Here is a 72,089-nt window from a genome sequence, read left to right on the forward strand (position 1 = left end):
GCAACATCACTAACAACATATTGTATCTTTAAATAGTTATTCATCTCAATTCATAATATTAGTATGTATTTTTTGGAAAAAACAGAATTTCTTCGAGTCACCAAATATGGTTTGAAAATACTCAAGATGTTGACCTTAGTTTAACCTCCTGTAACTTATTTATAACTGAAGTGATCAAATTTTAGACAAGCATTTCAAAATATACAGCTCTTTACCTTTAAAATGACACCTCATTTGTTTAGAAATTTTAATTTTGAAAATTTGATCATCTGGTTGACCTTATCATGGAATTGCCCAACCGCTCCCTTTCCTCAACATTGTGCTCTATTTTCGTTGAAATTTGACGGATATAATGTAACTTTAGATGGGTGAAAATGTCAGAATAAAGGTATTTATTTTTTTTATTGACTCTTAAATCCACTTAGTGGTGTTACACCGCAGATGGGTGTCACCCGGGATGGACAGTACCCCCCTCTCTCCGCTAGTGACACTACTGCATACAATGCATATTAACATGCATTAAGTATTACGTTGTGAATATTATTTTCCCATAACCCTTCAGCTTTTTGAGCAATCACGATTGCTAATTGTTTTCATTTGACCGTCCTTGAGGTCCGGTTCCTTTTTCAACCCCACCGTCCTCTGCAGGCGCAGCTCCTCCGGTCCTGAGAAATGTCCCCCGGAATCCGATTCTACTGATCGCTGGCGTCCTTGTCCTACACACACCAGACATGTGACCCAAACAGGATGAAAAATACTGAAATTGCATTGCTGTTAGTTTACAGTCAACTAACACAACACGGTTAGTTTACTCTACTACATCTGAAAGTTCTTCCGTGTATTTTTGTATCCTATTTTAATTGGATGCATGAAATTAACTGGAGCACGTTGAATTTAGCCCCTTCTATAATGAATGTACTTTCTTTTTTCCTGCATACAGTATTTTGCTCTCACAAAAAATACTGAATTCAGTAAAAATACTGAAAAATCACATATCTGACACACGTACGATCATACACATTCACACACATGCACAGTCACACACATGCACAGTCACACACATACACATTCACACATGTGCACATTCATACATATACACATTCACACACATACACATTCACACACACACATTCACACACATACTCACCTTTACACAAATACACACCAACGTGAAAACACACAGATCTACGCACACGCACAAGCCTACACATACACAACTATACACACATAACCGGCCAAGAGGAGGGGCAGACTGGGGGGGGGGGCAGCAGCCATTTCTAGAAACAATAACTCCAATGAGTAGGTCCTGTCGCAACTTGTGACTGCGAAAAACATAATTTAAAAATTCAAAATTTCAGAATTCAAATTAATTTTAATTTTTTATATTTGTTTTCTTTTATTCTATAACAACAAAAACCGTATATTAGATGACAAGGGAGAAGAATTGCTGTAAAAAGATATATTGAGAAACACGAATTCGACTTTACATGCAGGAGTTGAGGTTCAAAAGATATGAAACTGGATTTTTTTGGATGTTTCTGTTTTGTGTGAAAAAAAGACCGAAATAGTTGGTGGAAAATTGACCAATGTTGTAAGTTTTAATTCTCTCAGCAAGTACCCATTTTACTCGTTTTATTGCCGTTAAAGACGAAGGAAGTATTTTTTTCTTACAACTATAATTAATCTTTCCTAAAGCATCAAATGTCCTTAGTAGTAAACGTTACTTTCACATTAATAATTCGAATGTAGAAATCTATTGTTCTGAAGCACCGAATGTGCATGAACAATTTTCAGACACATGTTTCGGGGTGACAACATAAGAGGAAGTTCTTTGTCAATGCCAAGAGTTGAGAACGGGAAAGAATCAGTCGTGTTATTTATATCCCGATACTCAAAACTTTTCTGTGTGGACTAGAGATTTAAAAAGTTTTTGAAGATAGCATCTCGGCTGCTACCAGTATCTCTGTTGCTGGGACCAAAAATTAAGCGTTCAGAAGCATTTCAATATTTGGCTTTGAAACAAGGGCGCCCATATAGGGGGCAAGGGGGGGCTCGAGCCCCCCTTTGAAATTAGAACTTACTTCCTTTAAGTACTTTTTTCTTTGCAAAAATGTAAAAGCATTTCTTCTCCTGCCATTAATGAATAAGTTATTAAAAATGTCAAATTTTAATGACTCTAATCTGTCCTGAAATCGGTTTCCACTTGGAAAATATCCATCTAAACCACGGGGAAAATATTTGAGCCCCCCCCCCCCCCTTTCAACTTTGCATATGGGCGCCCATGCTTTGAAATTATTCGACTGATAATTCGCAACTCCAATTAACTATAGGGGGCGATGCAGCCACTGTCTAATGGCGGATAAAAAAGGTAAAACAAACAGATGCTGTAACTTATAACTTGCTTTGAAGCTTAATGAATGACAGTAATATTTCATCGTGTTTGTGAGAAACTTTTTTTTCGATTCCTCTGAAATTACATTATACCACAAATTCTCTGAAGCCTGTAATTTTCTCCAAAGAAAACACGTGGAACGTAATGTTTTACCTTTTTCTTTGGTATTGTTAATCACCGCAAGGTAGCGTATTCGAGCTCTGGAGTTGCGAATACACGACTATTAATAGAAGAAGAGACATATTTTCATAGATAACTCCAGCTTCCAACACAGAAAGAATTCTGCTAGTGCTGCTAGTCACTGTGTGCTATTCGCTTTTGTGCAATTCATCCAAAATTTAAATATAACATGAGAAATTATTATATTATTATTAATAAAATACTAAACATAAACCAACATATTTTCAACACATATGTATATGAAATCACACACGTAAATATGATTTCTAAAGATCTCTTTTACTTTACCTTTTTTTAACCCTTAATGGGTGAGTTGTGGTGTCTTAAAACCTAGAATAATTCGACTTTTGCGTTTAAACGTATTGTAATGTTTACCATATTAGGCTATAAATGTATGTGTATGTTACTGTAATATTAGAGTAAAGACGCTCAGCGGGCCATCCCGCTCACCCAAATACCGTCGAATCTGTATATCTCGAATTACACCGGACAGAAGAAAAATTCGAGATAAGGAGGTCTCGAGACACGTAGGCTTCGGTAAAGCATTAAAAATAAGCACTTAGAATAGAGTCAAACAGTTAACAAATTCCTTTGCATTGATGTTGAGCATTTGACTTCACACTCCAGGGTCTCTTGTACCTACCACTGTACTTGTACGTGGTTTAAACAGTTGGATAGGAGCCAGAAGACAGCTGTTTTTTGATACAGACCAGGAACTGAGCGACCCCGCATCCAGCACCCCTAGAGCAATTGAATCACTATTAGAACTTTGTGACCACGAACTTATTTAACATGCTCCAGTCACCATTAACGAATACGGAGGGTCTTCAATCGGCTAGCTATCGAACCCGGGACCGTGCAGTTACGAGTTCGATGCCTTATACTGATCAGGTCATTACATTTGGCTTTTCACTTTTCCCTCCAGCGTCGCCCGCACATACCACTGTTTGTGGTTTAACCAATGTGGTGGATGGGACCTTGAAGACAGCTCTGAATTTTTTCATTCAGACCAGAAGCGGAGTAATCCCTGGTCCAGCACCCCCCCCTCCCCACACATCTTTGACTGAATGACTTACTGTGATTATACGCTTTACTAATTTTAGGGATTTTACCAACACCGCATACCTTTAAGAACGAAAATTATACATCAATGCTTGTCACTCAAAAATGCCGAGACTACTGTTTTTCTTCGTGTTGAATTCTTATTAATTCACTAATATTTTTCGTGTGTGTGAGACTAATAATGAACTCCCTCCTCCCCCCACTCTTCTCTAATAAGCACTCATTTGGGCACAGATTTAGGTTTAATAGACCAGGAATGCCCACAGGGGAGGGGGGGATTATGGCGCAAGTTGCGCCATCAAAACTTTTGGGGGTGTTTTTTTTTTTTTTTTTTTGTAAACGAAATTTTTGAAGGAAACAAAAATATTTAAAAAAAATTTCAATAAGAAATAGTAAGAGGCAAGAATAATACTTTTTTGACGCACTCCTTCCAAAATTTAGTAGCATTGAAAAAGAGATTTTTCAACGAAGTTAGGATGGCATCAAATAATCTGTTGCAAAAAATGTTCAGAAGGTTTAATTTCGTTTTAATTTATCATGAATTTTTCTGGAACTAGTACATCTACGATGAACTCGTGTGACAGGGATGAAAAAGAGGGGGTCAAAATGGATAAAGTAAAATCTTTTTTTTTTAAATTTATTTTTATTTATTTATTTATTTATTTTTGTAAGAATCTTGACCAATATGCTCCAGCCTTTCACTTATTCATTACCCTGAAAAAAAAAATCAACAAGAACTCATCTTAAAGTTTCAAAATGATACATTTTTAAACCATTGCATGGCAAATATTAAGATATCTTCTTTACGAACAAGTTTGAGCTTGTGTAGAATTTTTCATATGATTTTGCTCCCATGCTTTGTATCATTTTTAAAATAACAGTTCTTTGTTTTTTTTTTTTTTTTTTTTTCAAATTACTATTAGATGATTTTCTTCCCTCCTCTCTAACATTGCAAAACATTGTCTAAAACTACATTTTTGGTGTTCCAATTTCGAAAAGTTGTCGCTGGAAGGACACAAAAACTTTCCTCTCTCTAACATTACTAAAGATGGCCTAAAACTGCATTTTTAGAACTACAATTTTGAAAAAAATCAAGGCCACAACCACTGAACTCTCTTTTCCTGACATAATCGAAGCAATCTATAATTGCATTTCTAGAGCTTCAATTTCAAAAAATGTCCGCGGGAGAGCCACCAAGCCTCTCCTCACCCTAAACATTGTCGAAGATCGTTTGAAACTACAACTTCGAAAATTTCCCGGGGGCGAAAACCCCAAGAAACTTTTGTTTCTGAGTTTAAATAAAACTTATCGCTTAGATCTAGTAAAGACACTCTCTCAAAACAAAAGTTAAATCCACTCTATCTCTCTATTTTAAAATATATTAGGGGGAAAAGTGGGATGAGCACTTGCTAAAACACATACCTTCCCTCTTAGTTTTTTGCTCTCACGACGGCCCTGAGAAATTTAATGTTATCATTATCTCAGCTGGGATTTTTACATAACCTAAAAATTTCGCTGAGACAGGCAGCAAACAGAACGAAGCTGGTAGAAGCAACACTCAAAAAAGTTCAGAGCAAACGGCAAAACTTCGCGAGATCCTAAATTTATCGATTGCTTGTACTTGTATTTGCAGTCGTAAATGTAAGCAGTTTGTTTTCGCTTTCGTTGTAATTTTATTTTCCTCAAGCGCACAACTTTAATTCTTGAATTTCTTTCAGATATTATATTATTTTGATTAATTCAGAGAATTATGTGAATTTAACTGGAAAATTTTGACTCTAAAAAGTGTTATATTTAACCTAATTCAAAAACAAGAGAGCAAGGATTTTTTTTTTGGGGGGGGGGGGGGGGGGATTTTGTGCCATTGAGCTTGGGGGGGGATGGGCTCCCCTGTAATAGACTATAGACTCAAGTAGTTAAAGCTTTCGTTTATTGAAGGTTCAGAAACTGTTATTTACCCTTGAATTCGAAACAAGAGAAATAAGTCAGCAAAATATATTTTTCCGTACTGTTTAGTGATCTATTGCACAAAAGTAATTTTTCAAGTATTATTTGTGTCTCTTTTCACTCAATGAATTGAAAAGTGTTATTTATTTTACCGAGAAAATTATTCAAAACTTTTTGACGCGAGAGTTATATTAATTTAACTTTTTTTTTTGGAGGGCCACGTGTCCCCTGTGCCCCTCTAAAATCCGCTACAGATACAAACTCCTTTTTTTCTTGGTCACCCTTTCTTTCATCATAATCAGTCCTATCAGTTAATGCAAAGCTTCTGTTCAAGCCATAAGTTATCTGAAAAAAAAAAAAAAAAAAAAAAAAGATAATGAAATCGTAAAAACTTACTTCTTTTCGTAAGTCTAAAATTAGAAACACTCACCCAATCAAAAATATTTCTAGTCATTCTTATCGACACGTTACTAAAAATGACCTAAGACATGGTGCGATGTTATAGATAGCATTGGCGTGACTGGATCAATGAGCAACAGTTTTAATTTTTCGTTTATCTAACATTTTTAGAAACGTGGCACCATTTTGTCACGCATTCGGTTTGTGTATTGTAAGTGCTAAATGCTAAGAACGTACACTTTACCACATGTTTACTGTTTCGTCTCAGTAAAGATAGGGCTTTCCTTTTCTTTAAATATTTCGCAATGAAATGTTCTAAAGGTTGAGGTACATTGGGCAAGTCTTATAAAAATACTTGTTGTATAAGTGTTCGGGAACTCCCTGCAAAATAAAAAGAACAAAAAAATTGATTAAACGCCAAATAAAAAACAAACTAGCTTTTCACGTCTCAGTCGCCTGACACTGCGCCAATTGCTGTAACTTTCCAAACGTGACGTCAAATGTGAAGGTATATCATGAGGTCATATAAAACGATGGTGGAAAATTCTGCTAAGCTCTTTCACCATTAAAACATCGCACGATCTTTTTTCCGCTGCTGGTTTTTCCTCCAACAGTCTCGCTGCTCTTACCGCGCTCTTTAAGAATAATCGCGGCTTTTAATGTGTTCAATGTCTCTGTGACGGCTTTGTTCTGAAATTTGAATTAAATTCCATTTTAACGTCTTTTCGGAATTTCAGCTGTTTGATTCAGTAGCAAACATGCCAGATTTTCCGGCGAACAATAACAATGGAGAAGTGGCTCATACTTCCAAATTGAAATTCCAGAATTTAAAAATCGAAAGTATGGATGATTATAACAAACTGTATAAACTTTCCATCGAAAATCCAGAAGTTTTCTGGCGCAGTATTGCAAATGAATTTGCGTGGAAGACGGAGCCGACGGGAAATTTTTACGAGTATAATTTTTAACCCCGTCAAAGGACCAATAAATATCAAGTGGATGGCGAACGCTGAGACCAATATTTGTTACAATGCTTTGGATTTGAACGTGGAAAACGGGCTAGGAAATAAAATTGCTTATTTTTGGTAAGTTTCGTAGATTTATAAGAAATCATTCAGCTTTTTAATGGTATTGAGTCTTTATTTGGTTTTTAATTGTTAATTAATTTTATCTCATACTTCGCAACTAATTTTAAATATTTCAACCAATCTGATGACTAATTTTTGAATTATGTGCCAAACTAAGTTTGACTTTGAAATAACTTCACTTAGTACGTAAAAATACAGCTGGAAAAATTCTCATTACATTGTTCCATTTTTTACTAATCGATAAGTTGTTTGGGGCAGAAAAATAAAATACATTTATGGCAAATTCATTTAAGATGTATCATTATTACCAAGTTCGAAATCGTCGTAAGATTAGTTCAGTTAAAAAAAGAAAGAAAAAAAAAACTCCATTAATACATACTCAAATGATAAAGCTCATAGATTTACCTAAAAACATCAGATGAACTTTAGTAGGGGAGATTTAAAAGATTAATTCAAGTCACTCGCCGATTATTTAAAGTGTTACGACTACTAAAGGCAACAATTACAAAAATGCTTATGGTTGAAATTTTATCTAAAGTTTCCAAATTATACAACTTGCTTCCCCTCCCTCCTTATAAAAGCGTATTCATAATTTTATAAATGAGAAATTTCATTCAATTTCAGAAAAAACGCGGATCTCCTCTTAACAGTATTAATTTTTATTGTTTTGTAACATAAAAGTTTTATATTTTAGTTATTTACTGATTTTATCTGGATCAAAAACGTGTTTCTTCAAATATCTCAAAACCACATTTCTGCAGATACTGCGCTTTAACCTTCCCATGTTATTATAATTATAGTTTTTCTCCTAACAAGTTGCTTATTTAAGTATTTATTTTCTGTATATTTTTTAATTTGTACCATAATGTTAGTAAAAATAAGAAACAGTAACGTATAATTACACAAAAATTGCAGATTACTGCATACACTCATTTCGGTGTTACAAGGACTCCTTTTGCAATTTTTTTTTTTTTCAATTATACATTATTTCGTATTTTAACTTTACAATCATAGAGGTATTCATTCAGTTTCATATTGTTGGTGTTACATATTGGAAATCAATATCAATATTTGCGCAATATTGTGAATGTACAAGTATTTTGTGGTTTAAATATAACTAATACAATTTTTCCTTGCAATTCAGTTGAGAGAAAATGTTGCTATGCCAGTTCATTCTGTCAAATTGTTGTTTTTTAAAAAAATGTTTCATTTTTTTTGTGCTATTTACTTTGAAAATTATTGTTCTAATTAGTAGTAATATTTTAATATCACATTCGTCTGTTTCGCATTATTCTAGTGAAATACTAACTCTTTTTGAAATTATTTTTATTAATCTTATTGATATTTCAATATTTGGAAGTTTAAATAAATGTCATCACGCAATTATCCTTCTTGATTCGAAACAATGTACTTTTAAAAATCATTATCATTTTTAAACCCCCGACACACAAAGGAAAGGGGTTAGAAGTCTGACGTGTCTGTGTATCTGTCTGTGGCACTCTAGCGCCTAAACAGATGTGGACCGAGTTTGAAAAAAAAAAAAAAATGTTCGGAAGGAGAGTTGATCGAGAGTGTTCTTAACTAGGTTGTGTCTTCGGATGACATTAATTAAGGAAGATATTAATTAAAAACCTCTAAAAAGTTTTCTCGCGATTTTTGCAGTGAAAATGTTTAAAAATTTATAATTTAGTACCAAACCTAAAGAGTTTTTTTCTGCGTGTGATAGAATGTGTTTGGAAGTTCCATTTGAATAGAATTTGAACTATAGCGCTTTTGAAAGCCGATTTTAAATACGGCTAAGCATTCAGCGATTAGTAACCGAATTCATTGTTGGCCGAGAAGAAAAAGCAATGATTTGAAATTTTTATCTGTTGCCAGTTGCTATTTGTTAACAAACAAAATACTTGTAATTTTTAATAGTATAAGGCTTTGAGGGATTTTCAATTTTCCCTCTTGATTCTACATTTGCGACCCCAGTCGGGGTTTTAAAAAATTTCTTATTTTAGTTATTTGTACTGATAGCAGAAGATAATCAGGAATGTTGCGTTTAATTTATTTTTAACAGTTCAAATATAAAACCAACAATGATCTCAAAATGATAATTACATAATGCGCTTTAAATTTACAAAACGAATGTTTAACATAGCTCTTTATAAATTGAATGAATACCTTTGTACGTAAAAAGTAAAATAAGATATAACATCGTAAAATAGCACGAATTGCAGATTTTTGCAAATGCGTGTTTCGGCGTTACAAGGAACGCCTTTTAAATGCAAAAGGAAATTAGCTTATGAATGAAAAGATATCTGACAAAATGTTAGACGGATGTCTATCCATAAGCTCATTTCTTTTGTATTGAAAAAGGCGTTCCTTGTAACACCGAAACACGTGCCTGCAGTAATCTGCAATTTGTGCTGTTTTACGATGTTTTAATTATAAATCATACCTTTTATTTAAAAATATAATGTAAATCTCTATCTTTGTGCACTATAATTTAAAACTAATTATCAAAATAATTAGTTTTAAATTATAGTGCACAATAGTTGTTTAAAATAACAATACAACTTACAAAGAGTCAATGCAATTAAATACCTGATAAAGGAAATAAGAACTTGGGAAATTTGCTGGAAAGTATGAAGGTCAACATTTGTTTCCCTAAGTGATGCTTTAAATAAAAAGGAGCAAAAAGCACGTCTTAAAATTCTCGAGAAAAAAAATCTAAAAATGTTCAAGCCCCCTCCCCCCCCTGAAAAAAGATAGCCTAAAAAAACCACGAATAATGCCCCGCAAAAGAAAACACGGCCCAAAAGGGGGGGGGATTTATTATCAACATCCTAGTCCTGGTTGTATCGCACACCGGCAAAGATAGTGACAACTCAAAAAAATAAATAAATAAATTTAAAAAAAAAACAGCATTGGGAAAAATCAATGTTGTACGCAGTAAAAATTAGTTTGTGATTTAAAGTCTCAAATATTACAATGCGCTCAAAAAAAAAAGAAAAAAAATGATGTGATGTTCAATGGTTAGTTTTTGTTGTTTAAACCAGTAGTGCATATTTAAATATCAAAAAATATTTGCGTTATGAAATTTAAATGATGTGTGACTAAGGATTGCATCTTTCTACGTCACCATGCACCAGTTATGCAAGTTAACTTTGTTTGAGTTTTGGGGCAAGAAAGAGCGTTAAATTTAGATTTGAAATCTACAGCTGGTATGTTTTTCCAAAATTTTGAGTTGTGTCGTTTTTTTTTTTTTTTTTTTTGCGGGGTAAGATAGGTTAACAAATACGAGGAGCATTTCCAAATGATTTCACTTTTCTCATAAAAATATTTTTTAAGGTTCAATGTTTCAGAGCATCGACATTTTTGTTTGATGTATCAGTATCGTCTGTGCTTTAATTTCGAACACAGGATATTTTGTTATTAATGTCACGTGTCTAATATCTGCTACTGCAATCTAATTAACCACTGAGCGTATAGTTGGGGCAAACCTAACCTGTCAGTGTTGTGAAGGCTACGTAGATCCGAATCACAGCATTACAACGCTGCTAGGTTAGGTTTGCCTCGAGTATAGTGTCTGTGCTATTACTGTCAAGCAATTCTGATCTAAAATAAAAAATACCATACGTAGTAAAAGTTTGAATATCCTCCGTGGAATCTATGGTAGTTCTAAATTTGTCTACTGGAAATATTTTAATGAAAAGTAACTCGAAGTATATGGTGTCCTCTATTTTTATCTGACACGAAATTTCATCCCTTCCCCCTTTTAATCTTTCCTGTTGAGATAATCTGGGATTTCATCTCGCCGAAACGACGGGAGTTGGTTGAAAATGGAGAAATAAACATTTTGCGTCGGCAAAACGACCAAAAATATTTTTTCTTATGTTATGTGTATCTTTTACTTTATTAATTTTTCTTTCTTTCAACGAATAAAAATATCATATTTTCAGACATATAAGCGAATATTACGAAAGATTAAACTACATGTATCTTTAATTGCCTTTTTCAGTTTAACGGGGGTGTTGATAAGAAATCGGTGGCAGGGTTGTCAGATTTTGAAACAGCAACTACTGAACTTAATAAATTAAGTTCAGAAGAAAATGCTAGGAAATACTACAGAGATATATCTTTTTAATAATAAGTATATTTAATTAGCCCCCAGCACACTGTGAGATCAGGGGAAACGAGCTCGCTGGTGCTCTAGCAAAGAGGGGATCTGCTGTAGTTAACCGACTTCAAAAAGGAGGCGGTTATCAGTTCATACCGTATGTATGTTTTTGTTTGTCCACTCACAGCGTCTCACCTAGTGAACCGATTTTGATGATTATTTTTTTAATGAATAGGGGATGGCTCAACTTAGGTCCCATTACTTTGTTTGATCATATTTGTTGTTTAGAAAAAAAGTTATGGGCAAAAAACAGTAAATTTCACGCAATTTTCCTATTAAATGATTAAATACAAAACTCATTGTTTCAAAAGTTTGGCGCCATACGACAGTAACATTAATAGCAATTTTATACGACAGTAGCATTAATAGTAATTGTAATGATAATTTTGAATGAAGGCTTCTCTGAAGCAAACATCAAGTTTCTTCAGGGGGATATTTCAATAATCATGAATCTGGCGCTGTCGTCTCATTTTTGACGTAAATAATTTTATTTTGGTAACCCTGCTGATTTATGATGTGGATTATCGAAATCTTCCTTTCTTCAGTGTTATTGCTCCATAGTGGGGCGTAAATCTAACCTGGAAGCGAGGTGATGCAGTGATTAGGATCTGCTTAGCCTTCACAATGCTACCATTAGGTTTGCCTCAACTACAATAGTATTTTAATAGTTATCGTCAATGCCAAAAACAGATGATCGGGATTAAGTAAGAAGATACAGGATTTCATCATCAGCAACTTAGATGCTGTGAAATGTAAATTAGGTAGGAAAAACGCAATACTTAAATGGTTATAATTAAATTAATTACACATGAATTCCAGAGAGGAAGAAAGATAAGTTTTTAGTGCCAATCGCTTCAAGTTTAACGCGTGTTTATAGTTTTTTTTTTAGTGTGGAGCATTTTTAAGAAAAAAATGAGATGAAGTTTCGTGATGGTAACTTCTTACTATTTCTGAAATACTACATTTACAATAAAAAGAATAAAGTAAAAAAATTAAAAAAAAAAAAAATAGAACCGACTTCAAAATTGCTCTAAAAAGTGAAAAATAATTTTATTCTTTAAACACCATCGATAATACTTTTAAACATAATTTTTGAAGTTGGCGCAAAAGCGATAGATAAAATCATTCACAGCCATAACTCAACTACAAATTTAACCAGGCACAGTTTCTTCACTATCACATGCATTATGTATTGCTGACAACATATTTGAATAACGATATAAATGCTTCGTTCGTATCTTTGGATGCTTTTCTGAAAAAAATATGGATTTTACGTTTTGTTTTTGCGCCAACTTCAAAAATTATGTTTAAAAGTATTATAGATGGTGTTTAAAGAATAAAATTATTTTTCACTTTTTAGAGCAATTTTGAAGTCGGTTCTATTTTTTTTCAAAATTTTTTTATTCAACTATTAAATGAGCCAGTCTTATTCAGTGCAATAAAATCATATATATGATAAAAAAATAAAGGAATGTTTTTCGGCAAGACCGAGCGTATCGGCAGCTAAATATTTCACTTCATTGTTCCTGTATTGTTCCTTGTTCTGTGTATTGTTTTTATTTTTTTGTTCTTTCCAACTTTTTCTTGCTGCCAGCCATTGGAAATAAAGAATGTTTGATTATTCACTTCCTTTTTCATTTTCGGAAAAATAGTGTTGGTGAACCAGGAGTGTAATCTATTACTGTTTTCCCTATTTTGGGGGATTTCTCAATGAGAAAGGAATGAAATTTTAGTGCCGGCGAAACCGGGGTTAAACTGAATGTGTGAGAGGTTATGTTTGTGAGCTCTGTTGGATAGTTGTGAAGTGGCTTAGAACAAATATTTTCAGAAATAGTGTGGTAAATTCCTTCATACAGTGGAAACTCGATTAATCGAAGCGATCGACATAAGACTTCCTTTGACAAATCGAAAATTTCTCATAAAGGAAATAACTTAAAACTCACTGTCAAGAGGCAGCAGAAATTTAACAATAGGCTTTAAACTTTTTCTCACTTTCAAAGTTACTACATGTGGGGTGTTTTAACTATATTGTTATAATTGAAGACAAATTTATTCAGTAAATGTCACACCAGTCACAAAATGCAGTTTAGATTTCATAATACTATAGTAAACTCTGTTGTTAATAAGGTAGTCAAATGAACTTTTTGATTTTTAACTTTTAACATAATATAGGCAGCTAAAAATAATTACCGAATACAACAATACTTGGCTTTCACATTCGATCGCTCACAAAATGTATAGCATTTTTAAAAATAGATTTATTTAGAGCTCGAAAAATTTACTGGTGGGGTTGAGAGGAGAAAAAACAAAAGTGATTGAAATGCACAGATAATTAGTGTCTGAAAGTAGAAATGGCTGCCGTTAGTAACTTTGAAGGGACATCATCATTTCTTAATAAAATTAAATAAAACTTTAATTCAACCGACTAAGGTTAAGCGAGGTTTCGTTTAAAAGAATACCGAATTATCGAAGTTCTACTGTGTATAGATTTTATAGAATATCGAAGAATATTCATAAATGAAGAATATTTGCATAACCAGTAGATTTTATAAGGTCTGCAAAGAATATTAATTGAATGTTCGGGAAAAAATTTTAAAGACAATTTGAGAGGTCGGCTGGAACAACGTTGGATGTGACTTTTTTTTTTTTTTTTTTTTTCAAAATAGGATTTTCTGTGAAATAATGTTGTTTGACTCGTTAAAAAACGAATTAGCGTTTATCCTTTGGCGGAAAAAGTTAATCGCAGTGGAACAACGTTGAATGTGACGTTTTCTCAGCAGCTTTTTCAAATATAATTGCGCTCCCAGAAAAAAAACCCTCTCGTTTAAAATTTATACTTTGTAACATTCAACGTCATTCCAGCCGATCATTCACATAATTTTTTAACTCTTCACGGGGTTTGGGATCATCAAAACGGTCATTTCACAAAAACAGTCCCAAAAAACAAATTCTTCTTAGAAAATAGATCGTTCAAAAGTTCCTTTCCAAATACTTCGAACGGGAAGTACTTAAAAAAAATTTTAAGTAGCCTAAAAGAACACGAGTATACTCGTGTTCTTTTAGGCTACTTAAAATTTTTTTTAAGTACTTCCCGTTCGACAAACGAATCCTTTGAAGATTTATCGTTCTTATTATAAAAATGGTCTCCCCAAATGAGTTACAGAAACGGATGCTTTATTCCTGTACTAGTGGTACTCGCACGACTTTGCCCGTAGTAGAAAATTAAAAGGTCATTTGGTTCGTCTGTATATTTATTTACAAATAAGGGATAATGAATTTCTCGCCAATTCGCTCTGTTCATTTACTCGTCCACGTTATGGTAATTTATTCGCCCACGTTATGATAATTTTCTCGGTAAAATATTCTAAAATTGGAATAGAAAGGAACAAAATCGAATTTTCGAAAAATCGCTTCGAGGTGCTCACCCCGATGCTACGAACTAATTTTGTACCAAATTTCATAAATCGGCCGAACGGTCTAGGCGCTATGCGCGTATAACAGACATCCAGACAGAGATCCAGAGAGACAAACTTTCAACTTTATTATTAGTAAAGATGACCAAGCACAGTCGCAACCAATATACATACTTGAAATGAAACAAACTAATGTGCTTGCGACAACCGGGAATTTTCAGTACTTTTTAATGCTTTGCGTTAGAAACGGCTCGGCTGTTTCCGACATTTGACTTGGCATTAAAACTTAAAAACATTAGATTTTGATGGTCAGATAAAGCGAGTGCAAACAAGAAGAGCTATTTCGTCGGTACAAGAGATGAACTATAGAAAACGCTAGAGTAAAATCTTACAGCTTTATTCAAATAGAGGTTGACTCAACGAATGCTTCGAAAATAGCAACCAGTGAACAACTCAACCTCAGTCAAAAAGTCAACAAGGGGAAAAGCTTGAATGTGGATCAAATTGACAACCATGATTGCCTGATTTAGAACACATCAACTGTGTATAAATTGTTCACTAAACAGCAAAGCGGTTGGTTGTTCGCAAAGCTGGTAATAGAGAACTTTTGAACATGAACAAATAATAATTATTGTTCATCTAAAAAAAAAAACACTCGCTGAAAGTAAACCGTAGCGTATAGCTTATATTTTGCAATTAAAATTATTTTAAGACCGTGTCTTATTTTCGGGAAAACACGGTAGGTGCAAAGTGCTCTTCTTTAGAGGAGGTATTGGTGCACCGCAGGTTGCTATGCAAACGGGTTCTTTCAGAAACCTTACTCCTAGCATTCAACCAAATCATTGCATTCCTTTTGTAAACACGCCACAATAAGTTCAACTGCATATTAGTTTTCACTGCACGATAAAATTAAAGTTATAAACGCAATTCAGGGTGCAACAGCCAAATGAGTAATTGACCTGCTGTGCCCATCTCTGTTCTCGTGACCGAGGGCTGTGGGTTGCAAGGCAGATATCCCGGTTTTGTGGTCAGCTGAATGCAGAACCCCCCAGTGTTTAGTTCCCAAGCACGATTGGTGCTTACTTTATCAATCCACTGAAGAGATGAAAATCTGAGTATATCGCGCGTACTCACAACTCGGGAACTCCCAACATTCAGACAGTTCATTGCATCTCTTTTCGTAAACGCGCCACGAGAAGTTCAACTGTTTTAGGTTTTACTGCACGATTAAATTAGAATTATAACACTTCTTGCATTTGAAGCAGGGGGGGGGGACAGATGAACTCAGTATTGCGTAAAAATTGCTTGTTTATTTAGTTTTTATCATCTTAATCTAGACTTTTCAGAGAATCTAGAAGCGTATTTTTCCTTTTGAGATCTTTCTCTCTCAAAACTCGCAGTGAATGATAAGCTGCCCAGTTTGCCTTTTTGAAAAAGTTTTCAAACACGGTTTTCTTTAAACTTTTGATAGTTCTCCCTTCGTATCTACAACGCCTCTACACTTGATTCTTACTTCATACAAGAAAATCGCCCGTCAAGATATGACGGGTGAGAATGTCTTCTACATTTGAACGAAGCAATGGCCTGTTCGGTAATAGTTTGATAGTTGAAATTTTAACCCTAACTTCCGTGGATTAACCCTAAATTCCAGTCGATGGCGTTCATTGTTGACCGCTTTTTCGTTTTTGCATTCCCCTAAAAGGAGTCTTGCCGGTGAAACAGTTAAGTGATCGAATCCAGTTCAGCCTTGTCATAACACTTTTTTCCTGCATTTTAAACATTACTAAAAATATAAACAAATTGTCAGCTATTATATATACAGAGTGCCTTGAAAAAGACCGACTGTTTTGAAAAATTATTACAGGAAAACGGTTAGTGATAAAAATATAATTCTTGCAGAAAATTCATTTGGCCGGCCATAAATTTTTCCCCTCTAAAGTAGCGAATTTTATTTCAGCAATTTTTCAGTAGGTGGCGCTTCAGAAAGTAAGCCCATGATTCAAAGAAAGATTGAACACTACATCATGATATTTCGAAATATGTTTTTAATGAATAAAATTATTTAACAATTTTTCAAAATGTCGACCGTCGGCTGCAATCACATGTCGCAATAGAAGGGAAAATCGGTGAATTTCAATTCTTCGTTTCTGACTTACAGGTCTTTTTATCTGCAGCACCATCTAATGGAAAATTTTTGAACTAAAATTTGGAACTCTGTGGGAAAAAATTTACAACCCAGCGCATGAATTTTCTGCAATAATTTATTTTTTTTTATCATTAACCGCTTTCCTTTTATAAATTTTTGGAAACAGTCTTTTTCAGAACACCATATATGAGAATTATGTTTTCTTGCAGGGAAGGTAATGATGAAGATGATAGGTGCTCCATAACATATCGACAGCTCCTGAAACAAGTCTGTAAATTCGCCAATGTGCTTAAAGACAAAGGTAACTTTTTGGAAATTCCGTTTTTTTTTTTCAATCCGCTAAAATGATTTTTTTTAAAACAATTCTATTTAAAACTGTGGGACACTGAGCATTTTCCATCTTTTTTAACAGGTGTGAAGAAAAGAGATCGTGTTACTATATATATGCCGATGATAATTGAAGCTGTCGTAGCTATGCTTGCTTGCAGTAGAATAGGAGCTACGCATAATGTTGTGGTGAGTTAGTTTTATTATGTTGTAAAATTCGAGTTATTTTCATCGACTTCCCGAAGGAAGTGTCACACACACACGACGCACAGTGGTTCAAAGCAACAAAAAAGTGGAAAAAATTCAATAACTTTGAATATTCTCAAAAAATGCTTTGGAAAATTGTTAAAATTGTTGCATGGTAATATTTATCTTCATGCTTGCTGATCGTATTCACTGCGAAACCCCGATTTTACGTCTTTCGAATCTACGTTTTCCCCACATTTTACGTTTTTTCTCATCAGGTCCCAGTTTTTCCGTACACTAATAACATTAATTTAACCCGGATAAAAAGTTTGTTTTTTATGAATTTCCTGCATTTTACGTTTTCCCTCCCCAGTTAAAAAAAAATGAGAAAAAATGTTTTAAAATTAAGAAAAGTGTTTCCCTCTGTGCATTTTTAAACATAATCCACTCTGTTGAAAGTTAATCCATGGAAACAGAAACGCTTCTGCTCCATCCGTAGCTGACCTTATGGACTGAAGATGAACAAGAAGAGGAAACACAACTTGTCTCTTCTTTCAATACTGCATTTAAGAGCTTAATAATAGTGAAAGACTATTTTCTTTATCATAAAGACCAGGAGAAAATTTTGCTAAGTGTTCCAATTCTGGAAGATGCTGTATTTACTTTGGATTCAATGATTCATTATTACTGACTGTTTTCAACCTAAACGCCCGGATTCGTTATTTAATGCGTTAGAATGATCTAAGCTGGTGTGTACAAAAATGTTCTTTTCGTAAAATATCGCATGTTTACATTTATAAGCGTCATCGTAGCAACCGTTATTACTATTTTTGTTTCCTTATCTGATTTTGATTTTTGCTTTTTATACATTTCTCGTATCTTACGTTTTCCATTATTTTATGGTTTTGGATTTGAATTGACGTTTTCCCACATTTTATGTATTTTACGTTTGATTCAGGCCTCTGAGAAACGTGAAATCGAGGTTTCTCTGTAGTTCAAATTCATTTCTGTTTTTAGTGAAAAATATAAATTAAATCAGCCGTATGCCACACGCAAGGTTTATTTATTGCAACTGATACATTCGAACAATATTTTCTGGCAATGTTGATAAACTGAGAACAGTTTTATACTAGAATGATTTCGAAAAAAAATCAGAAACTTCAAACGTTTAATGATTTTCTAATTTCATTGTTTTATGAACAGAATGGTTATTTAACTTTTATATAGAATTCTATATGAGTTTTAAAAATTTCTTTCTCATGTATCTTTAAAGCCAAACGGTTCCGAAAATTGTTATTTTCAGGTTACTACTGCATTGCATGTAGAATAATGCGCCGCATTAAGCCATAACAACGTAAATCTGTTTTTTTAAAAATCCTCTGTATTTATTGATGAATGTTTCAAAAGCCCCAACTTTCGGAAACAAGCGTTCGTAAGTAAACAAACGTTTTTAGGCTCTCCTGCAAAGTAGTGAAACTGTGATATACGTTAGTCTGGAGCATGTCAAATTTGATGACCAATTTCTTTGATAAAAAAGCAATTTACCCCCGTCATACTGTTACGAGTTATTTTCTAACTTACTAAATTGGTATTCGTAAATAGCGAAGATCCAACAAAAACATCTGCCGTGACTGCAGTCGCAGGTGGTCGCAGCTAAAATGTTGTTGTTTATTTACAGGAAGATTGATATATGTAAATTTAAGCCCACCGGAAGCCGCCGATAAAAGTATATTCCACAATACTTTTCATTATATTTTTATGAAAATAATGTTTTTTTATTTTAAATAATTTTCAATGATGATGATTTTTTAATTTTTAACTACGATGTAATATGCATCCTATAAGTGTAAAAAACCAATCAGAAATGAATTTTATTAAATTTTAGTCCTCCATATTGAACGAATGAATTAAAACTGAATCATAAGTCGTACATCCGAAAAAAGTAAAAACATAATTGTTCAACAATCTCTGCTTTTTTTGTTTTTTTTTTTTTTGTAAAAACGATTTTTTTTTCAAAAAAACTCTTGTGGAGTAAGTTACTACAACTCAAGGGCTAAGTAATTATGGCATGAAATATTTTTTATCTTAAAACTTAAAAGTGGCTATTTTTTCCGCCCTTGAACCACTGTGCGACGCACAGGCAATTGCTCTCTTCTGTCAATTTTTACTTACGCTTTTCCAAGCAGAAACCTCCTGAAATCTGAAAAAGAATAAATCAAATATTTCTAAATATTCGTTACTTTATTAATTTAGATTAAATTAAAAATACCAACAAAATTTATACTATTTTTATTTTTACTAGCTACAAAAACTAGCTGCGAAATATTCTTCTGTGACGAGGCTATATCTTAAATTTTAATCTTAAGAGGAATTAACAAATATTTTTGCTGTTAAACACAACTGAATCAAAACGTAGTTGTAGAACAGTGGTTAACTTAAAGAAAATTGTTTCTAGAGACCAAATGAAACTGGTGATGACTAATAACAAGGAAATGTGCCACATCAAAATTGGTTGTGAATGCGAGATAAACTTACAATGCATTTTCAAAACATATATTGCACCTCGGAAAGGAAAGTAACAAAACTCAAAATTTAGAAAAAAAAACCTTACTAACTATTACATTAAAATAATTATTTAATACTTTTTCTAGCTACAAAACAAGTACAAAGTTAGTTGATATAACTGGTGCGTGGTGGCGTAAAAACGATAAAATCTATAGCGACACATCATTAAAATTTCCTAATTTAGAAGAAAGTTTTTTGAACTTGAAGTAGACGTTATTAACTTAGGCAACAAACACTAATCAGTAAACATCACATTGTAAATTTTTAGCGAGTTTTTGAGACAAATCACTTCAGTACCATTGCGGAAAACCTTGATTTTTTCCAGTGCTGTTTTTTTTTTTTTAGTTATCACTTTCCTTTTACCGGGGTGCGATCATAACTAAGTGTATACTATTTTTAATATCTTCGTCCACGTCCTTGTGGTATGTATATACAACCTTCTTGCAATTGCGCGCCATTCTTCCGTTTAAAAAATTACACGATTGCTAATGTAACATCGATTATCGTATCAAACAGCGGAGTTCCACGTTTCAGAATAATTTCTAATCGTCTTTCCCAAGAAAACCATTACGAAAAGAGGAAGTACTAAGACTAACATTCCATTCTACACATACTAATGTTCTACATTCAAGGAAATTCAACTTCATACGCACCATCAATTGTTTAACACGAGTACGGCGGCAATGAAATTTTCTTGGCTGAATGCAGTTTTGGAACAACGCCTACCGTTTATCGCTCAAATTTTGACCATATTACGTTGTATGATGCCTTGTTAATAACTTCTTGACATAGACGTGAAAATGTAGAAGGATATTTACGATGTAATTAAAAATATAATCAAAATGTACTTTTCAATCTTTCCAAGCCCGTTGCTTAAAGGGTTCAGAAGGGGATAAGTTGAACCCTAGGCTTTGAGAAATATATTTCCATGTATGTGGGTAGGGTTTCTGTTTTTTTTTCCGATGCAGAATGTATAGCACTTAACCCCCCCCCCCCCCAACCCCGGAATATTTTGAAATGACGAGCCTGATTATTTAGATCACATTTCATAAAGTCTACTTTGCTATTAAATTAGTTTGGCCCTCTGAAGCCCCGGTTCATTTTGAGATTTCTCTCCGACTTAAGCACTCTGATTAAATACTTCTTTTCAGTAAGTTAATGAAATATCATGGCACTCTGACATGGAGCGGAAACAGACTATTTTAAGAGAGGTTATGCTGAAGAATGACCTCCGCGATGAACGAACCTACGGTTTTGGGTACGAAAGTTTTCTGAAAACGCTTGGGTGTCAATAAAAAGCACCAAATCAGCCAGGAATAAGGCACCTAATTGGGAATAACAAATAAATTTCATAATCAATGAAAAGAAGTAGTATTTCAAATATTTATTTCCATAAACCATTAAAATGAAATCGTTTACATTAAAAATCAAATCATTTACACGTCATAAAGTGTTTGAACATAGTGTGGACGGGTACTATTGTCGACAATTTAGGGGGTGTCATGACCCCCATGACCCTCTCCTTGTATCCGCTGTTGCTCTGATAATATACAGGTAGAAAAAGGAGGCTGCTGTACTCGCTTCGTTTTTAAGCACGTCCGCTTAATTAGTTTAAAAGCTTTTGGAAAAATTTGATTTTTTTTTTCATTGCTGATTAACAAGTAACTTTTTAGAAACTTCCAGTAGATTTTACATTAAGTACAATAATGGCAGTTACTCGTAAGCAGAAGCAACCTAAAATGTGGTAGGTTTTCGTACATCGTGAAGCAAGGATTCCAGAGGAAATGTTAGTTCTCTCAGTATTTTTTCCTCCCCCATCCCCCTCTCTCTCTCTTTTTGAGCGATTAAGATTGCCTATTGATTTTACTGTGATGTGAATTGGAGATGCTTATTCGTTTTATGGTTGGTAGACAACGAGTCACATGATCCATTGCTTTGTTTGGCGAGTGGACTTTAGTGTAAGGCGATATTGTCTTCTACCTATGATCCTTAGATACTGCAATTATGAATGGTTATAATTCAATTCATATCTGACTTAGGAATTTTTAACGCCAAATATATTTAAATGAATACATTTAGAATGTTTTTTTTATTTTGACTGCTTTAATAAAATATTTTTTCTAAACATGAAAAACAGTATATATCAGTTGTAATTTAACTAACAATTTTTTCTTTATTTTTGGCGATTGCTTCAAACTTTCAGAAATACCAAGTAATCGGTAAAAGAGCAAATAAATTCAACAACAAAAAGTTTTTAAAAAAATGGAAAGAAGCGTTTCAGATGTTGACTGAAATCTTTGTGAAAATTTTAATTCGTCTGAAACCAATTCAATTTTTTCCTAATAAAGTGTAGAAATTCTCTATGAAAATAACACGAAAATCCTTTCAGTTCCTATTTTTACTCGATATCATTATTTGTTCTCCTGTTATCTTTTCGTTTTGGAAGAGTCGTTGAAATTGGTTTTGAATGACATATCTAAAAGTTTGGGTGATAGTATAAGGGAATTACAAAATGAAAACGGACTAAAATCCATTCACTCTGGCTTTCAATGATCAAACATCTCCATTGATGAAGAAAAGATAATCATTACGTCAGGCTGACGTAATCTTACTATCTTATCTAGAATTACAGACTTTAAGAAAGAAAAAAAAAGGTCAAGTTTAGAGCTAGCCAAATATAAAAAAATTTAAAGTTACCATAACCAATTTTTTTAATGTTGAGTATCATAAATTAAAATAAATGAATAAATCAAAAAAAAAAAATATATAAACATGAAATTGTTCAGAAACAACTAAATTTGTGTTCGAACGAAATTTTAAGTTGGCTAATCTACAAAAGACAAATAAAAAATATGAACGTTTTTTATAAACTTACTGTTTTGAAGCCATAAATGAGTTCCATATAATGTAGACCAACATATGTACAAACACTTAAGCTTCATATTTGGGTGTTTTGGGGAAGAGACTGATAAAGATGAAATCAAACTAGCTTAAACTGAGGTATTCTGTTTAAAAAATTCTTTAAAAGATAGTTAAATTTCGATAACGTAATTTAGATTTAAAAACTGTCAGTTAAGTTTTTTTATTTTTAATTCCCATGCAACTTGAAGCGGATCAATGAAGCAAATATTAGCATTGGAAACCTTGCGCTTCTATTTGGACAAAGTTTTCCCAATAGGTGCAGGAACACCTCGAACTTGAATTCTTGGGACTAGGAATTTTAAAATTACTGAATGAAAAACTGGGAAAACCCATTAAGCATCAAACAGCATTAAGCCCAAAAAAGGGAAGAAAAATGCAATAAAGCAATACTGTCGCCAAAGTTGCCGAATTCAGACAAAGTTTACGAAATAAAGAAATTCTTTGGGAGGTAACGGTGTTGGAAAATGAAGGTTTTTTTCATTGAAGGTGTAGAAAAGACATAATGCTGCATCGTTTATCTACATTTTGGAACGATGAAGCTAAACGTCAAAACTGGAAAAGTTTGCACCTACCTACTTTATATATGTTGTAACTCACTTTTAATGTGATAATAGTTGAACTATTTTTAAGTTTGGAAATTTTGTTTGCTTAAAAATGTACCAAAAGTTCTGAACTGTGATTTAAATAATCTTTCTAGAAATTATTTTTGTTTGAAGCATTTTGATACTAGTTTTATTCAAATGAATTCATAATTTTAGAAATACTTCAATGATTTTCTTTCTTCTGCAGTTTGGTGGATTTTCATCAGAATCTCTTGCAGAAAGAATGCTGGATTCGAAAAGTTCAGTTTTAGTAACTGCAGGTAAAGTTGAGTTTTGTAAACTTTTTAATTTAGTTTCTATTAATGTATTTGTTTAGTACTTTTAACGTTTACATTTTGTTATAGATAACTATAAATCTAAACTAACGTCAGGAGGAAACATTCAGGTTGCACCACTGCTTCATTTTTCGCCTCACCTTTCCGAAAAAAAAATTAACACCCAGATATAACATTGGAAAAATGTCCGGAATATCGCTTAAGAAGGAAAAAAAAAATGCGATTCTCTTTACTTTGTCAAATCATTTATTGAAGCAAAACACATTAGAATAACATTAGAATCGATCGACAACGGGGAAATATGGGAAAAGTGTTAAGATGGCTCATTCATGCAGTTCCAAATAAAGAGCATGATTCTATGGAAGTTTTATAACTTTGGTATTTATGACTCGTTTTCATAAATGTTATTAGCTACCCTCATGCAAATAATAGCCGATGATCGAGTAACCGCGTGTTTCGACAATGAAACTCGCCCCACGGCATGATAATTTGATAATGTTTTAGTACTGTTTATCATGCAGGGAAAAGATTTGTGACAAGGCTGAACTCGATTCGGTAACTTAACTGTTTTACTGGTAAAACTGTGTCATTTCAGGGGAATGAAGAAACGAAAATACAGGGTGTCCGAAAAGTCCTTAACACATTTAAAAAATTCATAGAAAACCAACAAGTTGTCGTATGAATTTGCGGTTTGCACCATAATACACACACACAGGTTCAAGAGTTTTTATGACATCGGGGGGAAAAAATGAAAAGGGGAAAAAAGAAGAAAGGCATTTCGCAGCCAGGGTGTCAGTTTATGCTATGCTTGTAATTCTTAGTTTTGTAATTTTCATTCCTTTTTGGGTTTTCCCATGTCAACAAAAAATATTTAAAAGTTACTTTTAATTACTAAACGAGAGAAGAATTACAAGCATAGCATATACTGACAACCTGACTGCGAAATGCCTTTTTTCTCCCCCCCCCCCATGTCATAAAAACTCTTGAACCTGTGAAGTATTATGGTGCAAACCGCAAATTCAAACGACAATTTGTTGGTTTTCTATGAATTTTTTAAATGTGTCAAGGACTTTTCGAGCACCCTGTATGGTCAACAATAACCGCTACCTTCTGGAGTTTAGCGTTGATCCACTGGAGTTAGGGTTACAATTTCAACTATGAAACTATTACCAAACAGGCAATGGCTTTGGTTCAAATGTAGGAGCAATTTTCACCCGTCATACCTGGACGGGCGACTTTCTAGTTTACCAAACATTGTAGGAATCTAAATAACATCGGCGTTAATGACATTTGCAGACAAAAACTTTTTGTTGAATGTTTTTTCATCCATCAACTCTCTTCTTTTGTATTGAAGAAGGGATTCACGCCAACACCAAAACACATGGCTGCAGATCTTATAATAATTAATGCATTTCTGTCGATTCTTTTTTTTTTAATTCATAGAAATAAACATTTTATTTACTTATTTATTTTATCGTTACATTACTTTATATTTTTCATGTATGATCTATTCCGTACAATTCACTGACATGGAGTCCGTTAAAAAAATACCAACTTATGGACACCCTATTTTAGTTTTTGATAGTGTAAATTCTGCTGAATGTAGAGTTAGTGGTGAAAGGACTTCTATAATCACACAGCTTCCTATGCACATTGAATTAGGTACAGCCCTAGATCATATTATTATTAATTTTTTTCAACTTCGATTTTGAAGGGAGTATTGAAATAATTTCACTCTATTTTCCTTTCAGACGGAGCTTGGCGGGGAGGCAAACTCATCAACTTGAAGCAGCTGGCAGATGGAGCTGTGAGGCAATGTCATTCGAAGTAATTATCTTTTGAAAGATGAAAACAATGTTATATATTTTAAAGTTGTGTATTCTTAAAACACAACATATTTTATTTGATTAGTTCGATTATCTTTCTTTAATATAATTTAAAAAGCTTGAAACATGTTAGTACAGGGTGTTCCAAAAGTGACTTCCCCTATATTTGAAGCCCTAGCAGCCTACCCGCTGCACCTATCAAACCAAAATGTTTCGACATGGTTATTTGGAAGAATGTACTCAAAACTGCGATGATCCTAAACAGCACAGCGTTCGTGGTTACTGTTACTGGGAACGAATTTGAAATTTTTGATACTTTTTCCTTCGCAAATTGATCAGCGTAGTGAAAAATCACAAATATGTTAGAATGATTTAACGTGCGGCGAAAATTGTTCGTTTGCAAATTCGGACGACAATCTAAAACTCTTCCTACACTACATTTTATAAGGATGTTTCCACGAGCAATGCATTACACGTGATGTTTTCTGATTGGTGTTTCTACTGCTGAATAACTCTGTGCATTATGTAAAATGCAACAAAATTCCTCTTCTTTTGCGTAATACTTATGCCTAAAAATTTTCCTCTTTGAAATACTTTAAACCGGCAATTTTAGCCGTACGCCAATTGTTTCAAAGTGTTTTGTGGATTTCATATACTCTGATCAATTTGCGCAGGGAAATGTTTTTTTTTTCGTTTGGAAATTGGTTCACTGTTACCACATTCGTAAACACTGTTTTGTTTAAGATCATCACGATCTCGAGCACATATCTTAAAATAACCAGAACTAAAATTTTGGCTTGACAAGTTCAGCAGATAAGACGCTAGGGCTTTGCCTGTAGGGAAAGACACTTTTGGACCAATCTGCGTACTGTACACCACATGAAGATTACTTCGAACCAAGTTTTTAATTTTGTTTCTTTGGAAATTATTTCCCTTGGTTGGAAGCAAGGAGAGGATGTGAGTTAATTGTTTTTTTTTTTTTTCAAGCGACTTGAAATATAAATAAGTAATAATGCAAAATATTGCTTTTAACAAATTGAAAGTTAAGTTTCCTTCTGAAACTATTCACGTATTGGGAATAAGAGTTACTTGAAATGCGTAATTGAAAGTTCCACTGAACATCGCTTCTTTTTCGCAGAATTTCACAGCTTTTTCAGCTTGAAATATAATTAGAATGAATGCCCTCTGATACCTTTTATCTGAACCTTGTAGTAAAGATTTTAATCAAACAAAATAGCTTATTTTATACATTTCGACTTGGAAAATGATATTTAGTTTCATTAATATTTTGATGAATGGCAACTACTTGGTAAACAAAGTTTTTTCACTTTAAATCCATTGAAGTTGATTTTCCGTTGATCTTTCATTTACTATATTAAGTTTGTAAAGTTTTCCCATGCTGATGATCGTGTAAAAACAAAGAAGCAATGTTTAAATCCCTAGCCTAGGGTATTAAAAATTATTACCGTCACATTTCACAAACTTCAAAGGAATCTCACAATAGCATTAAAAATTGGATAGTTTGTCAATTTTTCTACTTTGTAACATTAAAACAAAACAAGTTGCAATAAAATGAAACTGACTATTTTTCTTTTAGCCTCGATAACGTGACCATGTTTTCCGTGGATCCGGGGTCCCCAAAGTGGGTGCCTGGCCGCGGTACCCTGGGGTGCCACCAAGTACCTATCGTATCGATATATATGCATGCGTATATATATTAGAGAGAGACTGGGGTGCCGTGAGAAATTTCTTACTCTTCAAAGGGTCCCCGAGGTCGAAAAATGTGGGAACCCCTGCCGTAGATGATATGTTTCTAGTTTTGGGGTTGCAATAATTACGGTTTGCTCGTGTACAATAGTTCATTAAAAAAAAAAACTATCTCGTATTTAATTATTTCATTTTTGACTCGTTTCTAAAATCTTCCACTGTTCGTTAAACAGTTATTTTAAGGTCGTTCACTGCATAGAAATTCCGAGCCAAGATTTGTGCCAGCTGATCTTTTTCTTAAACATGTACACTAGGGTGTCCCGTCCATATATGAGAAAAACAAAAATTTGAGCTACACTATCACAAGAGGTGTCAAAATTTGCGAAATTTTTCACAGATCACGAAAAAGGTAAAAAAAATGGAATTGCGTGTCATCTTGAGGGCTCTACCGCTCTTTGAAGGTTTGCATATTTTACATTTTTGACAGACCTAAACGATATGATTTAAAAAATACAAAAATAAAGTTTAGAAAGCATTTTATTTAAGAAACTAATGAAACAAAGCACAAGAAAACAAAATAAACAAACTACAGTTTATAAATAATGACAAAAGTTTAGAATTTAAACTTATTTTTGTGTCCAAAATTTGTCATTTCTGTGCGAGATTGCAACCTGGTTCTAACGAAGCCATCTCTAGAAGTAGCGTTAGTAACACTTTGTGAAGCCTGTGTTATTAGTTTAACACATCTTTCCACATATTGTGAGTGGCAAGGAAAGTCAACGATTTCCAAGCTATTATCTTTTGCCATAATTTGAAGGTTCTCGTTAGAAGTATGTCGAAGAACCGGTGGTGCTGTAACCTGACACTCTTGCCAGACAATTATTTCCGTATAATCTTTAGCAGAGAAGTTAATTTTTGGTGTTTTAAATATTCTGCGTTTAGTGCTACTTTCAGCCTCTCTAGCTTTTTTTTATTCTTCGTAATGCTAACTCCCGAATGTGCTCCCTATCATCAAACAACATACTGACCAGCAGGTTTTCTGATTGCGCAAAAAAGCATTTCTTTCGATAACAGAATACACAACAGATTTCAAGTTTTCGGGTAAAAATCGAGAGTACACAATCATTTGAAAAAGATGTTTGGCTGCTTCCTTAAAAGATGACTTTTGCTTGATTAAGAACCAAACTGGAGCGTACACTTTAACCACGTAGTTAACAAGTAATCGCAAATTTTCTGTTGGATTAAGAGTACTTACATAAAGTCTGAGTATACGATTAGCAGAAGTAAGCCATCTCGAGTGCGCCATTTTTCCAGGTTGGCGATTTGCCAGCTCAGGACTACAGAAACCAGTTGATACAGCTTGACAAATCTCATAAAGATATTTTTGATCCGTGCTTAGTTCATCAACCACATTTTTCGGCAAATTAGGCAAATTACCATCTACCGCGCAAAAAGACAATCATTTTATTTTCACAACCAGCTAACTGTTTTCCAATAGGTCCGGAATATTCTTTAGGACCCAAAGTGCAACCATCTAAGGTCAAGAATAAATGACGAAGGGGTAATTCGTTGGCATGAAGCATACACACACACCATTGCAATGGTCTTTCCAAATACTCCTCTAAATATTGAATCACGCCACCCTTCCAACCGGTGTTTATTGCAGTTCCGTCACATCCAACGCAAATCACGTCTTCTAAATTCAAGCATTGACCTCCTAATAGAGCTGTAATCGAAGTTAGAATTGCCTTTGCAGTGCCACGACTTGGCGTTGTGTGTCCCAAATAAAGTGATCCGGGTTCTGCTAAAATTGAGATGTGCTCTTCTAAAATTTTTTTGCGATGGTAACGAGCTCCTATTTTCTCATTTATCAGAGTCTTGTCTTTACGTCCATCAAAGTAAATGCTTTTTATAACAATACTTCCAATATCTTTGGAAGCTTCTTTCCGAGCTTTAGCTACAGCTCTGTGGATTTTGTTTTTATCAACAACTAGAGTTAAATCTTCTTTTGAAACCAAGCCGACATCAGCTAAAACTGCAGAAGCAACAGCAGCAGCAGATCGCGTCGACAAACCGTATCTATCACAGACCTTAGCAACTGTTGGCAAGATCAGTGTATTCCTATTTGTCGTTGAAGTTGATGGTGTCCCTGTAGAGGCCGTATTCGTCTCTGTTATGGGATATGTTTCTGGAGAAAATTCACGCATCGAATCGTCATCAAAATTTGCTTAGACAGACTCGTTATTTACAGTAGAAGACTTTTTTGCTGCCCTTTCAAGTTTTCTCAGCTGTTGTTTCATTAATCTAGCTGTTTCTTTCTTATCGACACCTCTTATCACCATTTTCCTGTCATTTCTTTGATCCAACAAGAAACTTCTCTCATTGATGGGAACTTTTTTAGGTTTTAAACACGAACAAGACTCAAATACAGGGCACTTACAAGCCGCAACGTCGAAGAGCTTCTCAGATGACTCTAAAAAGCACTTCAGTTTATTTTCAAAACTATCACTTCGTTTGCTTCTGGATTATCGTTTCAAATTGACGTACTTTTCGAAATAAAACTTTGATAATTGAATTACTCGTTCCTTAGTTACGATTGGAATTGAAGCTTTTGTCCAAATACTGTTGATTTTTTCAGAAACAATTGTATATATATCTGAACTGGAAGGGTCCTTTCCATTATGCATACATTTCTGTTCGCTCCTGACAAGTAAAATAAATTTTATGACGTCTTTTACAGTAGGTAGCTGCCGATCATCAAGTTCCTTGTAGGGTCCCAGTATAGCACAAGTAGTCCCACTACGTCTCGAACTCATTACTTAAAACTAACAGAATCGGCATATAACACTAACAATTGCAACTGTACTTTTATAGCATTAAAATTACTTTGGCTACGAAGAAAACACCCGTGAGTCAGGCCAAGAAAGCCCTCGAAACAAGTAAAAGGAACTAGCAAGTTGAAACCAAACAAAGTCGAAGTCGTCAGTAACATATTGTTGCATGCAAATCGAGGCGTGGCGCCAAGCTTCGTGGACGATTCTACTGCGGAAATAGGGGTTATTCCCATATAGGCATTTACAGCAGTAATCACCATACGTTTTTTTTTTTCCTGTTCGTGTTGATATTACGAATCACGATCCTTTTATTTCAGCTGTCGAGCTTTTATTTCACAGTAAATTTATAACTTTATTCACAGTACTTCTTTTTCAGTTGCCATAAAAATGACAATTTTTCAAAACTTTGACGATCGGTAGAGCCCTGAAGATATAGTTTTATTCTATTTTTTAAATTATTTTTGTAATTTACGATCGATTTCGCAAGTTTTGAGGGGTCTTGCATTAAGAAAAACGGAAAAAAAAATTTTCGGGACACCCTAATGTACACTGTTAGAGATAGGCCAGCTGCCAAAAGATAGAGCAGGGTATCTATGGGTTGATAACCTCTTTTACAAAAGGAAGTTCACGTTTTTGCTAGAAAGGGTTAATGTCATGCTTTTGTTCATGAAAATTGATATTATGCACAAATTGAACATTTACAGCCAATCTCTAAATCGCCGACCGGTTATAAATTTTCAAATAAATGATCAGTATGTATAAAAATTTGAGTTAACCAGTTATTTTAAACACTTTGCAGCAAAAAAAGTTTAAAACCACTAATAGGTGTCATTCCATAGTATTCATTGGCATGGACGGGACACTTCACAGCCAGTTTTCGAAACCTTTTTGTTTTTTTCATATTGAAAATAACAATTAAGAGTTAAATACAGTTGAATTTCACAGTAGAGCTATACAAATATTTCAAAATAGGGCCGTGGAAATTTCTCGTACGTAACTGAAAACTGTGGAATCACCCTTAAATTATTTATAGATTTATTTTTTCATTTCCTACTAATCAATTCCACAGGTAACTAACTCACTGACATTTTCGAAGCAAAACTATAAGCATTTTGTCACATTCCACGCAAAATATACGTCATTAAAGAAGTACAGTCCTCTGGTTTCTTGTTCTTTCTGAGCTGAATTCAATGATGTAATTTAAAAACTTCGTCGACATTTCAAATTTACTTTCCACTTTAATGCATCAAAAGGTATAGGCGAAACAGGAGAGACACCTTATAACTGTTTTTAACAAACCTGCTAAAATGTAGGTGAGTCTTCAATTGAAAGTTCATTGCTGAACAACGCTTTTTTTTCAAATGTACCCCAAATTTTTAAAGCAATATAAATATAAGGGTGGGTCACTGTCCTATGGTGAAAAGGTTACTGATTTTATCGGGCACAGCATGAAAAAGGATGCCAAATGATGTTGTGAGGTTAAATATAAAATTTTTCTTTCTTGACCTAAATAGGAATTGTTGGTTTTTGGTTGAAACAGTCTTATTATGGAGTCTGAAGTAAGTGCTCTTTCGGTGCTTTGGCCTTTTTTTCTGAGATCAGTCACACCTTCGTTGTTGGTTAGAAGCTTCCTGGCATTAGTGATTTCGATGACGAAATAAGACGAGAGTTTTGGAACAGAATTGTATCAACGAATTTCAGAGCAGTGCCATAATTTTTTTTTGCAGATCACGATTTTGTTTCGTGATTTTTAAAACTCCAAAAGTTTTAAAAAACAATTTTACTTTTCCTCTTTAAAGACATAATTCGTCAAATTAAGATTTTGACATCACTTTTATTTTTCAGCCACTTACAAGTGAAATGTGTGGTTTTACGTCATGTTGGAGAAGCTCGTAATAACAATATCAATGGTTACCATTGTTCTCAAAGGGGAAAGAGGATAACCCCAGAACTTCACGTGAGTAAAGATAATTTGTTACAAATTTTGAAGAATGCATATAATTACTACACGGAATACATATTTCCTGAATTCGTTAGCAGTTTACCAATGTAGAGAGAACTACAATTAATGTAACTTGTACAGAATGTGATATTGCTATAATTATTGTGCACTTCAGAATTTCCGAATTGCAATGTAACATATATTCAACTTTTTAAAAGAATGAATAACCGCTAAAGTAGCGTTTATCAGTCGGATACATTTCATTATCTATACATGAGCTAACATTTTGACTGCGCAACTCGAAAATGTTAACTGCCTGTCCTTGCATAAATATCAAAAACCTTCTGTAGTTGGGGGGGAAACCTAACCTGGCAGAAGGCTACGCGCATCCTAATCACAGTACTTAGACGATTCCAGGTTAGGTTTGCCCCAACTATGGTAAGTTGAACAGGACGTCAACTTATGATAGTTATAAAAGTTTCCGCCCAAGTAATCCATAAGTTTGCAACAAAACATTCAGTTGCTAGAAAATCAAGTTCAATGGATCTCCAAGTTTTTGACATAACAAAGCAGTTTAAATTTGTAGTCATCTCTTTTGAGTAAGTATTTAAGTAAAAAATGTCTTTTTAACTCTGATTAAATTTACAGTTTTTTCATTTCGAAAATTGTGTTAACTTTTCAAATACTTTTTGTAAGAACTAATCACCATAAGCACAAATAACTTTCGGAAAAAGTATCAAAATGTAAAAATATATCGAGGTTTTAAACCAAAAAACAGACAACTGGAAACTATTTTACGGGAAACTACTTGACTAATCTGCTCGTTCCTGAATATTTTTTGAAAAAGGTATCTTTCAGGTTGCATGGAATTCGGATGTCGATAGCTGGTGGCATGAAGAAATGGCTGTTGCACCTGTTACTTGTGAACCAGAATGGGTTGAAGCAGAACACCCACTTTTTATTCTTTACACCAGGTAAAAACTGTGCATTGCGGAATTTATCTTGAGAGATTTGAAATTTTTTACATCCAGTTTCGAAAATGTTTTCAAAAAAGTTCCTTTTTTAATGTTTTTTCATCAAAAGATTCTTAAAATATTTCCATGCAATATCTTCTAGCGGCTCTACTGGCAAGCCAAAAGGTGTAGTCCACTCTACTGCGGGATACATGTTGTACGCAGCCACCACATTTCAACTCGTATTCGCCCATAAATCAAAAGATGTATACTTTTGCACGGCGGATATTGGTTGGATAACTGGTCACACGTACGGTGTCTACGGTCCCTTGCTTCAAGGAGCTACAAGCGTTTTGGTAAGGTTTCAAAAATGTTCTGTTAAATGCTGGGTAAGGTCACATTTAGGGTTTGTAAAAGGACATTACAGTTAGAAATGACAAATTTTCATTATTACAGCGGGTAAATGCTATGATTGAAATGAGGAATGCCACATTTGATCAACGCAACACTTGTTTGACAAGAGATTGCCACCTAGGTCGTAAAAACCAGCCCCTTGTGTCTCCTTACTCTAATTACATTTGCAATTCAGAAGTATGTTAACACACCCCAAGCAGTCCAAGAAACAAGGTATTAGCTTAATAACTGAACTGATACATTAGCCACATTTATGTACAAGTATGTGAAAAGGTCATGGGAAAATTCACCAAGGCTTAGTGACAAAGGAGCATCGATCTCTGAAATGGGCGACTTTTTTCTTTTCGTTTTTCGCATCCTGGTTCACTGAGTTTTAGGTAGTTTTGTTTGAGTTACTTCAGAAGAAAATAGGAGTTACATTGACAGCAAAAACTTTCAAAATTGACCTGAATTAAAAATCACGCAAATACCTTTGTGCTGAGAATTAGAAGAAAATAGTTTAACGTTTATGTGCTCAAATCTTCAGGAAACTGCAAACGTGTTTCGAGGTTAGAAAGAATCCCTTTATCAATAGAAAAGTAAGCCTATGGATGAAAAGACATCCGAAAAACAATTGCTTTATTCCGGGCGTCGTTTCATTCCCAAGTTAACTTTTTCCTTGAAAAAGGGGTTCCTTGTAACCCCAAAACTCGTCTGAAGTTTCTTGCAAATTTGTGCACATTAACGTTGAATTATTTTCTTTTGCTCCTGGAATATTAAAACAGTCGCTTAGGCCCTGATCGTTGCTACATAGTGAAAAAAAAAAAATGTTTTTAGATGCACATTAGACAATTCAAAGGGCAAGGAAACTGTAAACGTTTCTTTTTTACATAAATAACTGATGCGTAAAACCTTTAATTATAGTTAATTCAGTAGTTAATTTATTCAGTTTTCTCAACGATTGGAAAGCTCATCCTACCAAATTGGTTAAGTATAGTAAAAGCTATTAAAATAGAAAACATTTTTATCTATAATTCTGACATAGTGACTAAACTTTCACACTAAAACACCTAACTAAAAACACCCAACCCTAAATTTATAAATCACAGGGATATCCACCTGAAGGACAAATATTAGAAGTTATTTACCTATATAGGTGATATTTGTCATTTAGTAATTCCATAGTTCGTGTTCGAATAGAGCGGTCGATTAACACTACTTCACCGTGGATTTACCAGATGCGTGTTTAAAGTTATCGGTTAGCCGATCGCATATGCAAACATTCTATGGACACTAACCGCACCAACCACTGACATCATCAAACGTCATGAAGTCAACAGCGGTATTTATCGAGAACTTTATTCGAAGGCGACGATGTGTTCTTTGAATAAACCCAAACGTACCCTTACAATAGGGACGCAGTTATAAAACTAAATATTGGACTAGTTGTTAGTAAATGAACCAAAAATATTTAAATAAACTGTTTGATAGACTCTGTGCTAGAAATATTTGGAGATTAAATGTTGCTTTTCAGTTTCAGGGAATTCCTACGTATCCCGATCCAGGAAGATACTGGGCTGTTATTGAGCGCTACAATGTTAGTAAATTCTACACAGCTCCGACTGCAATTCGAACACTAATGAAATATGGAGATTCTTATGTTAAAAAGTAAGTTTTACTGGAAATTTTAACGATGAAATAGAAACGAATATAAATTGTTACTCCCACTCCAACTTAGTACAGTACTAGATGAATAGTAAAGTGTAGGTAAAAGCTCCAAATTTTTTACATATGAAGGTTTTTGAAGTTGCAAAGAGTTAAAGCTCACTGTTATTTAAGTTTCGTTAGCATTTAAATAGAAGAAAACCCACGATCACGTTGGTTTTACTTTTTTTTTCTTTTGTCAAATCAATTCGCAAAGCTGGAGCTTGAATATGCCATTTTGGGGTGACTTAATAAATTTACCAAAGAGGTAAAACATTTTAACTGTGCGCGGACCTCATTGGACTGGTCAGTGCTCATATCCTACGTAAGCGGTAGCGGTTGTACCGCTTTCAGAGGGTATTACACAGAGAATGTGAATCCCCGTATAGGTTATTTGATTTGCGATTTGCTCCACGCGTAAAATATGTGTGGGCTAACGATTTATTGACAAAACTAGAGGACCCGACAGACGTTGTTCTGTTCAAACTTTGTAAATTGAAAAGTTAAAAAAATTCAATAAACTACCAAGTGTTTGAACCGTTTTATTGAAAAAAAAAATAAGTAAAAAGAAAAGGTTTTAAGCTGCTTGGTGTTAGAATGCGCATATTTGTTACAACTTGATTTATCTAATGCCCACTGGGCAGTTGTTTTATTAACTATTTTCTCTCGTACTTGATGATTTGTTCCTTCAGCTATACGCAAAGGATAAAAAGCGTCCTCAGAGATTAAGTGTAAAAAGCTAACTACCTATCTAGAACAAACGGTAAATCCCGCTGCAACATCTCCCGTATGAAAAAGAATAAAACAATCAAAAAGATGTCGTTTATAAAAAATGATAAAGGTTAGAACAATTCTCTGAATAAGGAAAAATCACTCATTCCCGCCCCCCTTCTCCCGATGTAAAATAAGCACATTCTTCAACTAAAATATCTAAAAACTCTTTAAAAACGAAAAGCAATTCTTTTCAATTTGAAATAATTCGATAAATAAACAAAAAATACAATAAATTACATTAACAATAGCTTTAAAACGAAAACAAATAATCACACAACTCTATTGTTTATAGCCAAAGTCGCCAAGCCACTACGTTACTGTAATCCAGCCGATCAGTGAACGAAGCCAACTCCAACCGATTAGCGGTCCGATCTTTTGAACGAAAACTTTTTAAACTTCATACATTGCCTAGTTTGTTCTTTCCACCAAAAATAAAGATCTTCCACTGCACAGATCTTTTGTGTACAGAACTACCCTGTTGTAATTCATCTGGACGAAAATAAAATTTGTTTTGTCTTTAAATTCCATCATGTTTTCCTTTAATAATGTACTGATTAGTTAGATAATCCTTAAAGTATTCTTGACATTGGTGCCAAAACTCAGATGGATTTCAGCCGAGAAACAAATGTTGCTAGATACGGTACTTTTCGACCATTTGGTTAGGAAAACCTAAAGCACCAATCTGATCATATGGTTCAACTAGGACGACAGAACACACGTTTTGCGTGAACCTTCCACTACTTTACTTTAAAATGTGTCACAGGACCTAAAATCGTTGTTTTCAAGAGAAATGCAGGCTTCACTCTCTGTCTTATCGATTCTCAGTTGACATATCAACAGCAGGAAATTTCATTACAACACGCAGAGCTGGCTTTTTTATTGTCCTTTGGCAACGGGTTAAATATTTATTTCAGTTCTCGCTCAACAATTGATTAAAATAGATATTAACCATTTGGGAGATATAGCTATCCAATGTTTAAATTAATTAACAAAAAAGTTTCCGATTCGATCCATCGCGCTTCAAAACCATGCTTGCCACAACTTAATTACACACAAAAAATTTGATCAAAATCGGTCCAGCAGTTTAAAAGCCTTATGGTGACAAACGTCCGCACAGAAGATTTTTATATATTAAGACATTTAACAAAACTTCAGGACCAGATTCAAAATTTCGACAAGCGTTAACCAATGACCACAGATGTCTTAACTAAATTCAACCTCAGAAATTGTCACCAAGGACTTCCACTAGTTAGTACACGGTTGCTGATAATTTTTTTTTTAATTTGAAAACAGAATAGTTCGTAACTTTGTTCGCTTTGGAACAAATTACACTGCGACGTACTGAGCGTTATGTACATAAGCTAATTAGAATTGTCATTTATGCAATCCTGCTTTTGATTGCATAAATAACAAAGTTTTATGAGAAAAATGCAGCAATCTCGAACCTGGCTCAAATGCAGATTTAATTCAAAACTTCTGTTTTTTTGTGAAAAATTCATGAAACAAACAAAATGTGCAGCTTATCTTTAAGCTCTGTAATGGTAAAACTGATTTGTTACAGATATAATTTGAATTCACTAGAAGTTTTGGGATCAGTTGGAGAGCCAATAAATCCTGAAGCCTGGCAGTGGTATTACAGAGTAGTTGGAGGAGGAAACTGTGCAATCGTAGATACATTCTGGCAATCTGAAACTGTAAGAAACGTTTTACTTACACGATTTCTCTTTCTTAACAGAACTTGTTTGAAGAACTATGCTATATTTTCTTCTGAATTTGCTTTTTTAAACGTCAAATCTCGAATACTGTCAAATCCCGTTTTAGCGAAGTCCGTTGCAGGGAAAATTCTCTTTAGTGAAAACTTTTTGAGTCTCTGAACGCAAATTACCGAAGAACAATGTCGACATTTGTTACATAAGAATAACGAGATTTCGTTTCAGACTTGAACTTCGTTAAAACGGGATTTGATATAAAATTGAAAGTGATCCTATGTTATCTAACAGTTGGCATTTAGTTGTTCAAAATTAAGTATTTTCATTGTTTTATTGTCGCCGTATTTGTTCCGTTTGTTTTTCGAGAATGTTTCTTTATTCAATTCAGTAGATTTTTTTTACAAATCCTATCTTTTTTTTTTTGCCTAACCGCTATTTGTTGGTACTGCGTAGCAAACGCTTGGCAGTATTTTAGATACCCTTCTGTGCAATAGTTTACTTATTCATAGAAGATCTGGCTCAAGACACTGAAAAAAATAAGAATGTAAAATTAAAATTTCCTAAGATTGATGGGATTAAATGCCAAGAACCGTGTTGATTGCAATTGAAACTATTACATCCAACTCTACATTCGATCCTTTGACATAGAATTTGTTGAACTTTTTCGAAAGCAATAGGTTTTCGTGAAAAAGAAAAATAGCTTTTTCCGTTAAAACTCGTAAAACACTCGATCGCAATGCAGTTAAAACAAAGAAAGTTTTAAATCCATTAAGGACTAAATAGAAGTCTTAACCCCTGTCAATCTTGAACCAAGCCAACTCAAGAGGATGATATTGTTGGTTTCCCAGAAAAAGTTTGTTTTCAAAATTCAAGTTTTCAAATGCTATTTATTGAAAGTTTCAATTTGGTATTGGGACCAGCAATGCTGCAAATGGAAAAACATTCAGGGGAACGCACCTTTTTGTTAGATCAAAAAAGGTCAGCCCAGATAACTTAACCAGATTCAGTTTTAAAAAGCAAACATTCTTTTTTATATGGTTTCAAACTAATTTACGTTAAATCTCCCCATCCCACACCCGCCCATTGCTTCGCCAACTAAAACACTGAGAATGAGTAAAACTTTTTTCGAGATACTTTAAATATTACCATATGTTACTGACGAACTTCGGCTGCTAACCTGGTCTTACTGTGTGAAAACTATTCGAAACTTCTTCATTAAATGTGTCCTTCGAGTATTTTTTGTCAACTAAATGACTTTTTGACGCTCTGGTGCTATAATCTCTGGTTTAGCTACTAGAAAAAATTAAATAAGTTCGTCCAAAACTAGATAAGCCTACTTTTCTGGATGCCAATATCGAATTCAAACTCTCATTTCTCTCAATTTGGTTAGGCTTTTAATTAATTCAAATATATTTGTTAACAGTTAAATCGGACAGTTTTTTAAAGAATTTCATTTGTGCTTAAATATTATTTATTATAAAAAAGTTACCAAAATTAATTTTCTTAAGCAGTTGAACGTGGTGTTTCCGTGAGCTCCACCAAAAAATTACTGATCCATTTCTCGATTACCAATGTTTTTCAGTTTTAAATGTAAAATCGGACTTTAATCAGCAGTGATAATCAGGGGGGGGGGAGAGAAAATGGGTAACAGGACGAGTTGAAATTGAATCAAGAATGTTTGTTTTACACAATCTCACTTTAATTTTTTTGAAAGTTACTTTCAATTTTGCAATAAACTTTTGTGACATTGCAAATTACTGCCCCGGATAACACCCGTGCTAGGGACGCCACCTGTATATCTAAAGTAAAGATTTGGTGCTTTGTATTAATACAGTGAACACAAAAATCATCGAGACGAAAATTATAGAATATTTTATAATGTAGGTTTTACAAGTCTTAAAAAACTTGTCTTCAAAAAACATCGCTACAAAGAGACAATCTAATCAATCGATTCGTGGAAAGTTTTCAGTATCTGATTTTAAAGTCGCTGAACTAGTAGATAAGCAGACGTTCACCCATTGAATAACCCTATTAACTAAAATGACTTTCTAAAACGATAAAAAAAATAAACTTTTCATGGCCGTCTCAAATAAGCAACTGCTGGTTGGTAAACGTTTATGCCAGAATAATGTTCTTTTGATTTAAACATATAAGCAACCGTAAACATTAAGATTAGAAAGGGCAAGCCCACAACTTTGGAGGAAATTATAAGTCTGTGAAACGTACTTTAATTTTGGTCATATTCAATTTTGCATTACGATAAATTTTTGCCCTATACTATTGAAATCAATAAGAGAACGGAACGACTTCATTTAGTGTAAAATTATGTTATTCCCCCCCCCCCTAACTCTTACCCTCTAAGGTTTTCCGTTTCGGAAATAATTAAGATTTGTAAAGTATCTGATTATATCAGTAATGTGTTGTCCGCGGAATGCTATTTTGAGACAAATCTTATGTAAACTTCATTATTGTATTATTTCATGAACTTAACGCCACGTAGTTCTGTAGATTAATCTTTATTTGTGTAAAATAAAGGAAGCATTGCAATGAGGGAAAAGTTTTCACTCGAATTTTTGCTTGGATTTCTGTTTTTCTCCCTCCCCCCAAATGTTAATTCGTTTTTTTTTTAACACGTTCGTTATAGTCTAAGACCCCACTAGGCTATACCTATTCTCATAGAGTTTCCAAAACGGTTACCATAGATGAAGAGTAAAAGTTGTGAATAAAACACGGAAGTATGAATTTCCACCTTTTTCACGAGAACTAATCAGGGTTGCCAGGGGTTGAAAGGTGCCTACAATGAGTAATTTACCTTCATCGAGTTTCCGAAAATCGTTATCGTAAATGAAGAGTAAAAGATGGAAATAAAACGCTAAACTAAGATTGCCTACCTTTTTCGTCTCCCTAATCAGAGTTGACAGGGAATGAAAGTTATTCAATGAGGGAGATAAATTACCCCTCATCGAGTTTCCGGAAATGGTTTTCATAAATGAAGAGTAAAAGCTGTATAGAAAACGCTGAAGTAAGGTTTCCTACCTTATTCCGGTCCATAACCAGGGTTGCCAGGGGCTAAAAGGTGCCCAAAATGAGTAATTTATCCTCATCGAGTTTCCACTTAAGTTATATTTAAAAAATGTAGGTAAAAATATTACTAAACTGATGGTATAGGGTTGCCTAAGCAAAACTGCTCCAATCATATGGTTACCACTATTCAAAGTTTCAATATTGATGCCTCTAACAACGGCAATCTATGATTGGAGCACTTTTGCTTAGGCAACCACCCTATACCATTGGTTTTGTAATATGTTTAACTACATTTTTTTATATAACTTATGTGAAAACTCGATGAGGGAAAATTACTCATTTTTGGGCACCTTTTAGCACCTGGCAACCCTAGTTATGGACCGTAATAAGTTGGGAAACCTTACTTTAGCGTTTTATATATAGCTTTTACTCTTCATTTATGACAAATTTCCGGAAACAATGAAGGGTAAATTATCTCCCTCATTAAAAATCTTTTATTGCAGACAACCCCAATTAGTGAGCCGAAAAAGGTAGGCAACTTTAGTTTAGCGTTTTATTTTCATCTCTTCATTCAGGATAACGATTTTCGGAAACTCGATAAGGGTAAATTACTCATTTTTAGGTACCTTTCAACCCCTGGCAACCCTGATTAGTTTTCGTGAAGGAGGTCGAAATTCTTACTTTCACGTTTTATTTACAACTTTTACTCTTTATCTATGGTAACAATTTTAGGAAACTCGATGAGGGTAGGTCAAGCCTAGTGGGATCTTGCCCTATGAGTTTCCGTGCGTTTGTACGTTGTATATGTATCTCAGACATCTAAGAGTATATTTTGACCCTTCTTGAGTTAATTACAACATGTAGCTTTTTCGTGACGTCTGTATGGCTATGTTCGGACGTATGTGCACATATTGTATGACTCAAAAATGGTCAGCAGTAGAAAGTTAAGATTTTAAATGTAAGGTCTGGTTGTGAACCTCCCCGTTTTCAGTGCAATCGATTTTCCAAAAGATCTCTGAACTCGTGTGTGTCATAAATTTTAGTTTCAATGCAAATTGATTAACTTCATAAATTGGTGACAGTTTGAAGATGCATCACCAAGCTTTTCGTCACTAATTGTTTGTCGCCAATTAGGCGATTAAAAATGAGATGTCAAATCCAGTGTCATTTTTGGTGAGACTTCCGTTAAAAATGTCGATATTTGATGCATGAATCTATGTAAAAATGTCTTCTCTACATAGGTTCGCAACAAACTAGAATTGGAAAACAGTTTTATGCTCATTCTAATATTTCTTTATGAACAACATGCCTACATTAGTGCACCTACCCATTTCCTTTGAGTTAATAGAAAACGTAGGGATTCGAAGCCGAAACTTTTTTTTAAGTCTCTAAGCTCTGCTCCCAGAAAAGTTGAAACTCCAGCTCCGGATATGTTCAGACTCTAGCAATTTTACTTTCGGATTTTAATTAATTTTTTGTCCTGAAACGGAAGATTAAAAATGTAATTTTGAAATAATCAGCTTACACAGAAAATAACAATTTAATTTAATTCACAATTGAGTAACTTTTTTATTTTTACGAAAATACAATTAAATCTAAAAAATCTTCTATTTTTGGCCTTATAAATAATTACAAATGTGTTTTATTGCCAAGAATAGTCTTTTTACAGCATTTTGGCTAATGTGCAATTTCGTAACATAGCGGCAGGTCTCATGTAGATTTATCCAGAAATTGAAAGCACACAAGTCTTTCATTATTTTATTTGAAGTCTGAAAAATTAATGTCTGAATACATAAATAAATTTATGTAAATATAAACCTATTGAAATATTAAAAAACAAATTTAAAAGAACCCTAGAGCAAAATAAATTTCAAAGCTTCAGTTCCAGAGAAAAAAAATATAAATTTACTTCACGGAAATAATTTTCAAGTTTATTACTCAGTGTCATGACATGTCAGGATATTAAGAAAAAAATACTTTCATGCTAAAAAGTAAATGTAAAATCTACAGCATTATAAACTCACAAATTGAGGGGGGGGGGGGATATACAGTTTCGAGGTTTTGTGTTCAAGCCTGCCGCATTAAATAGTCGATGCAAAAAGATAAACATCATTTTTTTTTCTGTGAAGAAAGGATTCCTTTTCCTTGTAACTTCGAAACAAGTGTACGCAATGTTTTCCAAATTTGTGTTTACACATCGTTGATTTTACTTTATCAGAATAACGTTTCGAAGGCTGATGTGTCATTGTTCAAGCCTACAAAGATTGTTTTTTTCGACAGAGGAATTTAACTTTCTTTTTGGGAAGATAAAACATCAAGCGAAAGGTAATATATTTGTAGCAAGGACAAACTTCGGTTTAAACTCATTTAGTTACGTTTTTCTTGAATTACCATTTAATCACAAACTATTAAGTCATATTGAATTTTTAAACTCAAAAACAGTGAATTTGCTCATTTTTGAATAAGATACAGCTGAACTCAGTTAATACAAAATGTCAGAAATCTACGAATTTGTTCTTATTAGCCGTTGTTTGTAACAACCGTGAATGAGGGATGTTGTGAAAAAATGAAGGAATGCTTACCTATATTTAAAACATATATTTCTAATTATACACACATTGTAATCAACTGTTAGTAAATTCAGAGGAAAACCACTTATTTCTTATTAATGAATGTTTATGGAAAATTTTGAAAAACGAGGATGATTATCGACAATCGCAGAATAGGTGTAATCCACAATGGAAGTTAAACAGTTTTATCTCCGAGTAAATTGAAATGTCCACAGGTAAGCAAATGTACGGGTTTTACTTTCTATGCAAAATATTAAATACTTTCTTCTAGATACACAATGGGACTTATACTACCTAACAAAATGATGAATAATTTCTAAAACAGAAAATTATAGTATTCACTCATGAACATTTTAGGTACAGAGGTCAGAAATGTTTGTTCGTTTCAGCCAACACTTTCAATTAATTACACGTATTATTCTCAAAATCTTTAATGTAATTAGACAGAAAACCAAACTTAACGAGCAAAATGTTCATTTTAGCCGTGATTTCGTATTAAACGTGATCGTATTAATAGAGTTCAACTGTACTTTGAAAGTCAATTCCCTATATTACCTCCGAGGAAGTAATCTGGTAAAAAAAATTGGATGGGCATCAATCGGTTATTTCATTGCTACGAGCTTCAGTAGTTGCTGACGATATCATTAAGGAAGAAAGGGTTCATACGTAATGGGCGTAACTTCCCAAAGTAGAAATGCATTACTCAAGAACTTAAATTAGCAACTTGCCATTTACGCTACTATGCAAAGTCATTGGTCTGGTCCTATTAGAAGTTAGTTTGGAAATTTTGCTAATTATTCTCTGTAATACAGAAAGAGTGGGTGTTTAGTAAAATCAAAACGGAAAGAAAAATAATTGAGCCAACAACCTTGCCAACCCGAGTTAAGAATAATGTAATTTTGTACCTTATTCATTCTATTTATGGTTGATTTCAAAGAGGCCCGTCATTTCAAACTCTTCCAGGGTTGGGGGGGGGGGCAAAGAGTGTATATTTAATGTTACTTTGTTTTTCAAAACCACTCCCACCAGCAAAAACATAAGAATTTTTAAAGGCAGGGAGGCAATTGACCCTCCTAACCCCCTTAATGACGAACCTGATGGCAAATATACTGCTTCGTGCTAATTACTGCTAAATAGAATTTTTACATTTATATCAGCTATACATAATCGTAGGGCTGAAGAATTTTACCCTTAACTGTTGACACTTTTTTTTGCTAGCAAAAGAGTTTATCCCCCATATTTCTTGCTTATTCAGCAAATTAAATTATTAGAATTTTCAATGATTTTTATGCTATATTTATGTAAATACAACTGAACACAAGTGCGGACCCAGAAGGGGGGCATGGAGTCGTGACCACCCCCACCCCCGTAAGTGACCAAATACAGAATAAATTTGCGTTTTAGGGATAGATATATCTCGAAGAAGTCGACCCTGAGTAGCATTCCATGTATTGCACTTTGACTCTCTTTTCCGGTAACGAATCTCTCAATCTCTCACAACTAGGGCTGTGCGATATAATGATATACCGTCATATATATATATATATATATATATATATATTACCGCGATAACGATATCTAGATTTCTATCCGTCCGATATGTCGTTAGAAAAGAAAATACGGGATTTAATTACGGAGAAATTAAAATACTGTCTTAAAAATACATAATCTTTCATAGCTCTGTGTGATGGGTGAGTGTTTGAAATTTCAAGATATTTTCTGCATTCTTCAAACAGTTATTTATTTTAATTATAGTAAAAGGGAAAATTCACAAGGCCGCCGAAGGTAAATGTGGACTCCTTTGTCAGTTTGGTCTCCGGATCCCCTCCCCCTTTAAAGTTTTCAAAACTTATACTACTGCCATTCAGAGCGGGGTCCTTCCAAGGACTCCCGCTCTCTTTCTGATAAAGCTGACATGGCCTCTCGTGGACCCATAAAAGTAACCGTGTATTCCTTAAGAAAGCATCCTAATGCAACAGTAAAAAATTAACCAATTGAGGTATCAACACGATTGATAGTCGAAATTAAACATAAACCATTGATATTGCGCTGAATAAAATATTTAAGAAAAATACTGAACAGAATTATTTTTAAAAAAATGAAAAACGGAAAAAATCCTAATACTTATGTCGCACATTTATCTCACTAGAGGGAGCACATTTCATCTTTTTCAGTTCTGAACGAATAGAACTTTAATTCCAAAATTAAGAGGAAATATATTAACGCCCTTCATAACACACGGCACCATTGAAACGATTTGATGAAATCTTGCTTCGCTGGCAACCCCGAATAGAACAAAACTGAAACTTCCTAATTTCGCCAGACAAGCGGCACATACGAGTTGACGGAACTTCTGGGATGAATGCGCGAAAATAGGGTTTTTATGTAAGTTCTACGCATTCACGGATTTGAAGTCGTAATTATTAGAGCAAAGTGAATCCGAACATACTTACGGTTTTACGTTACATCGGTAGTTCACTGCAGCTCTTTTGTTCGGTACTTTTTGACTTCAGTCTAAGAGTCTTCGTCAAATACCGAAATTGAAAAAGTGAAGAAATTTTCGTATTCGTTTTTCGGTTAAATTGCTTGTGAAATAATGACATTGATGAGATAATTGATTATCTAATAATGTGGATTTTGGATTGGATCTGCTGACGAAAAATTAATTGCATTTTCAAAATCAATATTAAAATATGTGTGTATCGTTAAAAAACAATAGTTTTAAATGTATTATATATCTTAATTAACCAAATAATGATTTTATTAATGCAAATTCAGTTGACGTCAGATTTTTGCCAAATATGGCAGGGTTCCTTTGACGCTCAAGAATTCTCATTGGGCAGTTTTCGTTTGTAATCGGAACAACCCTCCCCCTCCCACCAGGCGTTTCCTTTCACGAATCCAGTTTTTGTCGGATCGTTGCCATATTTGGCACAGAGGTTCTTTGATGCTTAGGAATTTTCATAGGGAGTTTTTCGCCTACCTATGAGGGGTGGGGTGGGGTGCGAAAACACGCTATGGAGGTTTTCCTTACGCAAATCCCGTTTACGTCGAATTTTTACAAAATTTTGCATAGAGGTCCCTTGATACTCAAGAATTCACATATAGGGCAGTTTTCGTTCGCAATCGGACCCCCCCCCCCCCCTCCACCGGGGGTTTCCTTTTACGAATCCACAGTTTTCGTCGGATCTTTGCCAAATTTGGATCAGCAATTCCTTGATGCTTAGGGATTTTCATAGGGAATTTTTCGCCTGCCGACGAGGGAGGGAGGGGGCGAAAACACCCCATGGAGGTTTTCCTTATGCAAATCCAGTTTGCGTCGTATTTTTGCTAAAATTTTGCAGACGGATCCTTTGATGCTCAAGAATTCACTTACGGTAGTTTTCGTTCGCAATGGTGGCCATCCTCCCTCCCACAGGGGATTTCTTTATACAAATCCACAGTTTTCGTCGGATCAGTGGCTCTTTGATGGTCAGGAATTGTCATAGGGGTTTTCGCCTACCTATGAGGAAAAGGGGTAGGGTGCGAATACATCACACGAGAGTTTTCCTTATGCAAATCCAGTTTTCGTCGGATTTTTTTTCCAAACATGGCGGAGAGATCCTTAGATGCTCAAGAATTCACATAAGTTTTTTTTTCTTCATCAAAATGGGGTGTATGGGGACCACCTTGAGGGGTTTCGCCAGAAAATCCAGATTGATTACGAAAAAATCTAACGATGTCTAAATTTAAATTTTGAGTCATAAAATTGTGCTTTCTACACATTGACGGGAAATGTTAGTGCTATTTTTTTTCTTTTTAAAACCTGATTGTTAAACGTGTCACTAGACGAAACTTTTATTTTCGAGGTAGACCGTGCAACGTCGGGTAATGCAGCTAGTGACATATAAATTAAAGATATATTTCATAGTTCTGTGTGCTTAATGGATGTAGGGTGTGATAGTTTCTAAAATTTATAGCTGCATTCTTTAAAGATTTATTATTAGTATTTTACTTAATGTTACTCAACTATGAAGCAAAACGTCTTAAAGCAAAAGCTATTAAATGACTAAAATTAAACTATTAAAACGTCAATACGAAATATAGTTCAAAGTACATTCAAATTATTGAGACTGCTCAGATTGAAAGATTTAAACAAAATATTGAATTGAATATTTAAATCCTTTTCGTTGCGAAGCACTTTTGTCATGCATTGTTCTATACCATTTGCACGCCCCCTCCTCCTCCCTTCTGCAGGAAAGTTTTGAATTAGAAAAATAATTGCATCTATTATATTTGTGGAAATGTTTTTTGTTTTTCGATATAATATGCTCTGAACTATAACCTTTGCACCCCTCCCTCAATAATATATCGATACATCGAAAATATCGGTATTTGGAGAGAGATATATCGCGGTATTAAAATTCTGATATCGCCCAGTCCTACTCAAAACTCCAAGTTTTGGGATACTCCACGGTTCTATTTTATTAAGGGATCCGCCCTTCTGCGAGATCATAGCGCAGCATTCAGCTGTATTTCGACATGGATGATGCTCTGTCTATGTTTATGACTATTATAACTTCAAGCTAAATGTACGTAACAAAAATTCATCCATTACTGACACGATGTTAAAAATAAAAAGGGGTACACCAGCTTTCGAACTACTATGTACTGCATATTAAAACTCCCTGCTTTTCAGGAGGCTAGATAAGAAGCGCATCTAATGCATTTATATCGGCTCTTTTTATCTCATTTATGAATCTTAATGTTAATTGAATCCATCATTTTTAATATCAATTAAAATCTCTCAAGAGTTGACAATGTTTCCTTGATGTTAGGGTGGACATGTGATAACTCCACTGCCTGGTTGTACCGCATTGAAGCCTGGTTCTGCTGTAAGTATTTTAATTGCTAAAAAATATTTTTTCCTCTGTACTAATAGCTAACGTTTTATGTAATGACTGTGTCTTAAAGCAATGCTGTGTTTTTAGACCTTTCCGTTCTTTGGAGTCGTTCCTGCTATTTTGGATGACCAAGGGAGAGAAATTGAAGGCCCCGGAGAAGGTTATTTAGTAAGTTTTTCTATTCTAACAAAAGTATTATTTAAATTTATCAAGTAATCAAAATAAATAAGGCAAAAAAATCTGCCGGCAAAGAAAAAAATCTCGGAACTGAGCAAACAGAAAATTTAGTAAAAATGCTTATTCATATATATGTCTGATTCTGCCCCTGTGTCTTGTTCCCCCTCCCCCAACCTATAAAAAAATTTAAATATTTTTTCCATCAGTGAGAAATAATATTTATTAGAATTACAGCATGCGTCATTATTTCTGTACCTCAGAGCCAGAGGAACGTGAGTCACATTATGATAATGAACATTATGATAACGTTTCCAAAATTTTAAAAGTTTTTTTTCTGAAAGAGCATGCTTAAAAACATAGAATCTGATCATTTTTTAAATAATTTCTTTAAGTTTAATATTTTTTTAAAAATTACTTAAATCGGTGCTCTTTCATCGTTTAACGCTTTTGCCGATGACATCACAAAGGACGAAATGTCATTCAGTGTTGCCATTCACGGTCCAAAATACTTAATTCGCATCTTTACTCACATGTATTGGCAACGATATGGTTGATAGCAAGCGTAGAGCGCAATTGTAACTCGCTTCTTTATTATCATAACGTGGAAATGCGGTAGAAAGATGCGCCAGAGTTCATCATTTGTGACGTCACCAAGACCACGCCTTGTTTGAAGAATCGGACATTTTAAAAAAATGGTTAAAAAATAAGTGTTGGGAAAATGAAAATATTTTCTGAGTCCATGTTTTTTTTTTTTTTTTTTTTTTTTTTTTTTTTTTTTTTTTTGAGCAATAACGATTGCTTATTGTTCTCATTTGACCGTTTTTGGTGTCCGTGCCTTTTTAAACTTGGACCAGAAGCCTTTGCAGCACCACCGTCCTCTGCTAGCGGCGCGGCGCGGCACGGCTGCTCCGGTTTTGAGCTATCCGCTTCTCCTGGTCGGAGGCGTCCATGTCCTACACACACGCACGTTCACACACACGACTTCACACACATACACTCACACACACCTACGTGCATACACACAGGTCTACGCACACACACACAACTATGCACAAGTAACCACCCAGGAGGAGAGGCAGACTTGGGGGGGGGGGACAGGAGCCGTTTCTAGAAACAATAACTCCAATGAGTAGGGTCCTGTCTCAGTTCGTGATTGCGAAAAACATAACTTGAATTCAAAATTTCAGAATTCAAATTAATTTTCTTTTTTTTATTTTTTATTTTTTTGTTCTCCCAATTTCAGTGACAAAAGGTACTACTTTTGACTAAAGGAAACAACCCCATTTTACATTAGAGAAGAAAAACTTTTTTGTGGTGCATGCAAAGGATGGGACGCGCGCTCTTTTAACCTGGTAAAAAATGAAAAAGGATTATTTTTTACAGAATTGCGTTCGCATGGCTCGATGCGGAATAGACTTCTACATACAATGCACTAATCAACAGAAAATCGCAATTTTTGGACTTACGTCCTTCTGGCTCTAAGGAGCAGATTTAAGCCAGTGGTCTCCAATCTTTTCTAAGAACGCATTTTAATTTCATTGAAGCAAGAGGGGCATCAATGGGGTTGTTTCTTTCAATCATAATTAATACTTTCAGTCACTGAAATTGATTGAATAAGCAAAAAAAAAAAAAAAAAACATAACATGGAGCCAGAAAAAACTTTTATTTTCCCAGCCGTTATTTTTTATTAATTTTTTTAAATGTTCGTTTTTGGAGATAAGGCGTGGCCTTTATGACGTCACAAGTTATGTACTTTGGCGTGCTACTCCATTAACGAACTAAATGTTTAGGCTTTGCTGCCTATTGCCAGGACATGATAATTTGCGCTGTGCATTAATGGCATCAGTGAATGGCATTTCATCACTTGTGATGTCATTTGAAGAAGCATAAAAAATGAATTTCAATCTGCGCACCGATTAAAATAATTGTTAAAATAGTAAATATTAAACTTGGTTAAATAATTCAAAAAATGGTTAAATCATTGTTTTTTAAACATGCTGTTTCAGAAAAAAATACTTAAATTCGGAAACAACCCAATTCAACAACATTTCAGTTCAGAGGGTCTTGTTAGCGCTGGCGCCCCTTTACACCCACCAATATTTTGAAGTTAATCGCTTAAGCGAAATATATTATCAAATAAAGTGGTTTTTTTTTTTCAGTTTGTGAGTTTTCGCGGGAAATGGATTGGAGGCCACTGATTTATGCTAAAGCTTAATGTCTGAACTAAGCAATTAGTTTACCGTATTTCATTCATTCCATGAAGTATACTTGACCAGCTTCGAAGCACTTTACTGAATATGATGCGCAAAAAAATTTTTCTCAAATCGAGCGATCGTAAATTTTTACCGCAATAACTTAATAACTAAAAAAAGAAAATAACTATAGTTTTAAAAGTAATATCGAATAGCAAGTAGATAAAGTAAGAAAATCAACGTTAAAAAACGCACAAATTTGCCAATAACAGCAGAACACGTGTTTCGGCGTTTGTTAACGTTGGTTTTCTTACTTTACTGTTCAGCACAAAGGTATTTATTTATCTTAGTAAGTAGATAAGTTTTTAAATCGAAATGAAGTCTACATCCCTTCTTCAAATTTTTCTGTGCTATTCGTTTTCAGGCGTTTTCTAATGTACTACTATAAAATAAAAAACAATCTTTCTTTACCGCCTCATTCGAATCGCGACAAAACCATATTGTTTTCCTTGCAACAACACTGCTCTGACAGAGAAACAAGTTTTACAGAATTTACGCGACGAAGCCATATTGTTTTCCTTACATCAACACTGCTCTGGCAGAGAAACAAGTTCTGCAGAATTTGATCTGCATTCTGCATGTGAGAGGTTTGCGACATAACTGGTTGCTATAAGGGGTCACTCATAATTTACGTAAGGATGATTTTGGCCATTTTCGACCCCCTACGCTTTTGTAAGGGTACGTAAGATTTTTCAAACCCCTCCCCCCCCTTATCCTTACGTAAGATTCCGTTTGAAAGCAATAAATGTTGCTAAAAAAGCTCCAGTTACATTAAAACTCCCAGTTTAACGTAAATGAAAGATTTTTATTTTTCAAATATATTATAGGCTGCGATACTAAATAAAATATTCCATAGATAGTGCTATTCTTTTATTATGCTTCACACTAGTCAGTCTTTGTAAAATAAGTAAAAAACAGCTCATCCCAATACGATTTTTATTTTTGATTCCTGCCGAACCACTTGACCGCGCGATTTCTAATGTGAAATATCGTCTTGGGGAAATACACGTTAGAATTGGTTTGACCCTCCCCCCTCAAAATAAGTGTGTGTAGAGATTTTTTTTACCCCCCCCCCCCCCCCCCATCGGGACCCTTAATGAATAACCCCTAATGTGATGGGCTGTTCTAGACACAAGGCTCTACATAAAGGGCTTATATTCGATGGAAGTACTCTACAACAGGATGCAAGGTATCTACCTATTTTTCAACTGACGCGCTCAAGTAAATCCCAAAAAACTCATTGGGCTCCCCTACTAAATGTTCCCCAGCCACCAGGCCTTTGCTTTCAAAGCTCACGCTCAAGTCACTGCCAGAGATAATTTTTGAATACGTAAAAGAAAAATATATTTCAGAGAAAAGACATGATTTGTGACAAGCAGAGGAAACTGAGTCGAAAATAAATGCGTGAAGTCTTTTTTTTTTTTTCATTTTCAACGAATGTTTGGTGACAGTTTAAAAAACTTTTACAGGTTTTCAAAAAACCATGGCCTGGAATGATGAGGAGTCTATTTGGAAGTCATGAAAGATTCTCAACTACTTATTTTAGGAAATTCCCTGGATACTATTGCTCCGGCGATGGTAAGCAAAATATCTTTTTGTCGTCGGAAGTCGATCCGTTTGTTGCTTTAGAAATACGAAAAAAACACCTTTACACTATCATCAGTTCAGCTATTTTACAACTACTCCCAAGCAGGGGCGAACGGGATCCCGCAAGAAGGCGCCAACCTTGGCCTCCAAAAGGCGCAAAAAACAATAAAGTTGCAGTGAAAAAAAAAAGGTTCACAAAAGAAAAAAAAATACGATGGTACACAGATTTAAAAGTACGATGACACACAGGTTACGAGTTTAAAAAAGAAAAAAGATAAGAAAAGAAAGCGAAGAGAAGTCGCACAGGTTTGTGAACGTAAAAAAAAAAATTAAATAAGGAAGTTGCACCAAAAAATTTAAAAAATAAATAATTAAAAAAAAAAGTTAAATATTTTTTTGAAAAGGTATTCAGGTTTGAGGGCGCATCGGCCCACGGGTCGGCAGTCCGCCCGTGCTCCCAAGATCCAGTTTTTCATGTTATGAACTGTGATATTTAAGGAAGCAAATTCGTATTTTTTAGCACTGCAACACATTTTCAAATCATGATCTTTTCAGGATGCCACGTCGCTGAATTAACTTAGAATGAAATTTCAAGAAAAAAATAAAACCAGCTTCTTTTCGTTCGATATTTTATTATGCAGTTGATCATTAAAAATAGTCTTTTCTGTATTTAGAAAGAATATAGAAACATTCAGTTTGAAACTTTTCTAAAGTTGATTAATTAAAAAAGCATCATCGTGGTCTGTTAGTTTCACAAATTAGTTACTGCAGATTCATAAAAATATAGTTTTCACACGCCTACACAAATACACAAGGCTACATACACATACGCCTACATATACACATGCCCGCACGCACGCACACACACCCGTGATTGCAAAAAAACGTGATTTGAAATCAAGGTGTGAAAATCTTAAATATTCTTTTATATATACATATTTTTTCCTCAATCAGGGGCAAGGAGAGACAAAGATGGCTATTATTGGATAACAGGGCGTATGGACGACATGTTGAACGTGTCGGGACACCTGCTGTCAACTGCTGAAGTGGAGTCGGCCCTTGTAGAGCACACAGCTTGTGTGGAGTCTGCTGCTGTATCCATGCCCCATTCTGTGAAAGGGGAATGTCTTTATTGTTTCGTTGTGCTTAGTGAGGTGAGTATGTGCAAAACGCTTTTCCTAGTGTTTGTTGAACAGGCAGTTCTAAAATGCAAACAACCTTAACATTATTCGTAATTTGTATTTTAGTCCAGTAAGAAATAGAAAATTAACTTGCCAGTTACTCAATTTTGCCCTCGCTTTTATTTTTCCTTTCCTTTAATTTGAAATTTACTTTTCAAACGTACAAAACTGCTGTTTTCCACACAGGCTTATGATTCTTATTAGTCTATGGTTTTGCAACGCTGAGGAGCCCCTTAGCACCTATAGCTGTGCAAGTTGGTACAAGTTAGTTTGGAATTTGAAAAAGGGGCGCTCTTCAAAGAGCTTTTTTTTCCCCCAATATTTTGGTTATGCATATTTCTATCAAGTTCTTTTAGTCTTTTGGTGGGAACAGGACTGTGTATTAATTATAAGCTCTTTACTTCAATTCTGTTATCTATGGGGGGGGGAGAGGAGGATTTCCATTTTGTTTGAAACGAAACTCGAAAGTCATTTTTTAATGATTCTTTCTGATAGACAGTTTAAGTCTTTGGGATTTAAATAAGATTGCGGAGCAATCTTTGGGGGTGAGCGCCAGCGAGCAGGGTCTGAGCCCCCTAGTGATAAAAGTTTGAGATTTCTCTTAAGAAAATTGATGCTGACTCACGTGCAACAGTTAACGTCTTGAAAACAAAATAAAAATAAGTGGTGTAGCATAGTAGGAAAAGGCCGTATTAATGTAATAGAAACGAGCTGATTTGTGCATCACATGACTTCCTTTTACTTCAATTTAATGTCATTTCCCCATTACAGGCAATTTTAATGTGATTCAATAGTTTTCTTTATAAATATCACCAACAATGACCAAAATGAAACAGATTTTTTAAAAAAATCGCCAAATTTGTCTCCAAGTTGGCGACAAAACTTGGCGACCAAAAGACTGGTGCCAAGTGTCCGTCAAATTATAACACCACTTGAGTTTACATCGAAATTAACAATGATTTCCTCCCAAAAAGGGGCAAAAAACCCTTATAGAAACATCCAAATGCAACCAAAAGGGGAGGTGCACAACTAGATCCCACTAGTAGTCTACGTACGAAATTTCAACTTTCTAGGACTTACCGTTCTTGAGTTGTGTCACATACATACGTACATACAGACGTCACGAAAAAATTCGTTGTAACTAACTCGGGAATCGTCATTATGGATATTTCGCGTATCTATACGTTCTTAGGCACTTATTCGCGTGTGGTAGAGTCGAAAAAAAACTCGATCTTCATTCGGGGTTGAGTAAAATGGAAATTAAGGTCGGGTTTTGAGGGAAAAATTTTTCGCGAATACAATACTTCCTTTTTTGTAAAAGGAAGTAAAAAACAGCCTTTTTTTTTCCAGCACAATTCCATAAATGTTTGCAGCTCTTTCCTTTATACGGTGCTTTCCCTAATTCATCGCATTCAAGTTGAAGGGCCAATTTGCATATCTGATCAAGAATCCCAACTTTCTTATTTTCTGCGGTAATGTAACTTTTAGTAGTTCTGGGGAAAACTAAGCGTTTAAACTGATGATTCGCAGTTACTGTGATTGCATATTTATTGCAAAACAATAAAAAAAAAAAATGTTTCTACTAACACTTCATATCCTTTTTCTTCCTTAGGGAATTCTTCCCACCCCGGAACTTGTTCATGAGCTTAAACAACAAGGTAGGTTCTTAGAAATTCACTTCTTAATCACATTTTCTCCTTATCCTCTGGAGGCAACTGTGGCAAATAGGCTGGGGGGGGGGGTGACAAACGCACCTTCAAAATATTTGAGCAAAATATCGTGACATCAATATAACCGTGGTATTTTCCACGGTACTTCTTTCTCTCTCATCAACTTTCTTCCTCAGGGAACCGGTGAGATAAAACGCAAGCCAAACCTATCTAACCCCCCCCCCCCTTTTTGTCTAAATTTATAATGAGTTAGAAATTTTTTGTTCTAAATTGTTAAATTTTAATGATGCATCAGCATTAATTACTTCGTTTTTATGCCAACATGTACCAGTTACGTAAGCAAAGTTTGCGAGTTTCGTGGCAAGAGCATTAAATTTGGATTTTAAACCAAAAGCTAGTAAGTTTTTCCCAAATTAAGTTGTCGCTTTCTTTGCGGTGGTGCGAAATGTATATAAATAACTTTCTAAAATATTATTTGAATGTGTTGATTTAAAGAAACTATTCCACAGTAAAACTATGTATAAATGTTATTTTAATTCTCCCCTACAAATGCCCCCAAACGAAGAAAAACAGCAAATTCGAACTTCCGTTATGTGTGTTGAGGATCGAAAATTCAGGCTTCCTTCTAATTTCGGTCCTTTATGTTTACAAAACGCCAGAAGAACAGCAGATTGGATTGCATTTAAAATTATTTTAGAAATGTTTACAAATGGATAACAAATAAGAAGAGAGAACTCCAGAGTTCTCTCATAGGGCTGTTAACGTAATTTTTTCATTTCAGACTTATTTAGAAACATGAAGGTAGAATTTGTGAAACATAGATAGAATTTGTGAAACACAAAGATAGAATTTGTGAAACACAAAGATAGAATTTGTGAAACACAAAGATAGAATTTGTGAAACACAAAGATAGAATTTGTGAAACACAAAGATAGAATTTGTGAAACACAAAGATAGAATTTGTGAAACACAAAGATAGAATTTGTGAAACACAAAGATAGAATTTGTGAAACACAAAGATAGAATTTGTGAAACACAAAGATAGAATTTGTGAAACACAAAGATAGAATTTGTGAAACACAAAGATAGAATTTGTGAAACACAAAGATAGAATTTGTGAAACACAAAGATAGAATTTGTGAAACACAAAGATAGAATTTGTGAAACACAAAGATAGAATTTGTGAAACACAAAGATAGAATTTGTGAAACAGAATGTGCGAAACATTTAAAGAATAACATTAAAAATAACTTGTTTCGTAAATCTTAGGAATTTGCTGCAAAATAGTTTCGCTTTCTCAATTCACTTTTTCTTTTAAAAAATGATTTTTTTTAAACTAATTAATAAGACTTATTTTTTGTTTGTTTCAGTCCGGAGTAAAATCGGGACGTTTGCATCACCTGATTATATTCACTTTTCTCCTGCTTTGCCCAAGACTCGATCAGGGAAAATTCTGCGCAGAATTCTGAGGAAGATTGCGAAAGATGATAAAGATTTGGGCGATTTAAGTACAGTTGCAGAAGAATCTATTATACAAGATCTCTTCCTAACCAGGCCTGCAGCAATTATGACATGAAGCCAGCGAAGAAACATTTTCTGTGATAGAAATATTTTAGAAAAAATAACTTGAGTACACACACAAACATTGAACATTTTCTACGAAGAATCAAATTTTAAATGTGTAGTATTTCGCCCGTTATTTGGCATGTGTGTGATTTTTAACTCATCTTGTGTCGGTTAATGTACTTTTATTTAATATCGACTCAAAAAAAAAAAAAAAAAAAAAAAAAAACTTTTTTACAAAAATGTCATGATGCGAACTTGGGATTTTAAGGATGTGTTGGTTCGTTCCTTGCTTTTAATTGGTAATTTACGAAAAGGTGTTTTCAAAGCTATGAACTTGTAAATTATATTATGAATTTTATACTTTCAGTAGCTGAATAAATTTAAAAGTGAATGATGGATCAAACCCCAAATTGATCACTCTTTGCGAAGAACTCAAAATGTCACACTGATTCCTTGGTTCTTATTTTTAATAGAATTTTGGTTTCTCATTAGTTGAAAATTTAATTTTTAACCATATTTACAATTTTTCAATCATATATATTAATCAAAATACGAAAAAGGGGTCTATATCGCCAAAATTGTTGCTGAATAAAAATATTTCAAAATTATATAACGAAATAAAATTTAAAATAGTGCACACAATGAGTTTATAACTTCATTTAGATCACTGAAGTTATACTTTTAAAACTAATCTGTCTCATTATTTTCATAGTTTTTCATCTTATGATTGTACCCGAACGCTCAATACGTATAGCTACACGGGAATTATCTCACTATTAAATTGAATCTTTTATTTTGATTTTATTAATTTGTTTCAAAACACACATACCTTCGTGATGAAGGTGTTTCAATGTGCATTAAAAACTATTGGCTAGTAAATCTCGATGGTAATGATTACATAGTAATCTTCCTTTCTTAAAAAAAAAAAAAATAATAATCTGGAACTGCTTTTTACCTGAAAAATACTTGAATCCGTTTGCAACCGTCAATTCTATTCAATTACATGGATGTGCGCATACATGCGCTTCAGTGATGAACCAGAAAATTCTAAAGCATATGCGCTTAAGATGCGAATGACTGAGTTACTGACAAGTCCGTTTCATATCAAAACATTAAGTTATGGAGTTATGGTTATATTCTACTTAGTATATATTGTGGGACATTCTTAGTTTTAACTGGGATGAAGTAGAAATGTTTGTAAATAAAATACTTTGTGTATTGTGTGTATAGAAAACGTCATTCCAAACTGTCATTGTTTATAGCATTTATTATGAAGCATTTGAATAAAAGGATCATGAAACCAGGCTTCGACTCTTTCTTGAAGATCCAGTGTTTCATTTTATTTAAAATATGTTAAAAATATATTTTGTCGTAATTAGTTCAATTATTCTAGAACTGACCTTTATGTCAGTAAAATGTTTTACCTGGAGAAAGTTATTCGAGGTGCTTCAAAATCATAATTTCCAAATTTTCCATGGGAGGGGGGATTAAAGGGGGTATACTTAATGTACATTTTTCCTAAAAACAGCAAATACTACGCCCACTACAAGTAAATGCAATAAAGTCCCATAGCCAGGGATACAATGTACACCCCACCTCCTTTCATTCTGGGCCTGCAGTACATATACAGGGTTAGCATTAAGGAAGATCCCGGTTTTAGAAATTTACATTTCATAAACTTACATTTAGCACTATAAAACTTTACTAATAATGAAGCTGAAAGTCTCTCTGTCCAAATCTCTCATTGTTAGTCAGGATCTCTGTGATGCGCACAGCGCCTAGACCGTTCGGCCGATTTTTATGAAATTTGGTACAAAGTTAGTGTGAGCATGGGAGTGTGCACCTCGAAGCGATTTTTCGAAAATTCGATGTGGTTCTTTTTATATTCCAATTTTAAGAACAAAATTATCATAAGATGAACAAGTAAATTACGAAATTATCATACGGGGCACCGGTATTTCAGGTATGGGGCCCTTTTCGTTGTTTGAACAACGTTTCTCTCGGTGGTGCAAGAGGCATTTTTTATTTTTCCCCCTTTACTATGTGTTCTCTTTCCTCTGTCTGATGCATACAGCAATACTTTTACTTTGTTGATCGTGTTTTAATGTGTTTTCCATGATGTCCTGATTGGATTGACCTTAAGGGGGGGGAGGGAATGGTATCTAGAGATTGACCCAGTACTCCCCTTTAATTGGAGTACAGAATATTCCCAATTGTTGGGGGTACGGGAGAAGTTTTGAAATATATATATAAAATTCTGCATTTTGAAGCCGTATAAGATGTAGTTGGGATTACAAAAATATCAGGACAGAAATAGGCAAACAAATCTTTTTAAAGTATATACTCTTACGAAAATTAAGATAACACACAGTAAAAAAAAATTTGATCCGACAAATCAATGACAGCAGTTGACACAGAGAAAGAGAGCGGGAAGAGAAAAGACAATGCATTATTTGCTCACATTGACTTTCAGTACAATTAGTTTCTAATCACCCCTCCACCCACCGATAAATACTGCAATGAATTAAATATAAAATGGTCAACAGTAAAAAAAAGGCTTTAAAATCAATGGTGTACAGTTTTAGAAAATATGTATTACAAGAAAGTGACATACTGCCCATTTGAACTATTCATAATGTAAACAATTGATAAAAAATAAAATTGAAATCTTTGCACAAGATTTTCAGATTTATCTAATTATTTTCAAGGACTCTAGATTAATTAAATTTTACGCACTTCATTTGTACTTTCCAGTCTCTGATATTTTAGTACTTGATTGTAAATTTCTGCAGTCCAGTTCTAACTTGTAAAGAAAAGCTATTTTAAATTTAAACGAAAAAAGAAACTATAGATTTCTCATGACAACAACTTTGCTTCAGTTGCAAGTAGGGCAGAAAAGGAATAGAGGTAATGTATTTTTTTATGTGCTAAACAGATTAACAATATGCAGAAGAAGTAAGATAAAAGCAAGCAATAGCAAAAGAATTTCCAAAATACTGTCTTTGGAATTATATAAATAGCAAGATATAAAACATGTCAGTTACAAAAATTTGTAATATGTTTCAGAAACGTGAGAACCATGGTTTTTACATTTTTTATTCAGGGTGTAGCGAGGAGCTGAATTTGACATATATTGGCATTCCTTCTCCCTACCCCCTCCCATTTGTGGTTTGTAGCCACACTTTTTCAAAGTTTCGAGGTATTCTCCCTAATAGTAAAGAGTCTTTTTTTAAATTAGGTTGTCCGGTACTCCGGCGAGCTACCAATATATTTGTTGTTATTTTTTCCCTTATACATGGTCTATTGGTAATACTATAAGTGTGTATACAGTGCTGTCGCGGAAAAAAAAATATTTTAAGGAACGCACTTCTTTCTTTTAGGTAGAAGTCACACCGTTTAGAGTCAGTGTTAGAAGTTAGTTTGGGTAGTTGCACTAGAAAACAAAATTTATTTTTTCAAGTACTTCTCTCTTTTTTTTTTTTTTTTTTGGAACGAATCTGCCTAATTTCCTTGAGTTATAGGCCCCTAACAAAACGGGGGCCCTAAACTATTATAGCTTGTTTATCTTGTACGTAAATACTTAGAGAACTGATATTTCTATTTAGAATTAGTGCACTATTTCACGCAAATTCAATTTTGCAAATTTTCTAACGTTATAAACAGTTTTTTTTTCTATATTAAGATTTAATAACTTAATTTTGTGACCTTCTGAAAGAGAACCTGCGATTTATGGAATGGAAAACATGTCTTACCATTCGAAAACTGTGAAATATTTTACAAAATGATTTATAATTGCTTTATACATCGAAACCAAAGTCGAATTTTTTAAAATTCATTTTTACTTCCTTTTACAAACGAGCTGATGTGCATCACATGACTTTCTTTTACTCCAATTTAATGTAATTTCCCCATCATTGTCAATTTTAATGTGATTCAATTGTTTACTCTCTAAATATCACCAACAGTGGCCAAATTAAAATCAAATTTAAAATTTAAAAAAAAATCGCCAACTTGGCGACAAAACTTGGCGACCTAAAGACTGGCGTTATATCGCCAAGTGTCCGACAAATTATAACACCACTTGAATTTACATCGAAATTAACAATAATTCCCCCCCCCCCAAAAAAAGGGGGCAAAAGACTCTCTTAGAAACATCTGAATGCAACCAAAATTGAAGGTGCACAACTAAGTCCCACTAGGAGTTTACGTACCAAATTTCAACAATCCAGGACATACCGTTTTTGAGCTATGCGAGATACATACACACATACGTACATACGGACGTCACGAGAAAATTCGTTGAAATTAACTCGCGGGGGGTCGTTAAAATGGATATTTCGAGTTTCTGTAGGTTCTTAGGCGTGTGGTCGAGTCGAAAAAAAAAAAAAACAACATTCATTGGGGGTGAGAAAAATGGAAATTAAGGCCGATTTTTGAGTGAAAATTTTTTCGCGAATACAATACTTCCTTTTTATAAAAGGAAGTAAAAAGGAAGTATTGTACTCGCGAAAAAGTTTTCACTCAAAAATTGGCCTTAATTTCCATTTTTTCACCCCCGAATGAATGTTGAGTTTTTTTCAACCCGACCACACGTGGATATATGCCTAGGAACCTACAGACACCCGAAATATCCATTTTGACGACCCCCGAGTTAATTACAACGAATTTTCTCGTGACGTCCGTATGTACGTATGTATCTGTGTATGTATCTCGCATAACTCAAAAACGGTATGCCCTAGAAAGTTGAAATTTGGTACGTAGACTCCTAGTGGCGCCTAAATGTGCACCTTCTCTTTTGGTTGCATTCAAATGTTCCTAAGGGGGTCTTTTGCCCCTTTTTGGGGGGAAATCAATGTTAATTTCGATGTAAACTCAAGTGGTGTTATAATTTGTCGTACAATTGGCGATATATCGCTTTTTTTTGGGGGGGGGGGCGCCAAGATTAGTCGCAAACTTGGCGGCAAATTTGGCGATTTTTTTTTTTTAAATTTGGTTTTAATTTGGCCACTGTTGGTGAAATTTAGAGAGTAAACAATTGAATCACATTAAAATTGCCAATAATGAGTAAATGACATTAAATTGGAGTAAAAGGAAGTCATGTGATGCACACATCAGCTCGTTGTAGGCATATTTTCTTACTTTGAGATGATTTTAGTTATTTTTCCTTCAAAGAATATTACTGACCTAATCAAATATTTCGAATGTACATGAGTATGTGTACAGAGAGATCACCTGCAACTTTTTTAAATGAACGAAGACGTTCAAATGTACGAGTTAAATGAACGGATCAAAAGAATTGAACGATCCTTTGATGAACGGATCATTAAAAAAACGACATTGCCCACCTCCAGTATCTATTATGTCTATATTAAGGCAAAGATCTTCATCTTCGTGAATCTCACCTCCGTGACAGACCTTATCAATGTCATTATTTCTGTGGTGAAAATAACTGATGGAGGGGGAAGTAATTCAATGATAGGCGTTCTACAAAAATTATTATTGCCAGTATATCCTCAAATTTACTAAATACTATTTTTTAATATTTTTAACATACATTTGAAACTACTATTTAAGTCGTACCTTAATTAAGAGAGCTTAATATCATGTATATTCCCACTAATCATTAAAATAGCTGATTGTTTTCACAACTAACAAAATTACTACTTTAATATTAAATTCGCCTCAATTTTTAAAGATTAAGTTTTTTTCTTTTTTTAAATATCCGTAAACGTGGCATTTTTTAATTTTTTTTTATTTATGAGTAAAATAATTGGAACTTAGCTGGGTCATTGTTTATGGTTACTTCTAGTAGGTAACACTTTCATGTAAGAATGAAAAAAGAAAGAAAACAAAAGGTTTTGAAATTGAAAAATATTTGCGTTAAAAGTTACGTTTTCTGGAGAACGACCTTACACATTTATTGGCAATTCACTCTGGAAAGAAAGGTTTTGCCATATTTTGTTCCATTCTTCAGGGGGTGCCAACCGCCTAAGGGCAAGGGTGCACCCCCCCCCCCAAAAAAAGCAAGATCAATCTTCCTAAATCAGAAAAATACCCCTCAAAACAACCCTCCTAAACGTTTCAATGTCGCACTCTGCGCCATGACCTGAATAAGATGTTATCCACCTCCAGCTTAGTCACTTCCTATGTCGGGCTGATGAGTGCTAATAAGTACGAAACTGCAGTCCTCGGCTGGAATAACTGAGCTGGCGGTGTATTTCATTGTATTTCTGCCTTAACCCTGGCTATAGGGCGGTACCTTACTGAAAAAAAAAAATGTAAACTTCAAGACTTATTATTGTTTAACATTTAATGTAATATATTTTTGACTAGACATTGCACAAACTTTTTATACACACTTCAACAACTGGATACAAACTCCTGATTACCCACGATCTTTTTAGCACCTTTTCTTATTCCTTTTTTTTTTTTTTTTTTTGGACGATCTTTCACTGAATTTAGAAAAGTACTTATTTTAACTTAACAAATGCTTTTCTTCCCTCCCTTCATTCAATGACATGAAACATTCCAAGGTCACCAAAACCTAACTAGTTACAGCGTGATTTTTTTAACTATACTGCTGACGCGTGTAAACGAGTAACCGGACCAGTTTTGTTGGAAAAAAAATCCCGTCCCCTGCAGGGACACCCAGAACTTTTTTTCTTGCTAGAAAAAATATTTTCAGTTTCCCGAATTCCAATTTTACAACGCATCTCGCATACCGTACTTGTAACCTATCTTGTTCTGTTGTAGTTAATTTGTTTGCACAATTTGCTCACGTATGAGAGTAATCAATCCTTCTTTTTTTTTTTTTTGAGCAATCACGATTGCTTATTGCTTTCATTTGACTGTTTTTGGCGTCCTATCATTTTATTTTCCCACCGCCACCCTCCGCACCATCACCGTCGACCGGCTCCTCACGATGCTGCTCCTATAGCAAAAACCGTCTCCAGGTTGCATCAATGTACTACACACACGCACACACACACACACGCACACATACACACACACAAACATATACACACACATACACCTACAACACAAACACATACACACACGCATACATACAGACACCTACACATACACACACACAAAAACATACACACAACTACCCACACATTCATGCCTGCACAGACACAAACACATACACTGGTGTGCAAAAATTAAGGACGAAGTCGAAAAATTAGCATATCAGCTGAACGAAGAGGCAAAGCGGACAGAAAGACCAATCAGGAGATTAAGTAAGGTGATGTACGGTAGCACATGCGCAGATATGCAGGCAGACGTAATGGGGGAGTGTCTGAGTAGTATAAAGCATGTTGTCGGAGTAAGATCAGTATTTCTGGCAAAGAGATTGCACGCCGTATAGCAGTTAAAATCACACCGAGTTGCTGCCTCAGCGAGAAATGGCGAATAATCAATCTGTTAGACGACATCTGGATGCTTTTACTCGAGGTCGAATCATTGGGAAGTTGGAGGAAGGCCGCAGTGTGACAAGTGTGGCTGCAGAGTTCGGAATTGCTCACAGCATCGTTTCACGACTTTGGAGACAATTTCAAACTACAGGAACAGCTATCCGGGGGTTCAGTAGTGGTCGTGCACGAGGAACCACACCCGCAGATGACCGGTATATTGTCTTACAGGCCAGAAGAAACAGGCGGCATACAGCTGGAGAAATCGTTAGACACACGACACAGGCGACTGGACGATCGATATCGCGTTTTACCGTGGCCAGAAGATTGCACGGTGGTGGTCTGTTTGCACGACGTCCTATACGATGTGTACCTCTAACGCCTGCACATCGGAGAAGGCGTTCTCTGGTGCCGGGAACACCGGAATTGGAGAGACAATGAATGGGGACGAGCACTCTTTACAGATGAGAGCAGATTCAGTCTGAGTAGCGATTCTCATCGCATACTCATCTGGAGAGAGCGGGGAAGCCGCAATCATCCCTCGAACATCATTGAAAGGGACAGGTATGGAGGTCACGGTGTTCTCGTTTGGGGGAGGCATCATGCTTGGTAGTCGTACAGACCTTCACATTTTCGACGCAGGTTCAGTCACCGGGACCCGTTATTGTAACGAAATTCTTCTTCCATATGTGCGTCTTTTTAGAGACGCTATGGGTCCGCAGTTCCTTTTCATGGACGACAATGCACCATGTCATCGCACAGTAGCTGCCGAACAGCTCTTAGAGAGTGAGGATATTGAACGTATGGATTGGCCGGCACGATCTCTGGATCTCAATCCCATCGAGCATGTATGGGATTTTCTAGGCAGACGCTTGACAGCTCGTACCTTAGCACCAGTAACGATTCGGGAGCTTCGATTGGTGCTGCAAGACGAATGGGCAGCAATGCCTCAACAACTCATTGACACCCTCATTCTCAGCATGGGCAGACGCTGTGAAACCTGCCTAGCAGTCGGGGGAGATCATATCCCCTACTAAAGACCGGATGTTTCTTGCTGGACACCCATCACAGGGATGTTTCGGCCTTCAGTCGCATTGCGCTCCATGCTACTTTTTGAATAAAGCTTCTTTTTATCCCTCTGATTTCTCTTTTAGTAAGTGTTGTTACATTACACATGTCCTTACGTATTGGGGATCTTACGGTTTTAAATGTGTTGATTTGGAAAGCTTTTGTACAAAGTTATATTGAAAAAACCGTCTCGTCCTTAATTTTTGCACACCAGTGTATGCCTACACACATACACATTCCCCACCACACACAAACTGTTGAAAGGTTGTGTAAAGCAGAGATTCAGACAGCTGAACATAAACAAATACGTTTAATACGAAACATGGGGACACACATACAGCAAACATATAGTAAAGTAGTGAAGAAGCCCTGATAAACAGACTGCGGCTCTTTAAATAGAATAGAGGGCAGATTTTCAGTATCCAATGATGTTTCTTAAATAGCAATAAGCTTTCTCCTAAGTCCGATGGTGGATTAAAGAAGAGATTTTGCGAACTCCGTGGAAAGCTGCAAATGTCTCTTCCAATAAGATGTAAGCACAGTTCTTTCTTTTAAACCAATGGAGAAAGCGATTACATTCAACACCCGCCCTTAATCGCTTATTACTAAACAACACAATGACATAAGTTCATGCAATTTAAATTTTGGAAGAGCCTTTGTAAACATATCAGCAATTTGTTTATCAGTAGAAACATATTCAATATATATATTTTCAACATTTAAAATATTTCTAATAAACTTTAACTTAACATCAATATGTTTCAATCTACCAGAACTATTTTCATTAGTTATACATTTGATTGCAGACTGATTATCTTCATATATGACAATGTTATTTACAGTAAGAAATTCACATGCAATATTTTTATAATACACTAGATCTATTAAAGACTTACCAACTGCGAGTACCTCAGCTTCAGTAGAAGAAACAGCTATTGAACTTTGTTTCTTCACGCTCCATAAAATTGGACACTTTTTATAAAAAATAACGTAACCTGAAACTGATTTGCAATCACGCGGATCTGATGCCCAATCTGAATCAACATACATAGATAAATCAACATTAGAGTCACAACACTTACTATACACAATTTTATATTCCGATGTACCTTTTAAATATCGCAGAATTCTTTTAAGTCCATTCCAAGCCGATTCTGTTGGATTCTCCTGCAATTGACTGAGACAGTTCACAGCGAACAGTATATCGGGTCGTGTTGTCATCGCAAGATAAAATAAAGATCCAACTAGTTCACGGTAAGGTCCTTTGAAGATAGTTCCTTCCTCAAAGTCAGCTGGAGTTGACTTTGCTTCTAAAGGTGTTGCACTCGGCTTGCACTCACTCATGTTAAATCTCTTTAATATTTTAAGAATATACTCCTTTTGATCTAGCACTAATTTAGTAGCAGTAAATTCCATACGAATTCCTAAAAACTCAGAAGCTGGTTCGAGTTTGGACATCTGAAATTCATTTTGAAGAAGTTTAATCACAATCATTATTTCCGAATCATCTGATCCAGCAATAAGAATATCATCAACATATAAACAAATTATTATTTTTCTTCCATTCACAATTCTGATGAAAATACACGGTTCCGAGTTTAACTGCTTAAAATTAATTTTTAACATAAATTGCGAAAATCTGAAGAACCATTGTCTAGGAGCTTGTTTTAATCCGTATAAACTTTTATTTAATTTGCATACTCTGCCAGATGAATCGTTGAATCCTTGCGGTTGTTCCATAAAAACAATTTCTTGCAACTCACCATTCAGAAAAGCTGTTTTCACATCCATCACATAAGCCTTTAAATCCTCTTGAAGAATCGAAACAAGAACTAATCGTAAACAAGGCATCCCAATGACTGGCGAATAAGTTTCTACGTATTCCTTCTGCTGGTCTCCTCTGGCGCAAAGTCTGGCTTTGAGAGTTCCATCTCTTTTCTTCCTAAACACCCACTTACACTTTATGGGGGTCGCGTTATCAGGGAGATCTACCAGTTCCCAAGTTTTGTTTATCTGGATGGAGCGCAATTCTTCCCCCATCGCGACTTTGCACTGGGCTTGTTGTTCTTCCGATAGTTTTGAGATGTCATGAAAGGTCAACGTTTCTTCTGACGTGTACATTGCTTCAAATCGCTCTGGCATTTTACTTTTTCTTTTTGATCGTCGGGGTGTATCTGCCGGAACTTCTTGTTTTACATTGGTTTCGTTTTCTCCTAACTCTTTATTTACTTCGGTGCTGTGTTTTTCCTCGTCTTTTTCTTCTCCTTTCGGGAGCCCGTCTGCTGAATTACTTCTATCTTGCACATATACTTTATTTTCATTGAAGCGAACATTACGTGACACAGTAACTCTGTGCGTATCAGGATCCATTAATCGATATCCCATGCTAGAATATCCAATGAAGATCATTCGTTTAGATTTCGGATCTAATTTTTGTCTGCGAGTATCAGGAATTTTGGCATAAGCATCACAACCAAATAATTTTATTTCATTTAAATCCGGTTTCTGGGAATATTTTAGTTCAAAGGGTGACATATCATTTATGCTTGAACTAGGGATTCTGTTATGAATATATGCTGCAACTTGAATAGCATATCCCCAACAGTTCTTAGGTAAATTTGCATCATATAAAAGTGCACGGGCTTTATCAAAAAGTGATCTGTTCATCCGCTCTGAAATTCCGTTCAATTCGTGAGTATAAGGGGGGCAGGGATCTATTGTAACTCCAAGTTTATTTGCTATCACTTTAAGTTCACCTGAAACATATTCCTGGGCATTATCACAACGAATTTTTCGAACGCTTTCATTCAATTTGAGAAACTTTTTGATTTCCACGGGAACATCACTTTTCTTTTTAAGAAGACGAACTTCACAAAAACGAGAATAATCATCAACTAATGTTAACACATACCTTTCACCCGCTTGAGTTGGTGGGTTGACCGGACCGCATAGGTCAGAATGGATTGTCATCATGGGAGCTTTTTCTCTTCTTCGGTTTCCTATTCCTATAGGGTTCGCGGACTGCTTCGCTAACACACAGTTTTCACAAAAATTTTTCACTTGTTGGTAATCCTAGTTTGCTCAGAACATGGTTTCCGGAGTGTCCTAACCTGCGATGCCACAGTTCACCTCCATCTTTTTCTGCAACAAAGGAATTTGAAATGAAGGGAACAAAATCACTTGCATATTGACCTTTTGAATTCAGCTTGCACAAAACGAAATTTGTACTTCCCTTTTCAATAACTGCTTCGTCATTTTTGAAGCTCACAGTGTATCCAGCTTTTTGTATCTGTTTCACTGAAATGAGGTTTCCATTTAGTTCTGGAACATATAACACATCTTTCAGTAGGATCTCTTGCACACCGTCACTTAATACACCGCGAACAGTTCCTATTCCTTTTACTTCCAGTTTACTGGCTTTTGCAGCGCATGACACAGTTCCTGAGGATGGTTTTAACTCCTCAAACCATTCCCGATGTGCACAGATATGAGCTGTAGATCCGCTATCTACTATAAATGACCGATGTTCTACTTCGCCAACAACGAAAGTCACTGCAACTGCTCCATCCTTTGATGATGTATTTTTTTTCCGTCTGGACTGTGCAATTCCTCTTAAAATGTCCTTTTCTTCCGCACTGGTAGCAAACTATGTTACTTCTACAAAATTTCGCAATGTGCCCTGTTTTGCGACACTTGTTACACACTACCCGATGATTTGTAGAAAAGGCTGCACCATTCGATGACTCTGTTTTCCACGATTTGGGCTCCGAGACTCGACGATCTCTCATCAGCGCTTCAGCATCCAGAAGACGACCGCAAACAAACTCTAAAGTCAAGTTCTCCGAAGGCTGATTTTCTATTGCAGATTTCGATGCGTCATACTCTGCTGGAAGAGACATCAAAAGATAGACAATACTGTCCATGTCACTCACTTTCACGCCACACGATTTTAGTTGGGTAACGAGCCTGTTCACTTCATCAATATGCTCCTGCATGGATGAGTCCTTTTTCATTTTCAAAGTTGAAAGTCTCTTTCTAACCAATATCTGACTGATCGCTCCTTCTCGAACATAGATCGATTTCAATTTTGCAATTACTTCAGCACAAGTCTTTTCTTCCGAAAGCGAAACTAAAACTTTATCACTAAGAAATGATAACATCAAGGCATAGGCCTTCTTACTCGCTAAAAGTTCATGAGCTTTCGAAGAATCCGCTTCACGTTCCAAAAACATCTCTAAATTCTTTGCTGCGAAAACCGCTTCCATTCTCCTGCTCCACAGAGAGAAATTCCTTCCGTCAAAAGGCTCAACGGAATATTTTATCTCGTCCCCCATGTTACTCCGCTACTGTAGTGATTTAGTAGCTGGGAAAAACTTAGAACTAACCACGCTCTGCTGTTGAAAGGTTGTGTAAAGCAGAGATTCAGACAGCTGAACATAAACAAATACGTTTAATACGAAACATGGGGACACACATACAGCAAACATATAGTAAAGTAGTGAAGAAGCCCTGATAAACAGACTGCGGCTCTTTAAATAGAATAGAGGGCAGATTTTCAGTATCCAATGATGTTTCTTAAATAGCAATAAGCTTTCTCCTAAGTCCGATGGTGGATTAAAGAAGAGATTTTGCGAACTCCGTGGAAAGCTGCAAATGTCTCTTCCAATAAGATGTAAGCACAGTTCTTTCTTTTAAACCAATGGAGAAAGCGATTACATTCAACACAAACACTTATACACACAACTACCCACACACTCATACCTGCACACAGACACAAACACACATGCCTACACACACATACACACACCCCCTACACACAAACACATATACACCCCACACACAAACACACACGCCTACATACACACACTCGTGATTGCGAAAAATATAATTTGAATTCAAGATATCAAAATTCAAATTATTATTATTAATATTTTTTGAGCAATCACGATTGCTTATTGTTCTCAAGTTTAGCTTGAACCTGGGGCCTCTGCAGCACCGCCGCCCTCCGGCTGCTGCAGGCGAGTCGGAATCCGCTTTTCCTGTTCAGAGGCGTCCATGTCCTGCACACATACATGCTCACATACATACACACTCACATATACACACACGCCTACGTGCATACACACAGGTCTACGCACACACACAAGCCTACACATGCATGCAGGCGCGCCTACGCACACACACACACAACTACACACACGTAACCGCCCAGGAGGAGGAGCAAGCTTGGGTGGGACATGAGCCGTTTCTAGAAACAATAACTCCAATGATTAGGGCCCTGTCGCAACTCGTGATTGCGAAATACATAATTTGAATTCAAAACGTCAGTATTCAAATTAATTATTATTTTTTTTAATTTAAACCTGCAAGTCAAAAGTTTATATAAAACCTGCACACATCGATGAACTCAGATGCCACAGAATATTAAAAATATTCTATAAATACATAAAACAGATGTGTCGAAATCATCAAGAATGCGCCAAAACATTTCAGTGGTACAGGCTGCGCCATGAACTTCAATAGGATACACTCAGGATTGAATGAAAAACGCCGGGAAAAGTGATTATTCAAATCAAATTGAGTTTTCGCCAATTTTCTATTGAGGAACCGAGGTACTACGCTTAAAATATGGAAAATACGAATTATTAAAACCAAAGACTTTCAGGTCAAATATTTGGTTGTTTTTTGCAAACAACATTTCTACGATAAAATCTTTCGAAAGTCTTTTGCAAAAAGTAATTCTTTTTCTGCTGTTTAATCAGTTCTGTCATATACCTGCAATGACGTCAAGTAAATGGAATCGTCTCACCATATCGTGTTCCTCCTCTTCGTTCTATCTTCAAACTTCTGATACTCCATGTCAAATCCTTTTTTTCTTACAACTCAACTTTCATTGAAAACAAACTGGATCGAGAATATATTTAGGAAGTCTGCAGACAATTTTTTGGGGTTTTGTGATTGTCATTATTGTTTTCTTCTAACGCGGTAAACAAAAGGAACATTAAACATGGTCTCGGAGTTAGTTTTATTTTGTTGTGAAAAAGTAAAACAATAAATTTTTATCCAAATTTATGAAAAATTAAAATTATACTCTTTGACACATAATGCTTCAGGTAAACATGTTTGAATAGTAGCAAATATTATGCATGAAAGCATTCATTATAGTTATTGCACACATTTATTTGCGCATTCAATGCATCTAAAAATTTTTTTTGTATTCTTTAAGCTTTAATTATTAGTTGTATATGAATTGCTTTTGATAAAAAATTACGGAATAATCCAGAAAACGACTAATTGAGTTTGCATTGTATGCGAATTTATGTGTTACGTTCTCATTGAAAATTTGGTAGCTATTTAATTATAAATTTCGTTTAGAATGGAGGCTGAAAATGTTGAAGAGAAAGTTTCTTCTCCACCTACATCTAAATTAAGTAGTCCCACAACTGAAGCACTCGAAACTGCTATTTTGAAAGTGTTTTTAAATTCTGGGAGTTGTGTCATCGTCAAATTTGCTGTTGACACGTTAGTGAAGGTAAGTTTTAATTTGCAATGAGTTCAATTATTTTAAATGTCATAATTCATTAGCTCTCTTTAAGTGTAATGAGAAAATATCATGTATTATAATTTGCCTGGTATTTGTGCCGAAATAAAAGGTGCAGCAATTTAATTTTCTGCGTTTAACTATTTTTTGTTCTTTAAACATCAAATGTAAACTGCACCTTTTTAATTCAATTTTTGAGGCATGTATTGTATTTCTTTAGTTTAAGACTGCAGCTGAGAAACTCTAGCATAACATATGTGAGTAGTTTTTATAAAAATCTGGAAAAGATTAGTTGAATTAACTTTCTTCGTACAGGATTGATATAGATAACTGCAATGACAGGATAAACTTTTTAAAAAATCAGTATAAACTGATATAATATAATAATCAGTATATAAACTGATTGTTAGGGCTGTAATTCAAAAACTCTCCTTTTTATTGGATAGGTGCCATCATTGATGGATTTTTATTGGGCCCACAAAAAACGTGTTCTCATTACTTATTCATCCATGTTTAATTTTAAAAGCAGATATTTCAGGTTTCTGAGGGTGAAAGGGGGGGGGGTATTTTTGTGGTTGAGGGCAACTACTGGTTATGACGCTTCTGACACCTCTCTCAAACCATCGCAGCATAGAAATTCCACT

The 72,089-nt window shown here is 34.8% G+C and overlaps 2 protein-coding genes across 2 annotated transcripts in view; both read left to right on the forward strand.

Moving 5' to 3' along the window:
- The first annotated feature begins 6,558 nt into the window (after nt 1-6,558).
- LOC129217363 (acetyl-coenzyme A synthetase, cytoplasmic-like) lies at nt 6,559-57,728 on the forward strand. Its single transcript, XM_054851650.1, is given in 17 exon segments — nt 6,559-6,942; nt 6,944-7,065; nt 17,005-17,096; nt 17,208-17,311; nt 23,585-23,657; nt 25,424-25,499; nt 31,885-31,996; nt 32,840-32,955; nt 33,098-33,290; nt 34,862-34,995; nt 37,367-37,499; nt 47,926-47,982; nt 48,079-48,159; nt 51,890-51,998; nt 52,962-53,161; nt 54,801-54,846; nt 56,229-57,728. Coding segments are annotated over 17 exon segments (2,058 nt in total). The 5' UTR covers nt 6,559-6,738; the 3' UTR covers nt 56,435-57,728.
- Nucleotides 57,729-70,821: 13,093 nt separating this feature from the next.
- LOC129217364 (focal adhesion kinase 1-like) overlaps nt 70,822-72,089 on the forward strand; it is a 52,145-nt gene continuing 50,877 nt past the window's right edge. The window contains exons 1-2 of the mRNA XM_054851651.1: nt 70,822-71,017; nt 71,280-71,436. Coding sequence (XP_054707626.1) covers nt 71,281-71,436 — 156 coding nt within the window. The 5' untranslated portion in view covers nt 70,822-71,017; nt 71,280. The remainder of the gene's footprint in view (nt 71,018-71,279; nt 71,437-72,089) is intronic.

This window comes from Uloborus diversus, chromosome 2, assembly GCF_026930045.1.
Source record: "Uloborus diversus isolate 005 chromosome 2, Udiv.v.3.1, whole genome shotgun sequence".
NCBI classification, from domain to species: domain Eukaryota; kingdom Metazoa; phylum Arthropoda; class Arachnida; order Araneae; family Uloboridae; genus Uloborus; species Uloborus diversus.